Genomic DNA, 72089 nt, shown 5'->3' on the forward strand with positions numbered 1-72089 from the left:
ACTCCTTCCTTTTCCCCAGGATCTCCCAGCTTTTGAGGATAGTCAGAGGGGCATGAAAAGAATGGCAGGGCTGAGGTAAAGAAGAGGACACAAGCAAGTGGTCTGGGATTGAAAGGCAGGTCTTGTATGCCACTGGCACACAGGAGCTGAGGGGTGTCCTTCTGGGAGAGGTGGCATTTAAGCCAGATGTTGAATGGGGTAGGATTTCAATAGGTAGACATACGAGAAGTAACAGTGGTGTTCTGGTGAAAAAAAGAGGGAGAGCAAAGGCAAGGAGACAGGGAATGTGGGACATATTTGGAGAAATGCTACATTGTCTTGTTTGAAAGATGTATAGGCAGAATGTATCCCAGTTTAACTGGGAGTTTTGTTTTGCTCTGCTTTACTTTGTTAATGAAGTTAATAGTAACAGTTGGAAATCCAATTAAGTGGTTCAGAAGTTGTGGTTTAGTCGTTTCCAGTTTTACTGTTCTGGGTTTCTCCTTGGGCCTAGAAGACATCCTTACTTGTTAGCAACTGTCAAGAGGTCTTTGATCAGGCAATTTCTCCATTCCAGCCCAGAAGTGTGTTTGCTGGGCTTTGACTTTTGGCAATAACGTATCCTTGGGAAGAAGACTTTCATCACTCACTACCCAAAGGGGTGGGAATCATGCTTGCTTTCCTTACTAGTCTCTTGATGGACATTGAAATATGTATGTGACAGGACATATATGGCAACATATGGAAATCACCAAATTCTGTAATAATATTCATGGAAACCCAAATGCTCAAGGCCAGGAATTGGCTGAAATTAGTCTTTTGCATGTTCTTACTTCATCAGTCTGGACTTTCCTTTTCTCTTAGAGTTGTTGATTCATCAAAGAGCAACTAGAAATATTATGACAACAGTATCTTTTACATGCTACATAAGAGGACAAGAAGGACCACCCAAGGGTAAAAGAAACAATTAAGCAACTTAATTATCAGCAATAGGTTGTCAGTAATTCTTAGCTATGTTCTTTTGGCAACATTATGTGCTAGCATGCTTAAAGTAAATACAAGAAAGGATTGTTTTTCTTTGGGGCAGGGCATGGTAGGGGAATGGTGGTTAGAGTTGGGAAATTGCTTGTCAAAACAGAAAGGATTCTAGTAAATCCATGAGATTCAAATCCTAAACATGTCTTCAAGCATGAAGCGTTGAAGTTGGTGTCTGACTCTACGTTGCTTTCCTAGCTTTTCCTGATGTACCAAATGAACACATACTAGGAGGCTTAAAAACAGGAGAAATTTATTTTCTCAGAGTTTTGGAGACCAAAGTTCAAAACCAAGGTGTTTTCAGAGTCACATTCCTTCTGAGGTGTCACAGGGAGAACACTTCCTTGTCTGTTCCAGCTTCTGGAGGCTCCTGGTGTTCTTAGCTTGATTCTACATAATTCTACTCTGCCTCTATCTTCACATGACCTTCTGTGTGTGTCTCTGTATCTGAAACCTCCCCCTGCCTTTTGTTGTGAGGACACCATCATTGGATTTAGGACCCACACTAATAGAGGATAATCTCCAAGATTTTTAGCTTAATTCCACTTACAAAATCTCTTTTCCCAAATAAGGTCACATTCACAGGTTCTAGGGATTAGGGTATAGCCATATCTTTTGGGGCCACCATTGAACTTATGACCCTGAATATGTACTCTTTGGTGGTGCAGAATGTGCTCCTGGATGTTCAAGTAGTTTTTGTTGATGAGCAGCTCATCCTTAGAACAGCAGAGGATTGAATTCAGTGCAAGGAGAGTGGAGAGTGTAGCTAGTATGAGTAAGTTGCACTTGGGACGAGAGGAATAATGTAGTTTACTGGACAGAGATTACACAGTGTATTCTGGAAATGTATCAACAACTCTCCTGATAGAGTCCATGCCTGGGAATTAGAGATCCCCAAAGAAAGTCATCTACATGGTACATTTTGTTGTTCATAGCACACTTTGTTGTTTCTTGCCCACCAACCCCCCCCTCCCCCCGCCCTTCTGTTACAAATAGAAAGCTTTGAATTAATCTAGTTGGACTTTCCAAACTCTGAAGTGTTATGGAATGAAAAAGTACATTTTAAAGCAAGTCACTCTAAAATAAATAGAAGATAACCCAGCAAATAATACGCATCTAAGATTTTGGGGGGAATGTTTAATGGCATCCTTTCAGGGTCAGAGTTTCTTATTTTTCAAATGGGAATATTAAGACATAGAGAAGCTGGGTCCACAAATGCAGTCAGCTCCTTAAACAATAAGTGCAGAATCTCTTTTCTCTTCCACTAGCTGAGAAACACAGCCACCCACATATTCCTGCTCCTCTCCCCCAGTACTTTGTGATGTTGGTAGGAAATTGCCCAGAGAGCACTGACTCACCGGAAATGTTGTCCTTTCAAGAGTAAACAGCAAGAATGAAATCATGTCAGCACCATTTACCAATTTTACTTTTAATTGGCTTATATGCCTTTGATCACTGAAGGGGAAATAAGTGAATGAGGGCTGGCACAAGCTTAAGGACTGGCATTATTACCTTGTACGTTAGTTTAGACCATTTTCCACCATCCACCTGCGATGCAGTTATTTATTAGCATAATATGGTTACAGATCTATCTGCGGGGCTTAAAGATGGAAATTGAAACTCCGTGATGATTTAGCTGAAAGTTACTGGAGCATTCACAAAGCTGTCAGAATTACAGGAGAAACCACATTAAGGAAACACCAGCACTAGTTGCTGTTAAATGGATATTCAAACATCGTCAGCACTGTTATCCACGGAGGACTGGTCTAATTTATAAGCTCCTGTACAAGGGGATAATGGTAGCTGCGGGTTCAAAGGAAAGTGGATCACAGGAATGACATTAGGAAGAGTGATCACATGTTTTAAAACATAAATCAGGACATAGGACAAAGGACTTTCCCCCGATTCATTAATTTATTTACATCTTTAAAAGGTATTCTCATTAGTAAATCACATTTATAGGAAACAGTAAAATGAACGGAAAAAGTACAAATTCAACTTTTATTCATTAACAAATACTTATTGAGTATTTGCCAGGCATGGTTTTAGGTGCTGGATATGATGCAGACTAAACAGACAAAATACTGACCAGAGATAGTAATCAATTGTTCTATCAACAGAGGCTTATTGAGAGCTGTTACACACCAGGCATGTGCCTATGGTTTATATTCTGTCAGCTCATGATCATATACATTTGTGATCATATCACATATACTTGGGAAATGAGGTATTACTGAGTCTGACCCTAAGAATTCCTGGGAGTACCCATGTGTCTCCCATGGGTCTGCTGATCACTCTTGGGCATAACTTGTTGCTCTGTTGTTAAGCTAGAGTTCTGTAGACTTGGCCTCAATGTACAGAGTAGCTACTCTGAGTCAAAATTTTGTTTCCATTTCCATGGCTGCCTCCAGGTATATAGCCTCAGTGCTATGGGAGCTGGAGAACTGGATGCAATGTTGGTGCCCCTGGGATGGAGCCCTGTGCTCTGAGATGTTGGCCTGTCATGACTGAATGTGTTCCTTCTCCAGCACACTGAGCTCAGGTTGCTTGAGCCCTAAGAATTGCAGTGTTTATCCAGTCAATTCTTTCAGTTCTTCTCAAACCAGAGGTTCTTTTGCAATTCTGCATCCGCCTCACAAGCTGTACTCATCTCCTAGTCCCATATAAATCTAAGGATGTTAGTGCATGCACCTTCCACACACCGTGGGCCTCTGAGACCTGGACCTGCCAAACCAAGACATCTTGTTACACACACACACATGCATCTTTGAAAACAAGATGGCCTGAGAAAATCTGGAGCAGCTGGCCTTATGAATATAGCCACTGGGCCCAAACTGAACGACACAAAGTTCAAGGTAGAAAAGCCAGTATTCTGTGGAAATGAGCAGGTAGGAAGATGAACCAAGAGTCCATTACGAAGGCAAGAAACAAATTTGGGTATGAGCCCCACACCCAGAAATGAGATTGAAGTTAAGGTGCAGTAATTAGAAACATGGGAATTTGCATCAGAAATCAAATCAGTTTGGCAAAGAACATCATGATATATACCCAGATCTTCACTGGGAGGAATTATTACTTCTGCCTATTCTGCCATTAAAGATATGGATATTGAGCTCCTGCCCTGATGAAGGCTCTGCATTAGGCAATAGGAGATAACTATGAGTGAGTTCTTTTTCTCGTATCTAAACAGCTTAGAATCTAAAGCACAGGTCAGAAAAGTACAGCCCTTGGGACAAATGCAATGAACTTTCTGCTTTTGTATGGTCTATGAGCTAACAATGGCTTTTATATTTTTAAATGGTTGTGGGGGGGATCAAGAGACTAATATTTCCTGATATGTGAAAATTGCATGAGTTCAAATTTCAGTGTGTATGATTAAGGCGTTATTGGAACACGGCCTTGCTCATTCATTCATGTATTGTGTGCGGCTGCTTTCCCGCTACAATGGCAGAGTTGAGTACTTACTACAGACGTTGTATGAGCCACAAAGACTGAACTGTTTATCCACCCCTGTTCTAGGAAAGGGAACAGAGGAGATGCATAGACATTAGCACATGACTTTGGGGAGAATATGGAGGTAAGGATGTACCCAAGGGTATTCCTGGAGCATTGAACAGGGGATTATAAAAGAAGCACAATATTCAGTTTCCTTAAGGTTACTAGAACAAATGTATAATTAACCAAAGAGAATTTTTACATCCTTTTTTTTGCTACCACATAAGCAGGGAACCAAGGGAACAATAACAACAACAAAAACCATGTTACTATATTTCCAGTTTAGCTCTTTTGCTTTTGTTTTTGTTTTTACTTATTTTATTATTAGTAGTAATGACATTTCAGCTTTCTCTTAAAAACAGTTTATACACACAGGTATTAATTTTGCTTTATTATCAATTGTCTTATATGTATTATTAAAACATTATTTTTTCAGGATATCCTGCATAAGATAGAGTTAAAAAAAAATAAAAGATTCTTTAATTTTTAAGTAGTCTGAAAGCTGTGATCTGGTGCAGCTTGGCAAGGCCAGGTCCCTGCATTGGTTCAAATGGCAAGCCTCCCAGCAAGGCCTGAGAAACGGGTGCCCTCTGAGCCATTCCTGTTTTTTTTTTTTTTTTAATAATTTAAATGTCTATTTATTTATTTTGAGAGAGAGAGTGTGTGAGCAGAGAAGGGACAGAGATAGACACAGAATCCAAAGCTGATTCCAGGCTCTGAGCTATCAGCACAGAGCCTGGCATGGGGCTCAAACCCACGAACCATGAGATTATAACCTGAGCCAAAGTTGGATGCTTAACCGACTGAGGCACTTGGGAGCCCCTCAACATTCCTTTTCACTGGATTGGTCTTCCTAGGGTGGGAAAGGGCAAACCTGTGTCCCAGCAATACCAATGGTGGCAGGTGTATATGGCTGACCTCAAAGTCATTTTTAAACTTTTTTTTAACGTTTATTTTTTCAGAGAAAGAGAGAGAGAGAGAATGAGTTGGGGAGAGGCATAGAGAGAGACACACACAAAATCTGAAGCAGGCTCCAGGCTTGAGCCTGACACGGGGATCAAACCCATGAACCTTTAGATCATGACCTGAGCTGAAGTCACATGCTTAACCGACTGAGCCACCCAGGCCCCCTCAGAGACATTTTTAAATAAAACCTCTTCCATATCTGACTTAGGTGAGCTGAACAGAAAAAAAACAAAAAAAAAAACAAAAAAAAAAACAAAAAAAAAAACAACCAAAACCAGATCTGGGGCTGTGATTCCCATTTTACTTTTTCATGTTTGGCTTTCTCTGATGAAAGTGTAAGTTCATGCTCTAAGGAACAAGTGGTCAGTGACGCAGGCCAGTTATCCACACTGACTCACTGAGAGGCAGCATAGCATTGATTGTGGGGTTAGGGCGTCTGGATTTGAAGAGCAGCTCTGCCTCTCAGCAGCTTTGTGACTCTGGAAAATTTATGTAGCTTCTATACTTCAGTGCTCATTAAAGGAGGAAGGAAATAGCAGCTATCAAATAGGGTCATTGAAGGTTAAATAAATTAATCCATGAAATATGTTTAAAACAATGCCTGACATATAGATGAGTCCTTAACATTTGCTATGTTGATGATGATGATGGTGATGATGATGATTACTATTCTTTGCTCTCTTGGAAATACCTATTCAGAGTCAATCCTAAACACTATTTTTAGACTCTTAACGTATTTCCCGACACTCCATCTTCAGAGAGGGAATCTTTCTCTCTCTCTTCTTTTTTTCTGAGGCCCTCCCCTGAATTCTAGCCTCTTCCATTGTCCATTGTCTTTTTGTCTTACTTCAAGCTTTTAAATCCCGACTGTAGCAATCTAGCAAATATGCCCAGGCACTACTTTTATTATCCGGGTGAGGGGAGCCTGGTGGAGTGATTAAATGCTCTGTAGAAATGCCATTGATGATCCAGTTTCTGTTTTAGAGCATCAGTCATTTCCTCTGCCACAGAAATGGTGACCACTACATATTTGTTGGATTGAACTGAATTCTATTCTTGCTCTGACAGTGATGAAAATCCCATTCTCCAAAATTTATTGCTGCATTAAATTAGCCTGGAGCTTAAGAATTGGACAGGTATCTGTTTATTTACATTTAAATACCTGATACTTTCTGCTTGACTGTTCTGCTCTGGAAAACAGAGTTTGGAATCTCTGGCTCCTGATTTATACAAGGGATGTGTTATGATTTTTCAAGAAGATCATCCTTATCCACAATTTTCTGGGGCTCTTGCGTTAAGTATATCCTTACTAGGCTCCATATGTGTTCCCAACTGATTTGTTATTGACTCAGGTTCCTCCCTTTCCTTGCACTCAGCTGTTTATCTCTAAATTTGAGAGATGCTTGCAAAGGACTGACTTAGGATTTAACAGAGGGTGAGCAAGTGTTTTAGTTATCTATATCTGTGTAACAAGCTACCGTAAAACTTGGCGGCTTGAAACAATAAACATTTAATCTCATAGTTTTGGTGGGCCGGGAGGCTGGGAGTGGCTTGGTTGGGTTATTATGGTTCAAGATTTCTTGAACAATCAATCAAACAGCAATCAAAGGGTCGGCCAGGGCTGCAGTCTTCTGAGACTTGATTGGGTTGGAGAATCCACTTCCAAGATTATGAACATGTCTGTTTGCTTGGGGTTTCTTTTCCTTGCTGAGTTGGCTTCTTTGCAGGGCTACCTACAGAGAATGGTAACTGGCTGGTTTCTCCAGACGGGGTGAGCCATGTGACTGAGTAAGAGTGCTCAAGACAGAAGCCAGGGCTTTTATAACCTAACAATAGAAGTGGCATATTATCCTTTCTGTATGGTGTTGGGCATACAGATCAACATTGGTACAATGTGCGTATAGACTACACAAGGGTATGAGTAAAATAATATGGGTTCCTTGGGAATCATCTTGGGGGTTGATTAGCATATTCTACCCTCTGGGTCCCTAATGATTCACATCATTCCCACAAGCAGTACACATTCATTCTTGCACGAGTTCCCCCAACGTATCTCATTAAAGTTCCAGCTTGAAATCCAGGATTTTGTTATCTAAATCAGGTCCAGGAGAGGAAGAGGTTTTTCAGGTATAGTTCCTTAAATGCAACTTCTCAAGTACAGTTCCTTTTCACTTATGAAACTTAAAGGAACAAGTTGTCTTCTCCCCACACCCAGCATACAATGAGGGGACTGGCATATGATAATGGCTATAGACATTCCGATTCAAAACGAGGGGAGGGGCATCCAGATAGCTCAGTTGGTTAAGCCTCCAACTTCAGCTCTATTCATGATCTCACAGCTTGTACATTTGAACCCCGCATCAGGCTCTGTGCTGACAGCTCAGAGCCTGGAGCCTGCTTTGGATTCTGTGTCTCCCTCGCTTTCTGCCCCTCCCCTGCTCACATTCTGCATCTCTCTCTCTCAAAAAATAAATAAGATGTTAAAGAAAAAACTTCAAAAAAAAAAAAAAAACGGGAAATGAGAGGTGCTTAGGTGGCTCAGTAGGATGAGGATCCAACTCTTGATTTCAGCTCAGGTCATGATCTCATGTTGTGAGATTGAGTCCCACATTGGGCTCCACGTGACCAACTATGGAGCCTGCTTGGGATTCTCTGACAGCGTGAGCCCAATGTGGAGCTTGAATTCATGAACCCTGAGATCATGATCTGAGACGAAGTTGTATGCTCAACTGACTGAGCTGCCAAGGTGCCTGAGGGGGAACCATTTTAATAGATGTGTATTGGTATCATATGGTTTAATTTGCTTTTCTCTAATGGTTAATGATGTTGAACAAATTTCCATGTGCTTATTTGTCATCTGTATGTTCTCTCTGTTGAAGTGTTTGTTCAGTTCTTTGGCCCATTATAAAAATTGTGTTGTTTGTATTCCTACTGTTGAGTTTTGAGGGTTGTTTTTATGTTCTGACAAGTCCTTTGTTAGTTATATATTACAAATATTTTTTCCAATTAATAGTTTGTCCTTTAATTATCTTAACAGTGTTATTTTGGTGAGGTCCAATTTATCTTTTTTTTTCTTTACTGGATAGTGCTTTTGGAGTCATATCTTTGAACTTTTGCCTAAAGATTTTCTACTATTTTCTTCTAAACTTTATACTTTTACATTTATATCTGTGATACTTTTTGAGTTATTTTTGTATAAGTTGTGAAGGATATGTCAAAATCCAGTTTTTCACATGTGGATGCCCAATTGTTTCAATGCTGATTGTTGGACAAATTGAGCCTTCCCTATTGAATGAACTACCTTTGCACCTTTCTCAAAGGTAAATTGGTCATATTTCTGGATTCTCTACTCTATTCAATTTATTTAGATGTCTAGCTATCTAGCAATACCACGCTGTTCTGATAACTGTAGATTTGTAGTAAGTCTTATAATTACACAGTGCAATTTATCGACATTTATGCTTCCTTTTTTCTTCAAAATTCACTATTCTCTAGCTCCTTTGCCTTTTCATATAAATTTTAGAATCAGTTTGTATATATCTAACAAAAATCTTTCTTGGATTTTATTGTAATTGCATTAAATCCATAGAATAATTTGAATCTGTGAATACATTAAAACAGTATGTCTCTCCATTTATTTAGGTCTTTAAAAATTTCTTACATCAGCATTTTGTAGTTTACAGCTTACATGTGCTGCACATGTTTTATTATATTTTTACATAACTATCTCATTTTTAGGAGTACTTATTGAAAATGGTATTTACAAAATTTTCCATTCCCAGTTATTGTTCATTGCCTGCATATGGTTCATTGCCTGACTTCTGTGTGTGGTTGTGTATACTGAGATTTTACTTATTTCATTTACTAGTTCTAAGAGTTATTTTTTAAAATACATACCTTGAGATTTTCTATGTAGACAATCATGTAATCTATTTAAAGTCACACTTTATTTTTTTCCTTTCCCATCTGTCTGCCTTTTATTTTTCTTAACTTATTGCATTGGCTAGGACTTCCAACACATATATTGATGAAGGAAACTGATCTACAGTTTTTTGTTTGTTTTTTGTTGTTTTTGTTGTTGTTTGGTACTATCTTGGTATTTAGTGTCCTTGGTTTTGATTTTGTCTGGTCTCAAAATGAATTGGGAAATATTCCCTTCTTATCTATTTTCTGCTAAAGATTGTGTAGAATTTGCTTTATAGCTTCTTTAAATGTTTAATAGAATTCTCCAATGAAACCATCTGGGCCTGGAGATTTCCTTTTCTGAAGGTTTTAAAAATTAATAAATTTCCTTAATAGTTATAGAATTCTTTGGGTTGTCTATTTCATCTTAGATGAATTTTCATAGTTGGTGTTTTGTAAGGAATTGATACATTTAACCTAAGTTGTTGAATTATTGTGTGCACAGATATTTGTATAGCTATAGGGGTCTGATGAAATGTTCTTTCTTTTATTCCTAATATTGGTAATTAATATCTTCATTCTTTTTTCTTTGTCTGGCTAGAGCTTTATCAATTTTACTTATTTTTTTCAAGGAAGCGGATTTTAGTTTCATTGATTTTCTCTTCTAAATTTCATTATTTTTTTTCTTTATGCTTGCCTTGATTTTATTTTGCTCTTCTCTTCTTAATTTTATTTTTTTTAGGTTTATTTATTTATTTTGAGAGAGACAGAGACAGCACTAGTAGGGGAGGGGCAGAGAGATAGGGAGACAGAGAATCCTAAACAGGCTTACCACTGTCAACTTGGAGCCTAATGTGGGGCTTGAACTCCTGAAACTGTGAGATCATGACCTGAGCCGAAAACAAGAGTTGGACACTTAACTGACTGAGCCACCCAGGCGCCCCTCTCTTTTTGCTTTCTTAAGATGTAATATTAGACTTTTGATTTAAAACCTTTTTCTTTTCTAATATAAACATTTAATGTTATAAATATCCCTGTAAGCACTGCATAAGCTACATCCCACACACTTTGTTAGGTGTATTTTAATTTGTGTTCAGTTCGAATATTTTCTAATTTTCTCTGAGACTTCCTTTTTTTGACTCACAGATTAATTAGAAGTATGTTGTCTAATACCCAACTATTTGGAGGCTTTCTAATTATTATTCTGTTATTGATTTTTATTTTAATTCTACTAGAGTCAGAGAAACACTCTGTATGGTTTTTATTATTCTTTTAAATTTGTTGAAGTTTGTTTTATGACCTAGGATATGATCTACCTTGGTGAATGTGTCACGTGCACTTGAAAACAATTTGTGTCCTGCTCTTGTTAGCTGGACTGTTCTAGAAATGTCAGGTCAATTTGGTTGAGAGTGTTGCTCAGTTCTATATTCTTGCTGATTCTTTGTCCACTTGTTCTATTGCTTACTGAGAGAACAGTGTGAAGTTTCCAACTGTATCTGTGGATTTGTCCATTTCTCCTTTCACTTCTACTTCTTTTTGCTTCATACAGTTTATTTCACTTATATATTTTTAATGTTTTATTGATTTTTGAGAGAGAGAGAGAGAGAGAGAGCGAGCATGCACAAGTTGGGGAGGGGCAGAGAGAGAGGGAGACACAGAATCCAAAGCAGGCTCCAGGTTCTGAGCTGGCAGCACAGAGCACCATGCAGGGCTTGAACTCGCGAGCCGTGAGATCATGACCTGAGCCGAAGTCAGATGCTCAACCAACTGAACCACCCATATGCCCCTTGCTTCATGTAGTTTAAAGCTCTGTTGTTAGATGCAATATATGTTAAGAATACAGTTGTCAGATTTAGCAAAAATGAGGACAAAACAAAAAAAAGACTAGGATAAATTTTAGATACACAATGAATAATTTGTTCATATAAGTACATCCTATGCAACATTTGTATTTTATCCGGCAACCCTAATTCAGAACTATTATGTCTTCTTGATGAATTGAACTTTTATTAATTTGTAACGTCTCTCTTTATGCTTGTTAATTTTTCTTGTTCTGAAGTCTACTTTGATATTAAAAATGATTCCAGTTTTCTTTTTGCCCTTAGCTTTTTTTTTCTTGATTAGTGTTCTCATGGTTTAAGCACACCAAATGGAGACAAATACTGTCAGATTTAAAAACAATAATAGCAACACCAACAAACATGTGCTATCACCAGAAACTCATTTTAAATATATTATATGTATTACATTATATTATGTGTCAAATACTATCCCAAATGCAATTCTATTTAGGCAGACAAAAACACCACTGTTATCACTTTTCACCAGTTAGTAGAAGAGGTAACTGCAGTTAGAAAATGATATAGGTACTAAATTATGGAATCAGAATTTAAGGCTTAGCCTGACTCCAAAATTCATGTTTTAACTACTAGGTTACTCTGGATACTTTGTGTGTAATCCAGGAGTTAACAAACTTATTTTTTCTAAAGGACCAGATAAATATTTTAGGCTCTGCAGGTCATGTGATTTCTCTTGAAACTATTCAATTTTGCCTGGAGCCCCAAAACAGCCACTGATAATATATAAATAAAAAAGTGTGCTTCTGTTCCAATAAAGCTTTATTTGAAAAACAAGTGGAAAATTAGATTTGACCTGTGGGCTTCTGTTTGCCAATTCCTGCTTCTAAGTGTTGGCAGATTTTTCAGTTCTTGTCCCCTGTCGGCTGTATTTCTCTGGTTCTTGATTTACGAGTTCATTTCAGGTCATCATACCATCATAGCTCGTGATGAAGCTTAATTCACATTTCAAGCAGTCACGTGTCCTATTCCCTTACTTAAGATCTATTTCTCTAATAAAGAACATTTCAGGTTTTTTTTGTTTTTATGCTTAGCAGATCCTAATATAGATGAATTATTCAGAGGCAAAAGAATAGAAAGAGTGATATACAAGTCTCTGTCCAAGAGAATAGGGAGAAAGATGTTGAACACACACAACCTGTCTTCACTCTGCAGCCTGGTTGCTGAATCTAGTCCAAGTATACATGTAATTCCAGTGTACTACATCCCTGAAGGAATTATTTGGTACCTTCTTGTGTGCTTCCAAGGTTATGGGATTCTCAATCTCTAAAGACAGTCCTTCTTGTTTCTTCCTTGGAGATGGAATAAGGAGACCGCCCTAGTTCTTGGAAATGTGTAAATAATGAACTGGATTGGGTCTGTGATTTGTTTCCATTGTATGAGTTCTAGCCTTTGAAGTCACACAAAATGAATGTAATTTCTTCAACAAGGCAGTCTGGGATTATAAATTTATTTTCTACAAGGGAAAAATACTAGAACTCACTAATAGTGTCAATGGCAAATGCAAAATGCTTAGAAATAAACTTAAAAAGAAATTCCAGGATTTATGTGCAGAAAATTTCACAATCTTTTTGAAAATATAAGAAAAAATGGAAGCAAATGAGGAAATACACAATGAGAAGACAATACCATAAAAATGCTGATTGTTGCCAAATTAATCTTTAGATATAATGTACTTCTTATTCAGACCCCAAAAATTTATCCTTTAGAGGGGGATATTTTGCAGATAGGGCTTTCCAGGATGCTGACTGAGCCTTAGTTCAGCATGCAAGGCATTTATTTGGGAGTGCTTATGGACCAAAGAAAGATAGTGGGGAGAAGCAGGGCTGGACAGAAGGAGGAATTGGTCTGCAAAACAGTGTCAGGCTTCCTCTGTCCCCATTGTGAGCTCTGGCACTAGCTTGAGTCTTTAGTTATACCAAGTTGGGACTCCCCTAACCCCCAATTGATCATTCATCAAATGCAGGCTGCTTCTGGAAGGAGGCTTAATCATAGGTGTGGTGATTTTCCTTATCTGAGGGTCATCTTTGGCAGCACTCCCAGCAGCTGAAAGAATGAATAATCTTCTATTCCTGAAGGAGGATCACAACATTCACCCCATGAAGGAAATTGGACAAAAGTTCTATCAGTAAAGTTCATCTAAAATATGGGAGAAATCTTGCCCATAAGTTATACTGTGAAGCTATCTACAATCATTAAAAGAGTAAATTATTGGCATAGACATTGAGAGACTGATCAGTGAAACAGAAATGAAAGACCAGAACCAGACCATTGCGTGTACATGATACATGTGGTCCCTCAGTACAGTAGGGCATGAATGATTATTCAGTAAATGGTATTGAAATAAAAATGAAGTTAGATTCCCAATCTTATACCTTAAAGTTCATTTTAGATGGATTAAAATCCATCTCAGTGTAGAAAATAAAACTTAATAGTACTAGTAAAAAATGTAATGTTATAAAGGGAGTAGAGGACCTCCTAAGCATGATCTTAAAGTCAGAATTTATAAAAGAAGAAATATTAACTCCAACTATGATTAACAGCTTACAATGGCAACAAACTTACTATATTTGATAAAACTAGAATTGACTAAAAGCTTATTATGTACCAGATACTGTTATCAGGACTTGATATGATTTGCCATCTAATCCTATGATCAAGGTACTATTGTGTTTCCTATTTTATAGATGAGGAAACTGAGGACTAGAGACCCATTTACCTATGTTCACATAACCAGGACATGAAAAAGCAAAGATTTGAATCCAGCTTGTTCAAACCCACTATTCTTTAAATAAATGTGGAAGACAGTGACAACCTAGGAAAAGTGTCACTAATGGCAAAGGTCCCTGTCCCTACTTGAAAAAGGTCTGTTACAAACTGGTAATGAATATATGGACACTCGATTAGAACATGCAAGAGCCCAATGTAAAGAAGAAAAATAATGACCGATAGATAAGTGAGAAGACCTTCAACTTTACAGTCTCACCAGTGAAGGAAGAATGAAGAATTCCAATAAAGAGAAAGCATTTTTCCTCTGACTCTTAAGCCAAGTGTAAGAAAAGCTGCTGTCCTAAGTGGCAAAAGCATGGGGAAATTGTCATTGCCATGTAGCTAGTGAGAATACGGAGCAATACAAATTTTCCAGAGCTACTTTGCAATATTTACCAAAAGCTTTGATCCAACAATGCTACTGACAGCAATTTAGCTTGAGAAAATACGTAAATATATATGTTAATATATGTTAATAGTATATTAATTAATAATATATACATCATTCTGATGCTGTAATGATAATAAGAGCTAATTTTTAAAAACAGAATATATTTACACTGTACTATACTGTCGTTAGTGACATAAATGCATCTAAATTAACCAAGGAAATTGTTTAGTTTTTTCACTGCATGAAAAAAGGTATAGTGTCACATTTTGTAAATATAGCCATACATATAATTATCTGGATGGTTATATCTAGAATTTTAGCAATACTTATCTTTAGATGGTGGGATTATGGACAGTTTTTCTCTTTTTTGCTAATTTTTATATTCTTATTTTTTACCATAAATGTATATGTCTTGGGTAATAAAATATACATTTTGTTGTTTGATGCCAAAGTTTTGAGTAGATGTTCTCAAATCTGAAGCCATTTTGGAAATAGACAGCAGCCACATTCCTAGCTGGGTATTTAAAATTTCTGTACAATGTGTTTCAACTGGTTTCATATTTTGGTTTCAATTTGGGTCAGTTTTTAAAATTTCAACTTGGATCATTTTTTTGCACTGGGTCCTCTCTCTGTATCTGTTTCCTCCCTGCACCTAGAAAACTTGCCTTTTCATCTGGTAAGTAAAGCAGCCAGAACAAAGCCACCAATGTAATTTGAGTAGGTGTGGATCAGAATGAATCAGGCTGCAGGAAATGATTTGGGACTGTTTTTCAAGATCTTTGCTTTTTTTCAGTCTTTTGTATTCAGGGAAGATTGAAAGCCCAAGTGGGAGAGGAAGGCTTTCAGGTTCTCAGGTTTTTAAAATGCAGGTCTCCAAGGCCTTAGACTGAGCTTCCTAGGCATGACAGGAACAGAATTTGGTGCAAAAAGCAAGCAAATCGCCTTGGCGAAGATATTATCCCTGTGGTCCCTCCCATCTCCCCACGTGTCCTGGGCTTTCTTGCTCTTCTCCTCTGTTAAACACCCCTCTGCCCTTTCTCTTCTCCTCCCCCTCCCAGCTCTCTAAACTGCCACTGTCCTTGAATTTGGACTTCTTCCCAAAGAAAGCAGAATTGCCTAGGGAAGTAAGGAGAGAAAATGAGTTTATTTTCCAGTTCTCAGGGGCTACTTTTAGTGAGACAAATAGCTCAAGGACTGTGCCAAGCTCTGTGTGTGTGTGTGTGTGTGTGTGTGTGTGTGTTGTTTTGTTTTGTTTACTTTTGCATACATGCATTGCCCTGATGCTTTACCCTCACACCTACCCCCTCTCTCAAACTCTGCACACCCTTCTCACTCCCACAAGATTCCTAACTGGGGAGCAATGTAACAAAGGGAGGGAAGAAGGAGATACAAGCAGCATATGATCACGGACACTGAGAGGGCAAAGGCAGGGGAGAGATGATCTGAACAAGATACCCACAGATATTCCTGTTTATTTCAGATTCATCTATTCATTTGTTCATTCTTTCATTTACTCGCCCATCCTTAAATATGAGTGTAGTTCCTATACATCTCAGACACTCTACCAGGCCAACTAGGTAGATAGACAAACCTACTTCCAGTCTCAAGTAGTTCAGTTAGAGACAAGATAGCCAATTATGATGCTCATCAGAATCACTTGTGAGAATACAGATTTCTAGGCCCCATCTCAGACCTTCTGAATCAAATTGCCAAGAAGGGGAGTTTCAGAAATTATAATTTTCATCAACTTTTTCAGAAAATTTATGCAGTCAGCTCTGATCTGAAGGCCAATGTTAGGAAACCATTGGTAAGAGCTTCGTGATGCATGAAGAAAAAGCTAGGAACCAAACTGCAGTGTAAATGCCAGGCCAGCTGGCTCCTCCTCTCTCCTTTCCCTCTTTCTGGGAGCACCCAAGTCAAGGATAGTTTTCCAGTTTTCTATTGCTGCCTAATAAACTGCTCCCAAACTTTGTGCCTTGTAGCAGCAAACAATAATAACAATAGATTGTTTTTCACAATTCTGTGAGTTGACTGAGATCAGCTGGGTGGTTCTTCTGTTCCATATGGTGACTCAGGTGGCTGCACTCAGGTGGGTACTCCAATGAGGCTGAAATGTCCAGGATGGTCTTTCTATGAGCACCTCTCCATGTGCTCTCTCATCATTTGTAATCTAGCCCAATCTTCTTAACTACCTTTGCATCCAACTCCCAAGAAAGAAAAATCTGATGCTGACATTTTGTTTAAGGCTTGGGTTCAGAAGTCCCAGAAAATTACTTCTGCAGTATTCCAGGCAAAGCAAGACACAGAGCCAACCCAGATTCATAGGAAAGGAGAAATAAATTTATCTCTCATTGAAAGGAGCAGGAAAGAATTTGTGGTCATATTTAATCCACCATACATTTTTTAAAATTATGCTGATTTATTAGGTGCACATACCCATAGACTTCCCAGATGACTCCAGTGTAGGGGTTTCAGATATGGTTCTAGAAATCAGTCACCTTAGACCAAGACCTTGGCTAGTTGTACAAGTGGCCATAAATGAACAATAAAATTTAATAGAGACAGGCTGTAAACACAAGATGGGTCACTCCATTGTGACTACATAAAAAAAGAGCTAAAGATAAATAATGAACAAACAAGGCATGAGAATGTAACCCAGTGTTTTTGCCAAGAAGGCAAGCACAGTATTGGATATATTTAGAAATTCTAAAGCATGGTAAAGCCATGATTAGAATATCATATCCAGTTTTGGCCCTTATCATTAAGAGTCAGACTTACTCAGGCTAGGAATAGAAATAAGTTTTTTCTTTCTCCATCATGTCCTGGAGACTGGTCTTGATTAGGGTATCCTGGCTAGTCTATACTGCAGGAAATGAGAAGGGAGAAGAAGGCAGTGGAATGGCAGGCGATCAGCCACCTATTGACTTTGTAGAGCCAGTACTTAGGATATCAATTAGGTCATGTGATTTCTCTGTTTCACCCTCCTTTAGCTACTCAGATTACTCAAAGTAAAGCCAAAGTCCGTGCAAGAGCCAGCAAGGCCCCACCTGGTCTAGCCTCCCTATCTAACTTCATGTTCTACGAATATTTCCCTTTCCATTTTACTCCCATCAGAGTAGCCTTTCTGCTGTTGCTTGGAGATGGCAGCACGCATCTGTCTCCAGGCCTTTGCATTCACTCTTCCCTCTGCCTGGGATGCCCCCCTGTGTCTGCACAACTCAGGTCTCTGCCTATATTCAGTTCATCACCCTGCATTAGCAGTAACTCCCACTTTCATACTCCCTATCCCCATCACCTTACTTTGTTTTCCTCCCTGCATTTACTAGCATCTGACATATGTTTATTTTCTTGTTTATGTGTTTGTTGTCTCTCTTCCCCCACCAGCATGTTAGCTTCAGGAAAGCAACAGCACTGCTTTGTCTTCTGTTTTACCTCAAGTGTCCAGCTGTCCCTGGTCACTTATAGGTACTCAATAAGGGTTACTTGAATAAATGAATGGATCTCTTTGTGAGCCTTGGGGAACTGAATGCAACACCTGGATCATAGCAGCCCTACAGCGAATGCTTGTTGAATCGATTTGTTGGCCAGTGTATTATAGAGTCAATGGGTCAGGAGACCCAGAGTTAAGTCCCCGCTCTGCCTCTAACTTCTTTGTGACTTTGGGCAAGTATTTATCTTTTCCATGTATCATCAGGCATCTCCCCTATAAAACTCAACATTTAAAGGAATCCTAGATGGGAAAGTGTTTTGGAAAGAACATTACCAATGGTCTGTATTATTCTTTGAGGGTCCTGCCTGTTCCTCAAGGCAGGAGAATTGCAGCCCACTCTTTCAGTTCAAATCTTTGTGTCCTGCTTGTGGGGAGGGATAGCATCAACCCAGCTCACTTTTAATGCATAAAGAAGTAAGGGTAATGGAATTTTGGGTTGGGGTGCAAGGATGCACTAGGCAGGTAGAGATGGCAGTGTTCAGGACACTGGGAGACATGAGGTTTTCCACTGTTGCAGTTGATTAGAATGCATGTCAGGAAAACATGAGCAGGGATTTATTAGGGTTTTGAATCCATCTTGATAGAAATGGTTATTTTCTAAAATGTTAATGAAAAGACAATAAATAAAATGCTAATGAATATAGCAGGAACATGGAGTTAGATGTCAAATTACCTGGATTTGAATTCCATTTCACTTGTTAGGTGTGAGACCACAGACAAATTATCTAATACTTTCAAATCCTAGTTTCACCTTGTGGAAAGTGGGGATTTTAGAAATTATCCACCTTGCCAGGCCATTCTAAAGATTAGATGAAACATTCCATGCAAAGTGGCTGGAACGTGCACATATTATCATTCTTGTTACTATTATCAGGAATAGTAGTACAGGAGTAATGGTAGACTCATATCTACCTAAATTAAATCATCTATGTTTCATTTTCCATTCAATAAAATGGGATAGTAATCTATATGACAAAGCTGTTTTCCCAATCTTGCTTTGGAAGCCAAATGATGGTGTATGTCACAGAACTTTGTAAAAGTATAAACTTTTATCCAGATGTGAGTTATTACTGAATGTGAAGATTCAGCTACTGTCATGGGCTCCAGGATGGCCCTTCTGCTTTGGCTTTGGCCCCCCAGTCTCCAGCCCCTCTAGTTGCTGAGTCAGATCATCCTACATAACTGAAGGGACCAAGGACCTCAGTTCCAGACACAAGATATATACAGGCCTTTCTCTTGTCAAGTCTCTGCAAAGTACCCTAGAGGCCATGATGGAGGGACATACTCTAATAACTACCATTACAGACCCATCTGAGGGTTGTCAAAACTGTCAACAAGGAAGGTTCTCAAGTTTCTCTCCCTGAGGTTTTTAAAAACAAGAGTCTTGCCTAAAGATGGGGCCTTAATTATATGACCTCTCAAGATCACATCTAATTAAGATTCCATGTCACTTCCTGAGTTTGTATAGCCTCTCTTTTGAGAGTAAGGCTCTTCAGTAATTAAATATCTGAAGGAACTGGGCATTCATTATCTGAGCATTAATTCTGAAGACAGATCAGGGGATTCTGTAATTTCAAATCATTTTGGTAAATGGTCATTTGATTATTACCCAGCTGATGGAATTAGAAAGAGATCTTTGAACTCCATCCTTGTTCATGTCCCTATTCTTAAGGCTTCTCTGTATAAAGGTCTTTGATTAACTTGCTTTAAGGATGCTCTTCTGTTGGATTTCCTCTGTAGACTTGTCGGTCCCCTCAGTGATATAGGGAACTCCGTAGGGGCCAGGACCTGTCTTGTCCTTGTGTGTCTCTTGCTGCCTGTCACTACACAGGGTACAAATGTACAAAGCAAAAGGTTGGTTTTGTTTTTAATAAACAAATGAATAAAGTTTCAGGAGAACTGTCATTTGATCATGACCAAACTTGGGACTGCTACTAAAAAATGTCAGCGTACATCTTGGATTTGCTTTGTGGTTATCTGTTTTCTGGAAACAAAATAATTAACAAACATTTTGAAGTAAACTTTTCTGACAATTCTGAATTAATTTTAATGAAATTAAGTCCATTTCTGGAATTTGCAGAAGTCATTCCAGCAAGTGAGTTTTGTCCACAGAGGATAAAATAAGACTCCCTTTCCACACCACTCAGAAAACAGGACAGAAGAAGGTCTCTAAACATGATAGCAATGAAAGTGGATGTGAAATTCATGTTCCAGTCCTGGGTCCTCTGCTTCGTCGTGTGGCTAAGATAGAAACATCCAGTGAAATTTGACTTGATCAATATAGATCCATTTTTCTGAGCCAGTGATTTCCTGAAAGAGGGTGATAGACTGAAGTCCTGAGATTTGAATCCTGATTTTGACTTTATTTGATACCATGGACCTCAGTTTCTGTGTGGGTATAATGGGGGTGGAGTGGAAAGGGGAGGCTCCAGTGTTCTATGACTCAGTGCCTATTTTCTGGTAACTTACCCACCAGAGAGTGGAAATAGCAAGGAACTTTATGGCTCTGACTGAATTCCTCAGGAGCAGAGTCTCTCAAATGCTTAATGCATGAGAAATAGCAAGGAGTGTTTATTGCCTTGTGGGTTTGTGGCTGAGAGTCATGTTGGTTTGGGCCCTGGCTTTGAGGACAGGCTGAACTGGGTCCTTTCCTTGGACTGCCACTCATTAGTTTTATCACTTTATGTATGATAACCTTTCTAAGCCCATATAAAGTGATAATATTTACATTCCATTGAAAAATGTAAATAAAAATAGAGGCCATATCATAAGGTCGGTGAAAGACCTGAAATGATAAGGCCTGTAAGATGATGTAAGACACACCTGATACACAGTAAAAGCTAAAAAATGATCATTGCTTATGTGGTGGTGATGGATGAAGATGGTGATAACCATGATGATCACCTGGAAGAGACAAGGATGTCAGTTGCCTTATCTGCCTCTTAGATTGTTGAGAAGATTAAAAAGAGTTTAACAAAACACCTGGCACACAGTAAGTGCTATTAAAGTATTGATTTTCTTAAGAAAAATACATAAATATGTTCCCCACACTCTCCTACATAGATCAAGCTTCTGCTGCATAAAACTAGCAGACAAAGTTGGTGTGTGCTACCCCTGAGACATTGTCTGGGCATTGTTGTTCAATTTCACGATCAAGAAAGAACAATTCACTCCCTCCTGGGTGTGCTGTTGTCTCTAAAGACAACAGGTGCTCTGCCAGAGTACAACAAACATTTCTTTTCCTTGTTTCCTCATGTTCCTCCTCTTTTGTGTTCTCCCTCCACCCCCCTGCCTGCCCTGACCGCCTTTTGGTTTGTATTCAAGTTATTTCCCTTCTGCTGTGATCTTCCCCCTCACATCTGCTCTTATCCCTCCTTTGCTGCTAAGCCACATGAGTCATGAGGGCTGCTCTGACAGAGGTGCGACTGTTCTTTGGCAATCAAAGAGCTTCTCAGGCATGCTCAAAGTCATAAGGTAACGCTGCAAATGCCAGCCCAAATGCCAGCAGAAAGCTGGACCCCCTTTCATCTCTCTCTTTTGAACAACTTCTTTGTGGGGTCTCGTCACAAATGGTGTCTTGAGACAGAATGTGTTTTAACCCATTTGTTTTGCTTTTCTTCCTCAGCCCTTGTAGAAGGAGTGGAAAGTCGGAATCAGTGAGAAAACTCCTGCTTAGCAGAGGGAGCCTTCCATAAAGCTGCACTGCTAACTTGGGCTAAAAACGAGGTAATTTCCCTGAAGCATAAGTTTGTCACATCTGCTGAATTGTTCCGGGGGCCGCATCTCAGATTGCTTCTGTACCTTACTGGAAACTCATGGAGCCAGAAGGTTGTGGACTTGTCTTTAAAAATTAATGGGTTTTGGTGAGACTGGGTGCCTCAGTCGGTTAAGCATCCGACTTCAGCTCAGGTCATGATCTCACAGTCCGTGAGTTTGAGCCCCACATCAGGCTCTGTGCTGACAGCTTGGAGCCTGGAGCCTGCTTCGGATTCTGTGTCTCCCTCTCTCTTTCTCTGCCCCTCCCCACTAATGCTCTGTCTCTCTCTGTCTCAAAAATAAATAAAAACATTCAAAAAAATCAATGGGTTTTCTCATATGAAAATTGGAATCTGAATCAAGTTCATCACATCAGATTTTTGTATTTTAAATATCTTAAACTGGTCTGCCATGAACCACTATGAATATCCCAGGCTCAAAACTTACTTAGGGAGAATTTTTGATTCTGGGAATAATACCAGAAGCTTATCCTGTCAGAGCATTTGTAAAGAGTTTTCCTCCTTACATTAGTAAAAATCCAAAAATGAGATCAAGATTCTTTCTAAATCCTATCATTTAACTATTCATATTTAGTTACTTGTTTACATTCAGCCTAAAAGCCCTAACATAGGTGTGGTAATGGGAGAAATGAACTGTCTTAATTCCAGAACTGAGCTGATGCCTCCTGAAGATAAGATCCTTGTGAGATGTTCCTGGGATAATTAGGAAGAGCCTGAAGGATGTATGGTTTGGCCTTTAGTCTTATTCTAGTTCTAATAAGCTCTGTTCCTTGTCCAGGTACAGGTGTATCAACCAACAGTTATCAGAGGCAAGCAAGAGATCATTTCTGCTGTCCCACATCCAGCCCCCAATCTGCCCTGAAATTCGTATTGAACATATAGTGTGTGTTAGCATATAACCTACATTATCTCTAATCTTTATAAGGACTCTATGAAATGTTATTATCCCAAGTCTTCAGATAAAGAAAATGAAGAATTCAAAAGAATTATTTGACTTAATCCAAGTGTGGCAGGTTATGGTTCCAAAATATGGTCTTAGTAATATTTTCTGTGGCATGGCTCATCCAGAGTCTTGCCACTCACCCACTCAGAGGGGAAGTTCATGTTCTCTCCCCTGTAAACTTGGCAGGTTTTGTGATTGCCTCAACACGTAGGATGTTGTAGAAGTGATGCTGCATGACTTCTCAGTTTGGTTTAGTAAAAGGTGACATTGTTCTGTCTAGCTCTTTCTCTTCCTTTAGGAATACTTACCATGGGAACCCAGCCACCATGTTTTGAGGAAGCCCAGGCTACATGGAGAGGTCACATGTGGACGTGCTGTCCAATAGCCCTGGCTAAGGTCACAGCCAACAACCAAGTGCTGAGATTTCTAATGATTTCAGCCCACAACCTCAAGCCACCCCAGCTGGAGCTGGGTGTAGCAGAGACAAGCTAATCCTGCTAAGTCTTGACCCGATTGTAGATTCATAAGCAAAGTAAACATCACTGTACTAAATACTAAGTTTTAGGATGGTGTGTGACATAGCAATATAACAAAAAAACTAAGCTAGTCTATGGATGATCTGGGATTCAAGCTCCCATCTTTGTGCCTCTGTAGGCTCTGTGACTAGTGTATGACTTTATACTACTGTAGGCTGTTTTACTGTCCCAGATTGTTATTCTCCCAGGCCTTACTCCTCAAGTAACTCTTCTCCATCATAGTCCTCTTTCAGCCTGGGACCAGAGTCGTTCTGCCTCTGCTTGCTGTACGTGTGCTCGTTACTATTCAGTCCCTAATTAACTTCTGGCCATCAATATACAGGAATCTGAATATCAGTACATGCACTCCATGTATAGACACGCTTAATGCACTCCAGGAGAAGCTCTCCACATTATATTCTGGATTTTATCATTGTTTCCTAGGCGCATAATAGTAAGTCTTCATAACAGTTAATATAGTGCAGCAGTAATGTACAGGTTTTGAAATCTGAATGTCTTGGTTCAAATCTCACCTCTTCCGTTTACCAGCTGTTTGACCTCAGGCAGTTTGTTTAACTTCTCTGTATCCTAGTTTTCCCATCAATAAAATGGGGGGTAATAACAGTTCCTTCTTCACAGAGTTGCTATCATGGATTAGTGAATTAAGGAATTAAATCCTTAGAACAGCAGTTGGCATATTAGCTCTCAGCAAATATCATTTTTATGGGTCAGCTGTAATTTAGAAACATATTTCATGACACATTTTTTTCCCCTTGGTCGTTGGATAGGAAAAATGTTAATTTCTCCCGTTGGCTGTTTTTCTCCGTGGTTCTGTGTAACCTGCTTTTGCTTAATGTGGAAGATGGGGCAAATTCTGCTGGGCGTGCATCTTTGAGTAGGAAGGACCAGAGACTGGCCAGAAACTTCGGCATCCAAGGTTCAGCTTTGCCCTTATCTTCACAACATCACCTGTTCTGCCAAATGAGAGCTCTTGACTTTTGTTCATTGTAGTGTGTGTGACTAGCTCTGTAAATCAAAATTTATTTTGAAAGACACTTGAGAAAATGGGGTATCTTTCCATAAGGATTCGGGGGAACCAGCGGACAGGCAGCATAAAAGGTTGGGGAAATCGTTCTGCCTTAAGACAGATAATAGAGAAACACAATCAGGTAGGACAAGGTAGTGGCTGACAGAGCATCGGTGATCATACGGGATAGAACTGCAGAGGGTCTTTAGTCCAATCTCCTGTCTTACAGATGCAGTCTCGGGTAGAGCAATTGCTGTGAGATGGTACCACCTGCATGCACTTTAAGAACCTGTGGCTTGATTACCTTCTGTCCTTGATCACCAAAGACATTTGACTTTAGGGCCTGTTAATTAATTTAGACTGTTCTGATGAAATGACTTGGGTTTTCTGTCTTCATAATTAACTTTCTGTTCAGTTTCTTTTGCTTGAAGAAAAACTGAGGTAGACAGGTAGCTGTGACAAAGCAGTATATATTTAGAAGTGCTATTTGCTGAAACTAGCCAAGTGTCAGATATTGCAGGAAACATATAATTATCCAGTCTGTCTCATGGCTGAGGAGCCCTGTTGGTGTGATGGCTAAATTAGTTTTATGATATTATTTCTGGCTTTAGTTCAGGCCAATCTAGGGACCCACGAGGCACACCACCTCTCTGCCATCCCTCTATTTTCAGGACCTATCCTTGCTACGTGGGAACAAATGTAGTATCAACACGACATATAAATTGAAAAGCTTCCCTTGGCCCTTTGTGTACCGCCCAGCTTTTTATATCAGTGACTTGATTTCTATCACTTGTCTGCCATGCTCTTGAAGTCTTTGCTGTCTCAGTGTGCTGTTTAGATGCTTAATGCCTCCTCTGCTGAAGTCCATTCCCTTGGAGCTGGTGTTAATGAGGTCCCACGAAGGAGCTCTACATTTTGTAGCTCAATTTCAGTTGCCCAGAGAGATGGATGGTATGAAACAGGCAAAAGGGCTCCATCAAGTCGGCTTGGAGAACAGGACCACCAGGAGCCCTGAATGGAATTCAATCAGGTGGTGCTGTGGAGTAGGGGAGGGGGGAGCGATCCCTTTGACAGGAAAACAAATTGAAAGGGAAAGAAAATCAGAAGACAAATGCCAGTTTCAAAATGGGGGCTGGGAATAGAGGGGCAGTGCATTTGACCAACTTGAGGCTTCACACGGCAATGGTTTTCTAATATTCTAGGGGAGATTTCTATCTGACATTGGTCAGGGTCTTGATGAAGGTGTCTCCTGAGGAAAGAAACTTTCCTTTGTAGCTTTTGGGTGCCAGGATTAATCTCAGCTCAGATGATGGCCCTGTTTGAGTGGTTAAAAAATTGTGTAGATAGCTGGTGATTATGTCTCCTTTCCTCTCCTGTCAGCTTGCATTTAATGGCAGCTCTTTGCAGGTAAAAAGTTGGGAGTACTATTGCATCATGTGTGTGTTCATCCATGCTCACGTACACACACACGTGCACGTGTGCGAGCGCACACACACAACACACACTCTGAAATGTGAGCACTGGAGGAAGTTTTAGATGAAGGTGTCCTTGTTATTTTCTTAAAAGTAAAAATTGCACTGTCTACAAGGTACAAAGCACATCTGACGGCTCTTTGAAACATTTTGCCTTTCGCTTCGATATTCTATGCATTTCTAAGCAGGGAGACTTCAGGCAGCTGCAGGGAATAGGAAAATCTACCACATACTTTTAGGCTTTAGCCAGAGAAGTGACATTCTTCTCCTTGGGCAGTTCTGAAGTAGTGATTCCCCATTTGACTCAAGTGCAGCTTTATGACTGGGAGGTTTAGACAAACTGATGCAAACCCTCACTTCTCCATTTACTTAGCGTGGGAGCTTCAGCATTCTAATTAACAGTTTGGAGGTTCAGTGACCTCAACTGAAAAATGGAGATATCTAACATTGCTGTGATGTTGTTGTAAGGGTGGAATGTAGCCTACTGCTTACCTAGTAACAAGTGCTCAGTGATGGTTACCAATTTATAACAACAGCAGCCTGAAGTACTGGCCACGGAGCTAGTACTTTGGAGATAAAAGCTGAGATCGTGCTCTTTTAGCAAGAATAAGACATTAAGGAATGAACTTCACTAAAAGCAACCTGATTTGGAATATAAAGCTAAGTTCTTCTGGAATAGTGTCTCTTAAGTGGACTGACATTAACGCAGTTACTTTTTCAATGCACAATGTAACCAGTTGTATTAGATAATTTATCTTTTCAAAATGCCCATAAAGGGAGGGTGTGCAGTGGGTGGGGTGGGCATTATTGTTTCTTTAATAACAATGAGGACCTGAGCCAGAGAAGGTGCATCTTGCACATGGTTCCCAGGCCGGATATGGAGTCATGTGAACTGCAGAGGTTATGGCCTCCTGCTCAAGCTGGAGGTGAGGCTGGGGCTTTTGACTGTGGCAGGGTTGGGGGGCAGGGGTGGGAAGAAGTTGGGCTCTGAGATAACGAGGCCTGGGTTTGAGATATAACATTGGTGGTTGGCTGTCAGTCTATTGATTCTACAAATTAGGTTGTTCCTATGTTCATGCCATATGGACACAACACTAAAGATGAGCAGTGCATTTAACCAAACTGTTGCTCTTTGACATTTCATCCATTCAACACTCACTCATTCATCTAATGAGTACCTCCTGATGCCAGGAACTGGCATCTCCCATCTCCTTACGAAGGCTGCATCCCCTCCGCCCCTCTGGTCCCTACCTTAGTGAACAACCCAGCCATTTAATGAGCCTCCTGAGCCAGATAACTTGGTGCATCCTTAGCTTCTCGCTTTCCCACACTTCCCTTTCCCAAAGAACACATCTTACTCATTCTCCCTTTCTTCAGATTTCTTATCTCATTCTTCTCTCCATCAGCACTGTTGCCGTCTTGTCTCTTGTTTGCCTTTCTGAGGTGGCCTCCTAGTGTCCCTTCCTCTAGTTCCTGCTTAAATCCTTCAAAGGCTTCTCCCAGAGTGATTGATGCCAGCTCCCTTAGCATGACCTAAAGGCCTTTGCTTATCTGACAGCTCCCTACCCAGCCTCATCCCCTGCCTCCTCCTCCCCTGCCTCCCTGCTTCAGAAATACTGGTACATTTTCTAGCACTGCATATGCTTTCTTGCTTTGGAGCCTTGGCTGTATCCTCAGCTGTATTGTCTTTTCCCTGCCCAGATGGCCTGGGAAATGCTTGTGTTTCCTTCCAGCTTCCTCTTAAATGCCCCCTCCTTTGGGAAGTCTGTCTTTTCTTTATCGCTTCTGTGCAATGTTGATGATGTTCTCCATAATCATCTTTCTCTGAATAATCCTCCAATGCGGAACTGGGCACAACAGACAATAATTATTTGCATGTAAGTCTATCTTAAAAGACAATCTTCTTCTCCCCAAAGTCAGCAACCTTATGTCCTCAGTGCCTCCAAGATATTTATGGAATTAAGATTTATGGAAGTCAATCTATTTATGTTAGTCATATTTAAAAATAAGTGCAACATAGATATTCTTTTAGAAAATTGCTATCCCCTCCCCCCACCCCGATTGCTCTCTGATGATTTGTGTGTAGGTGTAGTAAGGATGCTGGCTCCAGTGTCATTCCACCCCATCCAAGTCATGGGGTGCCTGCTTCCGAGTCAGCGAAATGACTAAACTTCCTAATTATAGTATGGGAAGAGGGGTGCAGAGTCCAGAAATCACACTCTGAAGGGCAGCCAATGCGAGAAAGGTTGTGGGGATTTGGAATGCAGATGTGTCCCGTCAGCAGGGAACAAGTACAAATCTGAAGATGAAACAGAAAGGGAACCAGCAGGAGCGGAAGGCAAGACCAGGGAAGAAAAAGGAACAATGATGAGATGGGAACATGTGGCCATCTCATGTGGATTTGTCAAAAAAGACAAGGGTGGGGCAGTGGATTTGCGTCATGGCGGATGTTCCGCATTTGGGAGGGTAGTGGTAGCTTACTGTTACTCCATTTGCATTTCCCTGATGACATACGATGTGCAGCATCTTTCCATATGCTGTTTGCCATCTGTATACCTTCTTAGGTGAGGTGTCTGTTCAGTACTTTTCCCTACTTTTAAATTGGGTTGTTTTCTTTTTGTTGAGTTGTAAGAGTTCTTTGTAGGGGCGCCTGGGTGGCGCAGTCGGTTAAGCGTCCGACTTCAGCCAGGTCACGATCTCGCGGTCCGTGAGTTCGAGCCCCGCGTCGGGCTCTGGGCTGATGGCTCAGAGCCTGGAGCCTGTTTCCGATTCTGTGTCTCCCTCTCTCTCTGCCCCTCCCCCGTTCATGCTCTGTCTCTCTCTGTCCCAAAAATAAATAAACGTTGAAAAAAAAAAAAAAGAGTTCTTTGTAGAAATTGGACACTAGTCCTTTATCAGATGTGTCCTTTGCAAATATTTTCTTCCAGTCTGTGGCTGTCCTTCTCATTCCCTTAACAGTGTCTTTTCCAGGGCAGAAGTTTAAAATTTTAATGAAGTCCAGTTCATCAATTATTTCTTTCATGGATTGTGCTTCTGGTGTTGTATCTAAAAAGTCGTTGTCATACCCAAGGTCATCTAGATTTTCTCCTCTATCTTCTAGGACTTTCATAGTTTTGCATTTTACATTTAGCTCTGTGATCTATTTTGAGTTAATTTTTGTGAAGGATGTAAAGTCTGTTCCTAGATCCTTTTTTTTTTTTTTTTTTTTTTGCATGTAAAATCCACATCTTCTTACTTTTGGTGTAAATCTTTTATCATTTAAGAAATACAAATGCAGTGGTTTATTTAGGTTCTTTATTGTTCATCTTGCAGTGTTTACTTTTACTGCTTATCAACACCAACCAAAACCCACACTTGTCTCAAACTACTGTAAAAATCTGGGGAGGTTTAGTGTTTCTCTGCCTTTCTCCCCCCTCCCACCTACCACTTTTGACATATTAGATTAAATTTCAGCCCTGGGCCAATCTGTCAATGAAACAGGAAATGTCTCTTACTATGACATATTTGCCAGAGGCTGAGGTTTGAAACCAGGTGGGTATTAGTTCTTGCACAGAAGCAATTTCTCCCTATCAAAGAGGCAGAATCATGGATCTGCCTAGCATAAACCTTTGCTTTGTATGGATCAGTCTCTCCGATATGAAAAAAATATTTTAGTAAATATGCTTCACAATTTGCAGAATTCTTGAGAAACTATAGGAAATAAAGAAGACAACAATTTTCTGCATTGGAAGGAAAATCAACTCTAAATGGAGCATGCTTTCATCCACAATGAAATTGCATGTGGATGATTGTCATATGGTTATCAACACCCTAAACAGACTGTATGTGACTAGAGACAGCATGATAAGAGGCGGGGGTAAGCATGTTTCTCAGAGAGCCTCATTGCACACTCCTGTTCTCATAGGTATCTCTAACTGGAGGAGACTCCCAGCTCAAGTTCTCTTAGCATGTGGAAGATAAGGAGTGGGTCAGTGTCATCATTTTGCTTTGAGTCATCACTCTGAGCATGTGGTGAGGGAAGGGAAGCCACCCCTCTTTCCTTCATGCTCTCATGCCTTTGTTATTCCACTGAAGGAAAAATCAATACCAAACACAGAGAACAAATCTAGCAACACCAGAGAGGCAGCGTTTCCCTTGTGCCTGCCTGAAGAAGATATCTCTTGCAGGCCCTGGCCAAGAAACATAATGGCTGCCACCAGCCAGTAGATTTTCTTTGTAGAGGAGAAATTATTTTTACACTATGGTCCATGCTGGGCACCTCCCTTTACAGAATTCCTGCCCAGTGATCACCTTAGAACTCACTCCGGATCAGCCTGCAGGTCCCGGTGGAAGCCCAGAGTGGAGGGAGGCATCCTGCATTTTAAAGGCCAACATTCATGCCTCCCTTTCGCGTTATGGTGAATCTAGGTCACCGACACCGGAGATAAGTTGTTCAAGGTGTGGTGGAAAGTTGTATATTTTGCCTTGGGGTTTTAAGGCACTTATTTCTAACAGAAGCTAGGAAGCTGCCTGAGCAAAAAGGCAGTATGGAACTTAGCAGGAGCTACATCTAGCAATAACCACCAAAAAACTGCTGGCTTCCCAGAGCAATTATTCTTCTCTGTGCTGTGTTAATCGATGATTCATTCCCTTTGCATCTAAAAAAAATATTTTTTAAATCACTTTTTTATATATTGATTTATATCCAATCCCACATATATACATTAATTTCAAACTTAACTAGGTAGGGAAGCTTCATGGCTTTGCACAGTAGTCAATGAAGTGATCACCTTAAAGAGTTTGCCAATGAATATTGAAGCACCTTTCCCCTAGGGACTAATAATAATAATAATAATCATACTAGTTATAATAATAAAGCAACAGCCACCGAATGTTGAATATGTCTGATGTCTAGGCACAGTGCTTAGCCCTTTATGCATTTTTTCTTATTTCGTTCTTACAGTTCTGGTTAGGAGATGACATTCTCTGCAGGTGTTAGAAAACACAAACAAAAAACAAGACAAAAGGCCTTAACATTTACCATCTGTTTTCATTCTGTTTTGTAGCCATTTGCTTTATTAGAATGTGCTATCCAGTGTTTTCAGAACATGATGTAGGCTCTGTAGTTACGAAATCAACCTGAAGAATGTTTGCCAATTTTATTGTTTTACTTTTTGTTATAATTCCTGTGTAGTTAATGTATGGTGTTACGTTAGTTTCAGGCATATGCCTATTTTAAAATGGCATTTGTAGTTTTCATTATAAAGGTTAATATTAACAACAATAATAATAATAACAATAACAAAAGGAACCTTCTGTTAAGCACCTGAAATTCACCAGGCACTGTTTTTTTGTTTTTTTGTTTTTGTTTTTTTTTTAGTTTGTTTATTTATTTATTTAAATGTTTATTTATATTTGATTTATATTTATATTTGAGAGAGAGAGAGAGAGAGAGAGAAAGTGCACAAGCAGGGGAGGGGCAGAGACAGGGAGACAGAATCTGAAGCAGGCTCCGGGCTCCCAGCTGTTAGCACAGAGTCCTACGCAGGGCCTGAACTCATGAGCCATGAGATCATGCCCTGAACTGAAGTTGGTTGCTTAACAGATTAAGCCATCCAGGTGTCCCCTATTTATCTATTTTTAAGAGAGAAAGAGAGAGTGCCCACAGGGGAAGGGCAGAGAGAAAGAATCCCAAGCAGGTTCTGTACTGTCAGCACGGACCCCTATGCAGAGCTAGATCTCACCAACCATGAGATCATGACCTGAGCTGTGACATCGTGACCTGCACTGAAACCAAGAGTCCTGTGCTCAACTGACTGAACCACCCAGGCACCTCTCACCGGGCACTGTTTTCACTGGCTGGCATAGCTTAGCTGATTTCAACCCTTTGAAATGGGTATTGTTGTGTCCATTTGTAGATGATGAAACTGAGGTACAGAAAGGATACATAGCTGGCCTAAAGGCCCCCAGCTGGTAAGTAATGGAACCAACATCAGAAGCAAACTGGCCTGATCCCAGAGGACCATGTGGCCCAGTGTATCTACAAGGAGTGTGGTGCAGCAGTCTGTGGAGCCCATCATGGAATAACTGCCATCTAGGGGTTGGAGGAGAACTGACAGAATTGGGGAAGGGTGCGAAGATGCTTTATGGGAGCCACACTGACTGGGCTCTGGGGCTGAAGTCTTTCTCCCCTGGATAGAGCCGGCAGCAATGACCTCTATGCCATGGTATTTATAACGTGAAGAAGGAGCTCTGCCTACAGGGAGGGAGAGCTGAAAACACATAAGCTCAGTCGTGCACCAACACTGGTGGACCTGTTTTACATACTTCAGGAGCCGTTTGCTCGGTTTCTGCTTTTTCTGAAAACTGTCTCTCTACTCTGCTGACCCCCATGACAACCATATTATATGACATCATCTTGACCTCCCTGCCACAGCTGGTTAGTCCAGACTGAACCCCCAAGCCACACTGGGTCAGTCATGGTTCCTCCCCTGGTAATCTGGAATTGGGACTTAGAGGTTCCAACCTCAGAGGGAACTGTGGGGGGCCTGGGAAGATGACCGGCAGCAAAAAAGAGTATTTGAAAGCATGTATGTTTTTGAAAACATGGAGAGGAAAAACTCAGAGAAGCAGAGAGAAAGGCATTCTAGTCCTGATCTGTTCCGGAGGCCCCTCAGTGTCTTTGCCCTGGGGCTCAGTGAGATCATATATTAAAAATTAAATATGGCACATTTCCATTTTTGTTTAAATTAATGTTGTGGATTTCTGTCATTGGCGGACAAAAGGACCTTAATTCTGCAGTGTCTAAGGCCCAGTCCCAGGTTAGATGATGGCCCCGAATCTGTAGGGGAGGGGATGTGGTGATGAGGATGGCTGTAATAAACAAGAAGTCAAAGGAAACAAACGCATCCCAAGTCTCTGTCAAGTCCTGAAAACTGAGGACTTAGGGCAGGGGTGTTTACAGTCCAGTAATAGAATTCCCTATGGGCAAGGAGAAGAAAATGCACACGCTGCTCCCTCTCTATATGGAGTAGAATAGAGAAGGGGATGGTGATGGGCAGGAGACTCAGAGCAGAGGAGCTACCAGGGAGCCCACAGCTGGAGCCGTGGGGGACATGGTGGACACCAGGAGTGGGGAAGCCCATGCCCCATGGCAAAGTGTGGAGAAGGGGTTTGGAGGGATTTGGGGTTTCTGTGATCTGTGGGAGGGCCTGTGGTTACCATGGCTGAGATGCTACAGCACCCCCAGGGTTGAGGCAGCCTGAAGCAATGAACCTTACACAAGTAGAGAAGGGTGGAGAGTGAATCTGGCTCAAATGGAGAAGAGCTAGCAAAGCCATCCTACCTGACTCGAATTTGGCAAAGATGGTTTGGGAACATAAAGCGTTGTCATTCCACTTGCAGCTTCTCTGCCCAGGCGAGGGATGTGAAACCAGGAGGAATAACTGCCCACACTGAATCAGGCACACACCCATCCTTTCTAAATGTCCCTCCACCTTCCTTCCAGGGGGATTCACCCCTGATTCTTCGATTCAACCCCTGTGGCCACCTGGTTCTAACCTCTGCCACATAAATTCTAACTCCATAATGGAAGTAAAGAGAAATCCAGGAGCGGAATCAGATGGAATTGTTACAAGATGTCACTGTTTTACTACATTACCTTTTCTTTCTTAAAAAAAGAAAAACTAAATGTATTATCTTTGAAGAAGTGGCTGAGAAATGCTATGCTCTGCTGACAGAAGGAGAATCTAGCTTCTTAGGTGTTTTTCTAAATAAGAATACTTAGATATTTCCTACTCCTTTCTTCTTCCTTAGAAGCTTCTCGAGTCTTTCTGATAAAAAGTCCTCTGATCCAGGTACCTTCCACCTTTGTGCTTCCTGATCATGTTGGTGATATGTTTTTGGCCGTGTCCGTGAGGAATTTGTAGTTTCTAAATCACTGCACACATTTTATACCTGAATAAAAGAGAAATATGCTTAGATGCCATTGTGCTTGATTGAGTCTTTATGCATGATGATCTGAAAGTGCTTATGTGAGGCATTATGAACAATTAATGACTTACTCATCTCTGACTTAAGGTGGTGTGGGGTATATTACCTGGGGCTGATGAAAGGCATCTTATAGGTGCAAAATGCTATTAGTTTTTAGGTAAGGGATAAGATTGGAAGCATAACCTAGCCCCGGTAAAATACTCATTCTTGGGTAAGCTGCTTGCAGTTCAAATTGCAGTAGCAAAGAGGCTTTTGGTCCCCACTCACATTAATCTTTTAAGAAGAAATGAAGCCTAGAAACTCATATATCTTCAAGTGGGGATGATGCCTGGGACATATACTGTAGGCATCTTAGGAATCAGAGTGGGGACTGAATCTAGAGATGCACCCACTGGCTTGTCTGGGTGACCTTCAGCCAGCTGCTGAGTGGGCGGAGTGTGGAAGATGGTGTGGGGCTGGGCAGAAGGCTTTGTCTGGCTCCAGGAGGCACCTCATCAGGAAAGGATGAGACATGCATCTCTGACTGATGGGCTGTTAGAGGTTTAAAATGTTTGCCTTGGGTGACCTTAGGGAAAAACACCATCCTCTCTGGCTTAATGTGAATTAAATTTTTCGATTACTCTAGAGGAAGGAAAGGCAGCGGCTCCAAGCATGCTTATTTGTGGAAAGTAAAATGAAATTAAACACTCCAGCAGAAGGAATCTTAGCAGCTCGCTGATCCCAGGGCATCGCCCCTTGCCACTCAACGGCAGCGAAAATTTGATTTGAGGGTAACGGATATTTTAAATGGAGTGTCCTGAATCCATCTAAACATGTTTTTATTCTGAGAGAATAACTATACTAATTTATATATCCTGGGAAAGAAATGAGGCATTTTAATATTTTTTTCTTCCTTCAAGGAGAGTGCTATAGATCTCTTGACTAATGGAAGGAGAATTTAATATTGGAATGTATGGTCCTCCTGTTGGCTGACATTTCGTGGTTTGCCATATACATGCAGGGAGAAGATCCCTTCTGGGTCATAGGATGCTCAGATAAAAAATGGGATTTCTGGGAATGGAATAAAGTCTTATTGTTTTCATAAAAGTGAAAATCTGGGAGACCCTTTCCTTCCCTTTGAAAAAGGACAAGAAAATGTGTGTGTGTGTGTGTGTGTGTGTGTGTGTGTGTGTGTGTGTGTGTGTTTGTGTGTGTGTTTCATTAAATTGTGGGCAAGCAATCTTGGTTATATATCAGAGATCCCATGGTATATTGTATGTATGTAGGTGTATTTAAAGTCTGGAAGCAAGATCCATAGAACGATGTATCATCATCGTTGGGGGATCCTGTGAATCTGCCAACTCTATGAGTTTGGAGTGGTTTGGGCTTCACGATTCTTGGCTAGAGCAGGAGAATATTGAGTGTGGTGCATGATTTTAGTGGTTTTGAAAATTCCTCATAGCCTTTGTTTGGGGATTTCATGAAGAAGCAAACTAAGAAAAGATGAAGGAAGGCAGCAAAACGAAAAGTATTCCATAATACATTCATTTTTTTGAAGTGTGCTGATGTTTGAAACAAAAGTTTCCATTTCTGGTTAAGGCTTGAGCAGGTGGAAATGAGCTGTTCATGTGAGAAAACTTGAATTTTTAGTCACTAAGCAAGACTCTAAAAAAGGAAGCAGGGTAAAACAACCCTCCAGCCACCCTCCAGCCCACATGCCACTGATATGTTGCCGCCATCTTGTGTCTCCTTGACTGCCTCCAAGGCTGCTCGGCCCTACCACTGGTAATGGGTACAGTTGCTCTGAGAAAAATAAAACTTAGAATGTTGTTATGTTACTATTGGTATGTTTGTAAGATTAGAACTAGGTGCTAGGGAGGAAGAGAGGATGAAAGAAAGAAAAGGAACAGGAGGAGAAGGAGAGAAAGGAGAGGAAAGGACAACAAAAGCGAGGATGAGAAGAGGAAAGAGACAGTGATGCCATATCCAGGACACATTTACACTAAAAGTTATTCACCATTTATCCACAATTCAAGTTTAACTGAGTGTCTTGGATTTTATGCGGCCATTCCAACTATGTTCCCAGCCAAAGGCTAAGCATTTTCCACATATCATCTCATTTAAGCTGCACAGAACTGCTGTCAGGTAACAACAACTGCTCTTTGCTTCTAGATGAGGAAGCTGAGACTCAAAGCAGTACAAAGACTGACTCAAGTTCACCTCGCTGGTGAGGGAGGGAGCCAGGCTAAGAACCCAAGCAGAGCCTACCCCTTGGAGCCCTAGAAAAAGAAAGAAAATGAAGGAGAGCAAATCCACCCTGGGATATTTCTAAACAATTTAACAGAAACTTTAGTGCAACAAAAGTGAAACCAATTAGCAAGACCCACAGTCTCTCAAGATTGTCAACAGCTACTTCCTTGTTGGCAAGTTACCTCCTTTGGGGAGCTCTGTTTAAATTGTAATCCCAGATCTTTGACCAAGGAGACATCCTCTCTGTCTCCTGTTGGTGGAGTAAATTAAAAATTTTCCTATATTCTGAGTGGAGAAACGAAACCTTTGTGGTAAATCTCATAAAAATGTACCCTGGAGATGAAAAATTGCATTCAAGCCTCAGCCGTCTGTATTAATTATGAGAAAGGACAGTGCGATTTGGGAAAAAAATATGAATTATGAATTACTTCTAGGTGCTGCATGCTGGGAAAGACACTGACAAGCCAGAATGCAGCTGAGGCCCGTGTGACTGGGCCACTGGTGGTGGCAGGTGGGTGTGCTTAGTGAGGGCTATAAGGCCCCTGAACACAGTTTGTGAGGAATAAAGGACCAGCAGTGGTTAGCCTGGAAATAGACAACTAAGGGGAAATACCACAGCTCCCTAATTACACGAAAAGCTATCGGTTCTAATTTCTAGCACCGAGAATTCTGTTACTACAAAGGATAGAATCGGGCAATAAGTAAAGTTTTATAGTGGTAGGTTTCTACTCAATGCAGAAGATCATTTTCTAGAAGCCAGGGTGGTCTAATGGCAGGATGGGTGACCCCTGGAAATAGTTCTATCATCTTTTACTGCAAGCCTTCCTGCTACACCTGTATGTCAGCCATCTGGGATCCTCTAGGGAAGATTTCTGAGTTGAGTGAACAGCTTGACCACACACACACACATGTGCGTACACACACTTCCACCAATATGTATGGATTTAAGAAATCACATTTGGCTAACAAATAGAACTTGAAAAGGTAAAGCACCTCTCAAGTCTGTTCTTTTGGGTACATCCCTACTGCCATCCTCTTTCTGGGCCCTTCCTTTCTTCCCCGGATAACTGCCCAAACCTAATTGTTCTTCCTCCTTCCAACCCCTTTTCTCTATAATCAGTTTTCCACAACACCTCAAGTGTGTTCTTTTCTCAATTCAAATATATTAATTGTATTCTCTTGCTGACAAAACTTCAGAGGTCCCCATCAACCATAGGGAATATGTTTGAGTTGCCTCGGCATGGTCTACAAGGCTGCTGCAGCCATGGTTCCTGCTGTTCCCGCTTTTGCTCCCAGCCACATGCTGCTTGAGCCCCTGTCAGAGCTGTGGTGCCGTATGTCTCCTTCCTTCACATGCATTCTCTGTCTTTGTGAAGGCCTTTCTGCCTCTTAGAACCTAGCTCAGAGCGTGCCTTTGCAAAGCTGTAAAATGCACGCCTACCCTCACATTTGTGAGTCCCAGAGCAACAGTATGAGTGAAGGCCCATATACCATATGTCTAAATATTTAACAATTATAAATCAAGCTAACAAACTGTTCTATAAAATAAGTGCTCTCTTCCTACCTTGATAAACATATCCTCATCATGGCAATACCAAATATGCATCAAGTTCTGTTTTTAATGACTGAAAATAGGCAAAATACCAAAGATGACTGAATTTAATTATTAATGCACATGTCTGAGAACTCTCTTGATGAGTTGGTGACATTTGCATGAGAATAAAATGAAGACATACATAATTCATAAATTACCATATATTTATTCCATTAAATTTATTCTCTTCACTTAACTTGAGCAAAAATCCCTAATTATGTGATTTTCACATAATTTGAGTTCTATTCATAGAAATCATCTAAAGGATTAAAAACATAGTTGTATTCAAGATATATTTTAAATGTATTTTAATGTATTTTCATGAAAAGATAAATGAACATCAAAGTCAAAATATAAAATTTGAGTTATTTTTATGTATATTTTCAAAATGTTTTAATGCAATCAGAAATAAAACTAACATTTTCAATTTTGATTTTTGAATAGTGCGTTAAATCTTATTAGATGTTTCCTAAAAGAAATTTGTATTTCTAGCATTCAATGTCCATCTAGGCATTAGTATAAAACCTCAGTATCATTCTTGAAGCATTATATATATATACATATATATACACATATATGTATATATATATATACACATACACACATTATATATATATAAAAGTATATATATAAAATATATATATATAAAAATATATAATATATATAAAGTATATATAAAAATATATATATTAAGTATATATATACTTAAAAGCATATATATTTATATATATATGAGACATATATATTTAAAAGCAAGATGCATTAACCATTACAAAACATTCCTCAATTGCCACATGCAACTGTTGTGAAAACCTTTGTAATTCACGAGTCCATGTGGAACTACACACTGAAATGTGAACGGAAGCAGGAAAAAGCACTCTCAGTGCTACTGGGAAATAGTACTTCATTATGAAGAATTCCACTGTTCACGCTTAGAGAAAGGATTTGACAACTTAATTAGTCTTTTCTCTTAGCTAAGCACAATTCCTCCCCACACCCCGAAGCTGCGTCTGCTTCCAAGTGTCTGACAAGTGGCAAAATCCACAAACCTTCATGGCATTCAGCTACACTTGCCTTTTGTTTCTTGTTTGTTTTTCACTGACATATAATTGACATATCCCATATAAGTTTCAGGTGTACAACATAATGATTCGATATCTGTTTATATTGCAACATGAGGACTTAGGGCTAGAGACGCAAAGTAGCCTTTGCTGAGACCCAAACGGTGTTAGTTTACCAGAGCAGATGTTTAAATTTTCGGGTCAGGCTGTGTCAGTGCTAAGTGCCAGATCTTGAGTGACCAGGCTGTTCATGTGTTCTTTAACATATTTACTGCTGGTGTTTTCTCTAATTCATCCAGGACACAAGACCTTTTTGCCCCAGCCTAAGGGGTATACTGATCAAATCTCTCGTTTACGTGGATGTATTTAAAATAGTGTGATCTCTTTCGTATGTAAGGCATTATTGCAATCTTGTTCGTTATTTCAAATTCATAGCCCAAAGTCCTAAAGGCCTGGTAGTAAGAGCCAGAAGTAGGGATAAAGAGGCCTGGCTTTGATTTCTAGCTCTGGCACTAATTCGCTGTATGAATTTGTGCAAATCGGAGTCTCCATTTTCTCAACATAAAAAAAAAGTAGGGGGGGGTTGGAAATGAGGGTAATTGTTAAGATTAAACAAGGTAAAGTAAGTGGAAGGTTTTTGTAATGAAGAAGCAGTTTGTAAATTAAAGGATTTATTTGGGATAGCCTTGTATTCATTTTCTAAGCCTATCATAACAAAGTACCACAGACTGGGTGTCGTAACAGAAATTTATTTCTGCCTGCAGGCTGGAAGTCCAAGACCATGGTGTCAACAGGGGTGGCCTCTGTGGCCTCTCTCCTTGGCTTGTAGGTGGCTGTCTTCATCCCGTGGTCTTTCCTCTGGATGTGGCCTGTGTCCCCATCTGCTCTTCTTGTAAGGATATCAATGATACAGGATTAGGGCCCACCCCAATGGCCTCTTTTACCCTTAATTACCTCTTTAATGATCCGATCTCCAGATACAGTCACATTCTGAGGTACTGGGGGTTAGGACTTCAACAATTTCATCCATAACAAACTTCATTTACTTTCTTTTAAGTGAGTTTCAGATTCTATTTGAATTATCCTAATTCCAATGTGACAATTCCACTTACTGACAAATTACTACCCTTCGAAATAGTTTCTGTTGAGGGTAGCTGTGGGAAATACTGGAAAGAAGTTATTGCAACATCAGTTTATTTGAAACTCCATAAACACCTTCCTGTAGTGGATAAGCTGACTGAACATGGTAGGACATCAGGCCTGATGGGATCTGTAACATGCTCCTGTTGCTTTTGAGAAATTCAGATGTTTTCCTGAAATGTGTAAAAGGAAGGCCTTCAGCTATGGGTGAGGCTGGGGGAAGGTCTTCCTATTTCTGGAGGTTACAGTGGGTGGAGCTGAGTGTGGAGGTGACATGTGGGTGGGTCTGAATAAGTGTTCAGGGGCCTCAGAGCCTAAGGGTGCCCAGTGTGGATAAAGTATCTGTGCAAGCAGCACACGTGGTCTGTCCTGTGGCCTTCTGCATCCAGTTCTTGTCCACCATTTTCGAAGCAGTGAAGGAAAGTCTTATAGTTCCCAGAGTTCTTGGCTATTGGGGAATAATTTTTCTTTTCAGCTGATTTAAACCAGATCCATGGAAAACCTAGGATTGAGCAGAGAGTTACTCTGGTTCTTGAGAATCTAGGGGTATATATAGGGACACTTTTCTACTTTTTATGGATGTGAAAGGAAAATAGGAACTATTGTAATGTAATATTTCTCAGCCTTGTATAAAGTTTTGACCCCTTTAAAAGGAAAAATCATTTTCATTGTTCCTAGTATTATGAACATAAATTATTGTGTTTCAATATAAAATTAAGGATAAATTTATATGCTTCCATACCACCTTTCTAGCTATGAAACCAAAACAAATTGACAAATATCATACAAACAAATCCACAAAAACCATCACATTCAAATTAACATTAATTTAACATGAAAAATAATCTTTTACTATAAAAAGATGAAACATGTATAGTGTTTCTTTTTTTTGACAGTATTCTTTTGACCTCGAGAACGAAGATATTTACACTTGAGTCAACATCATGATAATTTTTACTGATGATCAAATTTTATATGTGAGTTTGATAGAACAATATAATAGTGCACCTCAAAATAAAACTTAACAAGAATGCACTCAGTGCTTTTCCGTATATTCACAGAATTGTGCAGTCATCACCTAAATCTAATTTTAGAACATTTTTATTATCCCAAGAAAAAATCCTGTACCCAATAGCTGTCACTATACATTCCTCCACCCCTGTACCCCTCCTGGCCCAAGGAAATCCCTAATCCATTTTCTGTCTCTACGAATTTGCCTGTTCTAGACATTCCATATACTGAAATCCTATCAAATGTGGCCCTTTGTGTCTGGGTTCTTCTAATTAGCATAGTGTTTTCAAGGTTCATCCATGTTGAAGAATGTGTCAGCACTTTTTATGGCTGAATAATATTCCATTGCATGGTTATATCCCACATTGATTTATCCATTTTTCTGTTGATAGACATTAGGTTTGCTTCCAATTTTGGCTGTAATGAATAATATTGCTGTGAACGATTGTGTGCATGTTTTTCTTGGACATAGGTTTTCCCTTTTTGTGTGTGTGTGAAAATACCTAGATGTGGAGTTGCTGGGTCATATGGAAACTCGATGTTTAACATTTTGAGGAACTTGCAAACTATTTTAGAAAGCAGCTGGCCCCTTTTACGTCCCTACCAGAAATGTTGGAGGGCTCCAATTGCTCCCCTCCTCTTCAACACTTGTTATTGTGTGTCTTTTTTGCTTATAGTTACTCCAGTAGGTGTGAAGTTGTATTTCACCATGGTTTGGATTTGCATTTCCTGAATGACTAATGATGTTGGGCATCTTTTCATGTGCTTAGTGGCCATTTACATATTTTCTTTGGAGAAATGTTTATTCAGAGCCTTGTGCATTCTAAATTTGGTTATTGAAACTCAAGTGTGTTTTAAGTGGGCATTTTATGAAAACAAGAAAGTGAGATGGCAATGTGCTGTGGTTCCTAGGAGCTCAGGCTCTGTGACCTACCACCTCTGCATCCTAGGTAAGCTTTTAACAGCTTGGAGTTTCAGCCTCCTCACCTATAGAGCAGGATTACTATCTGCTAGAGCCGCGGTGAGGATCAACTAAAATCATATGCATAAAACCTCAGGCAAAGCTGCTGGCGTGTGGTAAGTGCTCAATAAACAGGAATTATTGTGAACTCCACAGCTCGTCCTGGCACTAAATCCCAAATGAGTCTGCCCTCTTCTTTATAGTTTTGGAGTGTGAGAGCCACCTGGGGAATGGTGCCAGATGCATGAAAACAGACTTGTAAAGAATAGGTAGGTATATTCAAAATACACAGAAACGAAGGAGACGATACTTGGGGTAGAGAGAATGAAATGAGTAAAGGCACAGAAATAGGACTATGTAGGGGCCTCTATGGTGACTAACAATGAGATCAGTTGAAAGCCCTTTAGGAGACATGGAAGGGACTGGGCTAAATTAGACTGGAAAGAGAGAGGCTGGGGGCAGCCCTGCTAGACTCAGATCCCCACATGGGAGCCATAACCTTGGTCTGGTGCTCAAGGTCAAAGGCAGAGTGGTTGCTCTTGACTCAGGTGTGTGGGCTGGGATGCCAGGCAGTGGGAAGGAGGTGGGTGTGTTGCAAAGCTTGACCCATAGCTTCGTGGAGCTATTTTACTATTCAGTGAGCCTGCTACACAGTCAGAGGCAGGACCTGAGCCTCTCTCTGTAGGACATTAGGGAAAAGTCTTCACAGGCTGTCTTGAAGGAGCACTGGGCAGGCCAAGCAGACACTGAAGGAGGAGTGCACTGTAGGGCCTGGTCTCTCATTGTTCTCAAAGAGCCTGAGGATGCAACTTCTTTGTGTTCTCCGTAGGGTCGTCACTCACTTGGGTCCCCTAGGCCCATGAATAAGGACAGACGCGAAGTTTGTCATTGTTTCTGTTGTTTTCAGTATCTAAAGTGTTACCACTCTTCTCTGTGCTTAGGCCAAGCAGCTGCCAGCCCTGGTGATTAGATGAATTTACCTGGGTGAATGCATGGCTTCATTTCTCTCTCTCTTAAACTTTTACAATCTTCATTCTATTTTTATTTTTTACAGAGGCTCTATGATTTTTGTTTTAATGTTTTAAACAATTTTAATCAAAGTTTGGAGGATAACAAGATTACATTAATTTCAGGTGTACTTTCTCTTTGTCGTAGGATTTTGTGACATTTTGTACCTCAAATCAAGACTCAGAGCAGCTCCCTTACTCATCCCAAACCCCAGAAAGTCACCAGGGACCCTGGGAATTGGTTCATTTGTTCTCCAAGCCTGTGCATTTTTTTTTTTTCAAAAGACAAATTGACCTCTGTTCTATTACAATGAATTAGTTGGCACTAATTTATAGTCACTTTGCTTCCCATCAAATGACTATTAGAAGTAATAAAAGACTGGATAAAGGCTATCCACAAACTCCTAAACTGGAAATATCTGTGGCCAATTGTCTTCACACTTTTAAATCCCATTTAGCAGCTGGTAACCATTCCCTTGCATGGTGTTAGATGCACCCTAATCTTTCTGTGTTTCCTGAGCATTGGAAAAAGAAATATTGTGTGTATGGTTTTCCAACAGAAAAGGTCTGTGTTTCAGCACATGGCCGGAGCATGTGCGAACACACCAGGCTGAGGTAGGAGAGATTTTCCAATACTGCCTTCCAGTCTCTACTCTTACCCCCACTATGAGGGTTCATTTCTTAGGGCAAAGTGTGTCCTCTGAAAAGTCACGTAGCTGTTGGCAGCAAGAGGTGCTCTCCCAGCAGTGAGGGCTCCTGCCTCACTCCTACAGGCTGGCTCACCTCTCTCTGAGTCCTTGGACCTTGAGGACAAGGACGAGAAAGCAGTAGTGAGGGAGAACGTGCAAAAGGAAAATCACATTTACAAATCTGGGCAATGTCTCCAGATGACAAGATCACAGGAAACACCTCAGACACAACCCTTAAAACCTTGTCCATGTCTGGAAAGGATAGATAACATTTGTGTGTTTTGCTCACTATTTCTGTTTTCACTGGTTTCTCATATTTATGGGTGCTCATGTTCAGGCAAACTTCTGGCTGCTTCTGAGTCAGGGAGACCGTCGAGGAGGAGGGTTAGGGTTTGAGTAAGTTTTTTTGCAGAGGTGAGGAAGGTTGTGTGGAGGGCATGTAAGGTGGAAATAGCTTGGATTGAGGACTAAAGAAAGGGATTTAAAAAATGAAAGAAAAGTAATGTGCATAAGTGAAAAATGGAACAGAGCCATGCCAGAGAGGTAGGTCAAGTCAGGCATCTTCTAGATTTGGTCAATGACAGATGGAAGGCTAAGTTCAACCCATGGGCACCTTCAGTGATACTGCTCAGGGGGTAACCTGAAGGCGCCTGGGCTCTGGTATTTCCTAGTGGTAAGAACACAGGCAAATCATGCGTATCCTTGAACGTCAATCATCTCAAGTATAAACATTCACTGATGTTACCCATCTATCACAGATCAGTATCATAGATCACTAACTCAGGAAATGAATGGGTGAGCCCTGGCACTGTCCCAGTCACCTGCTCTATCCAGGGAACTTCAAGGGGGCTAGACAAGTTAAAAGCATGGCTCCTGGCTGGGTTTGCCAACACTGTGGCTGAACAAACTCAGACAAACTCAATCAAGAGATGGTGGGGAAAGGGTTGGAAAAGAGAAGGGGAGAAATTTATTTCGGGTGTCTGCAGCCAAGGGAGGTGGCACACTCAAGCTTAACAACCACCCTCTCCACCAGAAAGATGGACACCTAGAGTTTATAGGAGGGGTTCAGGTGCAAGATGGCAGGCAGAGAGCATGTGATCGTGGATGGGGGTTGCTAGGTGTTTAGTCCATTATCAAGAGAAGTGGACATGTGGGGTGTGGTCTTCTAGGCTGTCAGGGCTTTCAGGGTCTGGTGTCTTGGAATGTTCCTGGTCATTGCAAAACACCTTCATCAATGCCTCAAGAAAACACAGTAAGAAATAAGCACCGTGGGTTTTAGTTAGAGCATGAGTTAAGTGGTCTTGTCTATTTCTGGTTTTAACTATTTTTTTTTTCAACGTTTATTTATTTTGGGGACAGAGAGAGACAGAGCATGAACGGGGGAGGGGCAGAGAGAGAGGGAGACACAGAATCGGAAACAGGCTCCAGGCTCTGAGCCATCAGCCCAGAGCCCGACGCGGGGCTCGAACTCACAGACCGCGAGATCGTGACCTGGCTGAAGTCGGACGCTCAACCGACTGCGCCACCCAGGCGCCCCTCTGGTTTTAACTATTGAGGTCTTTGGTTGAAGCAAGAGGGCTCGCTGACACTAATAATAATAACTAACAAGTATATTGTCATAGGAATCAAATAAGATCATACATGTGAAAGCATTTTGTAAACTGTAAGCACCATTTAATGTAAGATATGAGTGCATACCACCTGACTTTCATTATTTACATGAACCAAGCCAGAGGCTGGTCAGATATTACAGTGTGCCTCCAAAGAGTGCATTATTATTGTTTCCAACTTCATAGTAATTTGGACTATGTCAACAGGCTAGCTTAGTGAAAGATGCTGGAATATTCTCTTGTGGTGTGGTAGTAAATAGTGGCAGTCTTAGTTTAAAAAAATGCAAATCTTCCTGCTTTCTAAGTTCTTATAATGCTTCCCAACCTAGCCCATGGTCTGCGTGAGGCACAGATATAAATACTCTGGTAACAGCTCAGGAAGGAGCCCTGGTTTCCCATCCCACCAATTCTTTCTTCCTGGAAAATTGGTCACTCTTAGTCATCCTACTTAGAGGATAGAGTTCATTTGGAGGAAAATGCATGTTTGTACTCTGGTTTCAGGGAAGACAAATGAGAGAGTGCAGTATAAGGGCTTGTGAATTATAAAGTGCTACAGACAAGTGCTATGTCAGTCACATAGGCATCTCGTTGTATTGAAAATAAATGGTATCGCAAGTCGGAGGAGCTGAGTTCAAGTCCTGACTCGAACACTGTCTGTATGACCTGGGGCAAATAGGTTAACCTGCCAGTTCCCTGACTGTGTTCTCTGAAAAAGGTGGAAAATGTGGGAAATACCTATCTTAGCAATGCACAGGATGGGGTGAGGACAAAATGTGTGACAACTGTCACGTGTGGATGTATTTGAATATAAAGATGTGAGCCTGTTGTCCACACTCTGTCCTCCTGGGGAGGCCTACAGGTTCTTTCTGCACAAGGTCTGCACCTAGGTTATATGTGTCTGAACCTCACTGAGTCCTGATTGTTGATTCAATAGTCATAACCTTGAAAATCCTCATGACGTTTTAGACCAAGTGATTGTGAAGAGACAAGAAGTGTCATTTCCCAGGATGGAGCCCAGGTCTGTGCTGCTACTTCTAAACGAAGGTGATCTCTGGTAATCTTTGGTTTTGAAGACCGCTTTTGGGCACTTTCCATCATCTTTATGATGAGAAAGATGTCCTCTGTGTAGCATCCGCAGAGCCTCAGCTGAGAAGTGAGTTGCTTTAAAACATTTCATTTCAGATTACTCATAAAGATTTCTGTGGCACTGTTCCTTCATTGCACCTGGTAGTGAATTTTCTTCACGACCACAATAGCATGAGTATCATCTTTGGAGCCTAAATACTGCAGTTTGAAAGTCCCGTGAACCTGAAATAAAACACTTGTTCTCGTTAAAGTGTGAGCTTTTCTATGGCTTGGCTTAAATTCCTTTTAAATCTGTTTTGAAATGCAGCTTACGTTAGCCAGTCAAGGATATTTTTCCCTGCCCTCTGCTTCTTCTCTAGAACCCAGAGTGGTTGGTGAGTTCAAGTACACAAGGCAGCCGCAGACTTGATTTGACTGACAGTTTAGGGGAACTCCTGGCCCAGCATGTTAAGTGAAATGGAGTTGGCATTTAGTATGATGCCTTGCTATCTGGAAAAATCTGTCCTTACAGGACCAGGAGTTTTCATTCACCTGAGGAACTCTGACATCTTTCAATACTTATGATGCATTGCTAACACGTTTTCTCCTTTTTTGGCCAGTGCCAACTGGAAAGCATTTTTCAACTGGTGGGACACGACTGACATTTTTGCTTTGCAGGAGAAGAGGCAATATCTTTAGGACATATCACTATTCTTTTTCATTTTCTTTTTAAAAATTATTTTAAATTTTTTAATGTTTATTTTTGAGAGAGAGACAGAATGCAAGTGGGGAGGGTCAGAGAGAGAGGGAGACACAGAATCTGAAGCAGGCTCCAGGCTCTGAGCTGTCAGCACAGAGCCCTATGCGGGGCTCAAACTCATGAACTGAGATCATGACCTGAGCTGAAGTCAGATGCTCAACCAACTGAGCCACCCAGGTGCTCTGCTATTATTTTTCTTAATACTAAAATTTAGGGCATTGGTTACAAATACATATATGAGGCCTTAATTTAAAAATATTAATGAAATGGGCATGATTCTGTCCTGTTGGGAAGCAGAGTGTTGTGGAAAGGGGCCTGGTTGTGAAATCAAAAGATTTGGGCTTGCCTCCTGGATATCCTGCTAATTAGCTAGATGACCTTGGGCAAGACAGTTAGCCTTTATAAGTCTTAATTTCTTGCTTTGTGAAGTGGGGGATGATAAGGATGGTTGGGATTTCAAATGACTAATGGATATGATTGTGGGGTGGTATGTAAGTGAAAGATCATCATCAAGAACCTTTATCTTTAGAGCTGCTTTGTCGTTGGAAAGTACATTTTGATTTTGGGGGTTTGGTCAATAGATTTCCTATGATTGTTGCTCTTCTAATTTCAGAGGATAGTGCAAAATCTCAGGGCTTCATGTCAAGCTTTCCAATGGTGCCATTATATGATGATGAGGAGGAGGAGGAGGAGAAGGTTCCCTGAGGGAGAAATTTTCACTCAGCTGGATGATGCCTTTCTAAAATCCTTCCAGTCCTAAAGTCTTGTTATGATAATATTCGAGCACTAACAATTGCAATTAATCTAAGGGCCTCATGAAACTCAGACATTGTCTTAATCATTCACATCACAGAGAGAGGGAGAACAGCTAGGGAACAGGTGACACTGTGCCCAGGGCTTGACATACAATAGTTGCTTGGTTGTTTTAGCTGACTGAGTATCATTATAGCTTCTCTTTAGGTCTTTTGAGTCAATCCAGTTTAACTGATACTAAGGTAAGCAGGGACCTAAGTGTTATGCAAGGTACAAAATTATAGAACTCATCAGGCGTTAACAATCGAGTTAATCCCTTCTTCTGCTGTACTGCCTCTCTGTTACCTGTTATCTGTATCTGTATCTATATCTACATCTATATCTCTCCTGGAAGGGGACTGTGTCTTTGAGATCTTAAAAGAAAGAGTCCCACTGCTTCCATCATCTGACTCAACCAGAAGCATTTCTGGCTGCCTAAAGCTTGGGCCTGCGGAGGACTGAGATCTGTAGTTGGCATCTCCAGAACAAACAATAGAATTTACTGGGTACGTCGGGCAGAAGGGTAGATTGGTGGAAAGCAGGACAGCTTTGGCATCAGGGAATCACTCTTGTGGGAGGGTCTACCGAGTCATAATCTCCAACCACAGTAGCTGCTGACTGGTTGGGACCACCTTTTCTCCTTCATCACATGGTCTCTGTGTCACCTTATAAGGAAAGGTCAGACTCACCTTCTGATGAGGCCATAGTAACAGCTGCTGTTGCCATGGGCGCATGGATTCTTCCAGCTTGCTCATTCATTCACTCACTCATTCCACAAATATTTATTAAGTGTCTACTATGGAATAGTTCAAAATATTCGTGGCAAAATGGTGAACAAAACCACATAATCTTTGCTTTCCTGGAGTTTCCAATTTATTGTGAAAGAAACACATGGATGAAAGTTGTCTCTGCAGTGGGTATGTCACGCCTGTGACAAGTGCTGGAAGGGAGGGGATTCGGTCTAGAGGGAGAGGTCAGGGAGGGGCTGAAAGAGGAGAGGAGGAAAACAAGGAAAATGGGGCCTGGGGGAGCTTTCAAGGCAGAAGGCACATGGCACACCAAGGTCTGTCACTCTGGTGGTCTGAAAGAAGGTGATGTCTGAAGGACTGAAGGTGAGGAGAAGTGAAGGTGAGGTGCGATTGGTGAGGGAGAGGCGATTAGGGTCAGGGTTTGGGACCTGAAGTCTATGGACAATGAGAAGACAAAAAAGGCTAAGCACAGGAGCTCTCCCTGCATGTTGGAGAAGGATTGAGGGGGGTACCTGACAGGTGCAGGGACCCCAGGTAGGCTATTGTCTCAGTCTAGGAGAGAGAGAAGCAGCCGTGGAGCAGGGTACTGGCCAAGGAAGGCAGGAGGTGGGAAGACTGAGAGACATCCAGCAGGCAAGGCCTTGGAGAAGGTTTGATTAAAAGGGGAGGGAGAGAGTAGGGTGCCTGGGTGGCTCAGTCGGTTAAGCGTCCGACCTTGGCTCAGGTCATGGTCTCATGGTTTGTGGGTTCAAGCCCCACATCAGGCTGTGTGCTGACAGTGTGGAGTCCACTTGGGATTCTCTCTCTCTCCCTCTCTCTCTCTGCCCCATCCTAGTTCTCTCTCTCTCTCTTTCTCTCTCTCTCTTGCTCTCAAAATAAATAAATAAACCTAAAAAAAAAAAAAACCCAAAAACAAAAACAAGGGGAGGGAGAGAGAGAAGGAGATAGAGGGATGCCCAGGTGGGCCAGGGAGGCCAGAAATGGAAGCAAGATCAGAGCTGGAGGAGGCAGAATGCAGGCAGCAGGGAAAAAGTGATAGGAAGGCTCTTGTTCAATTTTTATTCCTTCTGCTTATAAATGCCACTCTAAGCCCGATTTGTCCGATTTGGTTTCAACTTTAAGCAATTTTGCCTTAGAGTTTAACTGTGAGGGGTTATTTAGTTCAGCTTTCAGTTTACTTTTCTGGTCTGCAGGCACATGGCCATGTCTACAAATGCGGACACAGGAAAGGGGACCTTGATACTTGGTCCTTCAGTCCAGAGTTTCTTCCTCTCTTCTGGAATGTGGCTTTCAAGGCAGTCTTCCCCCAGATGCCCCATTTCTCCTCACTAACTTTCACCAATGACTGAGCAAGTTTAGTTAGCCTGAGGTTGCTAAAAGCCTTTCCAGTTTTTGTTTTTCCGCTCAGTAGCCATTCTCCCCTCAGGCAATCTGCTGGGCTTCTTCCAGGCTGAATGGTCTCTGTGACCCAGGAGGTGCCTTCAGGAATCAGGGAGGGTGGGAGCCGGCTCCAGGCAGCCTTCATTTTTTCTCATCCAACCGAGTCCTAACAGAATCCTACCGCATCCCAGCCCATGCAAGTTTCAAATTGTTATTTAGGGCCAAGTGGCCTACAGTGACAGTGCATATTACTTTTATTGTATTAAAGAGAGGTTGGTATTAGATGAAAACTTTGACATTTGGTGTGAGAAAACTATTTTTTTTTTTTTTTTTTTGCATGGACTTCACTGTTCCTAATACGTCTGTCCACTTTTTCATTCAATTAGTGAACGAATACAAATCTACTGAGCCATTTCCCACGTGCCAGGAATAGTGTTGAAGATGAGGAAGGGGGGAGATGTGAGGGATGACTGTCAGCAGCCCCGGCAGTGTTTCTCAAAGTCCTCCCTGGAGTACTCCTACGGTCCCAGAGACCGAGGGATAATGCAGGCACAAGTCTTGGCTCTGGTTGTGGCAGAATAACTTCCCATAATCCCGCTTGATATTTGTTTGAGGTCCTCTGTCTCAGTTTAAAATGTCATGTATGCTTTGCACGTAGCTCTCTGATGTATTTAATGTTTAAATATTAAAAATGGCACCCACTGTAAAAAGAAAACAGTTGCCCCAGTTAAGTATATCCTGCTTATCCTGAGTCCCTTTGCCTATGCCTGTGCACCCCCACACAGAAATATCCCAAGAAAGACAAGAAGAGAACTCAAAGTCTGGTGGGAGGGACAGCCAGACCAACATGACAACAATGCCAAGGAGAAGACAAGCAATTATAGAAACAGATGCTAAAACTGGGTCTTGAAGAAAGGGCTCCCGATTTTGAGGGCCAGGGGGTGTGGGGGGGGGAGCATTTGGGGAAGTGAGGATTGCTTATGTAAGTGTGTGGAGGTCTGAAATAAAATGACTTGTGTCGGGAATAAGTTGCAAGAGCACAGTTGGTGGTGAAGGAATGAGCCAGGAGAGTCAATGGCAGCCTCCAGCGCAAAGGGCGGTGAATGTCACCTGCGAGTCTGAACCAGATCCAGAGCCGCTGATTTGTAAGCAACCAGAAGCATTTGAAGTTTTTCCCAGGTGGGTTTGTGAGCTAGAAATGTCACGGAATAGGAGCCTGCCTCAGAGGGAAGGGCAGTTCAGAGTTCAATGCCAGGATTCCCTTCACTCTTGGACCATCTGGAATGTGGAATGTGGGTGAGAAGCGGGGCCACCCACCCACTTCGGGTGCTGATTAAGTCAGGGGTGGGGAGTCTGGCCATCTGTGTGTTCAAATATCTCATTTCAAATCTGAAAACAATTAGCCAGGTTGGGGACTCTCTGATCTTCTGGAACCCTTTCCTAATGCACAAGAGCAGAGACGGAAGCCTAGAGAGGCAAAGCCACCTGCCAGTGTCACCTCACTCATTATCGGGACTCAAACTCTGCTCCCCAGTCACGAGTTGCCCCCAGGCATCCAGGCTGGGAGTCTTTCTGTTCACCTGCTCCCTTGTGTACTTCTCCGTAAACGAAGGCATGTGGGAGGACAGAGTTGTTTTGCAGGGCACTGGAAGTTTTGTGTCCCAGTCAAGGTCAGTTTAGCACTCTTATTAACATACTGTAGATAATGGATGTCTAAAAGTCTGAGGGCATAAATATTTTAATGTAGCCATACTGTGTCGCTGTTTCTTTCAGACCTGCACTTCAATTTTTATTTACTTTTATATGTTGTTGGCATAGGGCCACAAGGTTTTCCATCAACAGAAATGGCTGCTGATGGAGGCGATTTGCTTTCTCCCCAGCACTGAAGAGAGACCCATTCTCCAAAGCAGGTGTTTTTAGATCAAGATGGGCTGTTGGATGATACAGTGGGGAATACACTTAGTAAAGCAATGCCATAAATTGGGCTAGTGTCGGCTTCCTGATTTAATGCTTTGCTCTATTTGGCCATGAATTATATATTCTTTTCCAGATTGATCATTTCTCCCACTGATAAAGGTACAGTGTTCTACCCAGTGGGTTTGGCCCCTGACCTAAGAAATATACCAATGCATCAAAATTCCCTAAGCTGACAACTTGGATGAACTTTGGAGACTGTAAATCTGCAAAGGCAGAGAGTGGGCAGGCAGGTCTGTGTGCTGGAACTCTCCCCTCCCTCACTTAGTATGCATCGACTACCATGATGGTAGAGCAATTCCTCATCTGCTTTTTACCCAATGTAATTTGCAAATTGATTATTCTTCCTTGGAAGTCTTTCTTAATTAAATAGTAACTGCAGTTATTACCCTCAGACAAAGGGGACATTTTAGTGTCTTGGCAGAGGACAGCCTTAGCTCAGTGGATTTTCATTTATTGAAGTGCCCACCATGGACTACTGAGTGTAGAGCCCTGCCTGATGGCTCCTTCTAGATGAATGAGATAGTACTCCTTGCCCACAAGGAGCTAGAAGCAGGTGAGTTCATAATAATGCCTTATAACAAAATATGTATAGAATGCCTTTGCTTTTCAATGCACTTATTTCAAACACTATCCCATTGCATTTTCATACCATGTATGGCAAATGACTGTAGTCTCCATTTGTCAGATGAGGAAAGTAAGGGAGAAAGAATTTAGGGATTTGCCCAAGCTCACATAGGAAAATGAGAAGCAGGACTCGAATATAGAGGATCTGTCTCCTTGTCTGCTCCTCATGTTGAATTAGGCCCACATGTGTTCATTCAACACTCTTAAAATTTTTTTTTAATGTTTATTTATTTTTGAGACAGAGACAGAGCATGAGCAGGGAATGGGCAGAGAGCTAGGGAGACACAGAATCTGAAGCAGGTTCCAGCCTGTGAGCTGTCAGAACAGAGCCTGATGTGGGGCTCCAACTCACAAACCAAGAGATCATGACCTGAGCTGAAGTCGTATGCTTAACTGACTGAGTCACACAGGTGCCTCAACACCATTTTTAAAATGCTAAATGTGATTGGGCCCCATGGACATGGGTAGAACTGTCATGAGTGAACAGGCATCTTCACTGGACCCCAGTCCTCCAATCAGGCCACTGTTTCCGAATCCTTGATAGGCATCAGAAAAATCTGGAAAGCTTGTTAAAAAGTTCAGTTACCTGGGCCATAGCCTACCATTTTAATAAGTCTGGGATATGCCCCAGCAAATACGTTTTAAAAGTTTTTGAGGTGAACCATATAGCCAGTGGGCCAGTTAGGGTGGAGCCCACAGAACTAGACTTTTATCTTAACTAGGATTGCACAGGGAAGGTGAAATGAAACCTGACATATGATCTTAATCAGACTGGAAATTTATGGGTGAACAGGTGTTACCACCAGGAAGGTCTCAGAGTCTATAGGGAGAGAGGATGGAAAAAGAAAGCCTACTCCCTTTATCCACACTGGATCTTTCTCTCCGGTTTTTCTCCCCTTCCTTGTTTTCTCCCTTCCACATATAAAATTCCCTTCCTTCATCAAAATCCTACTCATCCTCCAAGACCCAGCTCACATGCTACCTCTTCCATGATATCTTTGCTTTCCTTTCTCAGATTCTCTCTTTCCTCTATGATCTTTAACACTTTATACTTCTATTGTCTTACTTAGCCATCCTACATAAGGATATATTCTGCCTTGGGGATACATTTCCTGTTCATCTTTGTCCCTCCCAGGAACTAAAACAGAACTGGACACATTGGAGATGATCAGTATTTGTTTGTTGAGTTAAATTGACTTACTGAAGTCATATCCCTTACCAATAATTTCTATCCCTTGACAGCTTAAAAAAATAATAATAAAAAGCAAAATGCATTTAACTCAAAATACTTGAAGAAAGAATAATTGCTGGTTTCAATGATGAAATATTACATTGGCCATTGGTAAGTTAATTTAAATCACAGATGTAATTACATGTTAGACCTATCTGTGTGAACAGAGGTTGTCCCATACAGCCCGGGGTAACCGGCTTGTGACTCTAAGTCTTGGGTACTTTTCACAAGCAGACCTGCATGCTACTTCCCCTATACCCCAGGGCTGACCTTTGCCTAGCCTCTTCCACCTCGGGAGGAGAAACCTATTTCTGATAGTCTACTCCTTGCCCCAACTCCCTACATCTGTAAACTGACTCCTATGTCCTACCTTAAGCTGCCTTACTTTGAGTCTGTGGAGGCTGGCCCTTGGTCAGGAAAGGGACTGACAAAGCATTTGACAGAAGTGTGCAGCCTGGAGGTGGTGGCTTCACATGGGTGTGCACTCTTGGTTGGAAAGGCTGAAGGTCAGGCCTGTTGTAAGGAGAAGGCCCTTCCTTCTTTCCATTGTCTCTTCCTCTTCCTTCCTGACCCTAAAGTTAGGTTTGAAGAACTGCACCTGGCTGGCTCACTCTGCATGCACAGATTTCTAGCCAATTTTTTTGGGCCAGGGCCAGGAACACTCAAGGTCAACCATAGCCAGGGTTCATTTTCCATACAGGTGTGACAAACATGGCGTGCCTACAGTGTTGATTCCTTCTACCCAGAAAAACATCTGTAGGGAAATAGCCTCATGATCTTGTTGGCACCTCTGGAAGTGATGATGAGCTCACATGTTTCTATGTCCATCATCTCACACCTGGTGGGATGCCTTGACTATTAGCATGGCCCTGAATCAGGAGACACAATCAGAAATGTAACCAAGATTGGGAGAGTCGCAAAGCGCTCTATTAGAGAAACATCAAAGGGTTTTGAGAAGAAAAAATCAACAAGACCATCATGGCTCTCCTTGGATACTCAGATACTTCCTCCTGAGGAAGGAGGACTGAACTTGCCCTGTGGGCTCCTGATGGGTGGAACTTGGCTGAGTCATAAATCCAATTCCCAAATTACCTTCGGTCTCCAATTTCTGGCTATGCTGAATGGCCTCTGTGTTCCCTTTGCTGGAATCCTCTCCCTGGATAACCTTGACTCCTCCTTTGGGTAAAGGCTTATACTTCACTTCCCTGGAGTGGAGGCCCTTCCTTAAATCCTTCAGGTCAGTTTTCTTTAAGGTTTCTTTAATCGGCACTATTTTGGGCAGGATAATTCTTTGTTGTAGGGGGGTGTGCATTGTAGGATGTTTAGTAGTAGCCCTGGCCTCTGCCCACTAGATGCTGGTAGCATTCCTTCAGTTGTGACAATAACAAATGTCTAGATATTGCTAATGGTCCCTTGGGAGTTAAATTGTTCTCCTTTTCCCTAATGCAGTTGAGAACCAGCGCTCTAGACTAGTGTTTCCAGAGCACCCAGTTTTTACTCCTGTAGCATTCATTATATCTTTCCCACTTACAGAGTTTTCCATGCTCGTTTAATGTCCATCTCCTCCCTCATCAGCTCCCTGATAGCAGCGTGACTCCAGTGTTCTTTGCTGGTCATAACCTTTTGAAGTGTTTTAAAAAAATCAATGAAAGGATAAACTCATCTAAATAAGAACTTTACAGCTCTCAGAGCTGTCCACAGACAGCATACTTCTCCCTCTATTAAATGTCCTATCATTTACTAGGGCTCCAGACAAGGCAGACAACCACTTGATGATGTTGTAGAGGAGACTTAAGCCCTGAATGGGTGATCCTGAAGCTTCCTCCCAGTTATGAGATTGTATGGAATGTGGGCTTTCAGCCAACCACCCTGTGGGTAACTAATTAAATCACAAGGAAGAGGCCAAACACCCCATCAAGAGTCAGGTGCTAAGTGTTCCCAGGAAGGGGTGATATAGCTTGGGGAGTGACCTTTAAGTGGGTCAAGAGTCACATGAATATGGAATGCATTTCCCTTCCCTTTCTCCTCTCCTCAGAGGTCATTTGACCCATATCCTCAGGGGTAAGATCATGCTTGAAGGGTTTAGAAAACTTCTAAGTCCCAGTAAGTCTCACTCTCCACTTATAGTGAGCAGAGCCAGGCAGCCTTCTGGTGTGTGATGTGGATGAGAGAGGAACCCAGCACACTTCACTGGACGGTGCAGGAGTTGCCTGGGGCAGTGTTCTTCAGACTTTGAAGGTTACAGCATGTGTGATTTATTGCTCTATTTTTCTTTCCTTATAACCCCGTTTCTACTGGGGCAAAGAGCAGTAGTAAGCAGAGACAAATGGATGCCCGCTAGGCCCACATTTGGTTCCAAGGGCCATGAAAGAATCAGCTTCGATTGTTGAGCCCTGGGTGCCTATGTGCCTGGCACTGTGCTGGGCACTTTCACAACCCAGTGAAGGAGATGCAATTAATTCTATTTTCCAAAGAAGCAACTGAAGGAGTCAGCAACTTGCCCAATATCACACAGTCAGTAAGAAGCCTGGGCCTGGGTCTGAATCCACTCACACCTGCTATGCCCCCTGCACGTCCTGCCACCAGCAAAATGTGAAAACCTTTTACCCCAAGTCTCTGTCTCAGAGAGCTCCTGTAATTTGGCATAATCATGATGAAAACTATCCTTGAACCCAAAGCTGCTTTTGTGGCTGCTGCTTATGATCTTTCCAGATTGACTTGATTATGCCTTTGCAAATCTCTCTTTACATATCTGCAACTGAGCCTTCTTAAATTATTGTGCTTCTAATTTAACATGGTGAATTGCACACAAATGTTTACTTCTCTCTAGAAACCAAAGCAGAGGAATAAAGAAGGATAAACCTACAGGGAGAAAGAAAAGGCTAGTGAGGATCTCAAACAAAATGTGGAAGATGAAAACTGGATGGATAAACAATAAATGACCCGGCATCGCAGAGAAATCTAAAACCCAAACGTCTAGGGGTGGGGACAGGTGCAGTGGGAACAGGGTGGGATATAGGGATGTCAGTGGGAAGTCAATAAGATGCAAGACAGGTCCCACTGCAGAATCTCAGAAAGAATAAAGATGAAAGTGCTGAGTGCTACTGAGTACAGGAAAAAGAAGTGAGGCCACCTCCCTGCTCCCAGCCGCATGACCCCTTCTCTCTGACCTAAGCAGACTGCCTGAGTAAAGTATATTCTGTAGAATGTAAACCAGAAAAACTCTGGAGTCAGACATGCCAGCTATAGCCAAAGCCTGGGAAGGGACACTGGTGGAAGCAGAGGTTTAAATTAAAGTTTGCATAGTGCATGGCAGGATTTCACAAACCCCTTTCTCCTGATTGCCTCCCAGGCTTCTGGAAGCTAGGCTTCTACCCAATACCCCAGGTAGGAGACTGGAAAATTCCTCTCAAAGGAAACTGACCTCAGAGAAAGGACCTAAAGATTTGGACATTTGGGGAATCCTCTGATAGATTATCAGATCCACCTCATCCTGTAGGGTGGCCCATGGTGGGCAAACTCTATCTGTGCCACACAGACCATCCAATCAGTGGTTAAGCGCCTCACTCTGCAGAGCCCTAAATGATGATATTACTGAAATTGGACCTTTCTTTGTCACCAAAGAAGCAACTTCGTTGCTACTGAGGCACGTTTGCTAACTTCATATTTGAATTTCTTGACCTTCTCATTGCAAAAGCCTTAGTTCTTATTTCCCTAAACATTTTGGTCCTCTCCTTTACAAAGCTGGCCCTCTTCCCCCTCTGTATCTCCATACCTCCACTCCCCACCCAGTCTCCGAAATGTTAGGTTTGTTTGTTTGTTTTTATTCTGACAGAGATTAAAACTTGGATACACTTAGTGGGGGCTGATAGACCTGATTCCCATTGTATGTTGTTTGACCCTAATTTAGATGTTTCATTGGTTATCATTGTGTTGGTGTTTTTGTGTTACTTATGTTTTATGTCATTTTTCCCCACCTTACTCTTTGAATGCTCTGAACCTGATCATGGTTTCCTGGGAATAAATAACAAGTGCTTTAAAGCTTTTTGTGCTCTTGCCAGATACCATTATCTAGAAATATGTTGGCATCTCATATAAACATATGTTTAGATTTCTGTAACTAAATGTATCCTTATGTATGACTTATTATTATAACTGAATTCATCTATAAAGATATAACTTTATTTACACGTGTGATCTATTATAAGCTTCTACATTTCTATTCAATTGGTACATGTGCCCCAGAAAGAATGTGTCACTTTTCCTTAGGAATAAAATCACATTATTTTGAGCTTAAATGAACACGAGCAGTTTTTACCTTATTAAGTAGTGTTTTCAGCATTTATCATTTAAAAAGGCCCATGCTAAAGGATGATGTTCTGAGACATTTCAAGGTGACCTCTAGCTCTAGAGCTGAAACAAATGAGAAAATATGCTAAAGGCTGATACTCGTGGATGTTTTGCAAAAGAAAGCAACGTGGTGAAGTGGAAATGGCAGGGGATTGAAGCCAGAGACCTAGAAAGCTCAAGCTCTTCGTTGATTGACCGTGTGATCTTGTGTGAGCCCTGGCGATGGGACCTAGAAAAAAATGCAGATCATATTCATGACCTCACAGTTTTATTATGCATGGAGTTAATGTGTATGAAAGCATAACAGTAAATTGTGAGGCATATTTAAACTGTTGTATATCCAAGCCTGTTTTATCACCTTGTTGTTTACAGTGCCTTGGGCACAGTAGTCATTCAATAAATATTTGTTAGATAATAAACCAATAAATGAATTTGTGAGCCTGAATCTTCAAAGTATTTTTGTACCCCTCCAAGTCATAGATTAGACATTTATAAAATTGAAAATTTATAAGTTGTTGCTGGATAATCAGATCTCTCGATTCAGAGGTAAAAGACAACTATTCAGGTTTTCAAGCCTTCCTTGCATATGGGACACTAAACGGCAGGGCTGATTATGAGAAATTGTCATCATCCTGCTTAAATATAAGATCATAGATTGGGGGAGCCTTAGAGATAATCACTTCCTCAAATATGAGAAATTTGAAGCCCAGAGGCTCTTGGAAGTCAGTAACTTTATGTAATTTTTCTCTTCTCTAGCTCTAGGGCTATTGTAGATAGTTGTACAACACATACATTTAAAAAAAATGGTTTTCAAGGATTGTGCTAAGCACTGGGGAAATAAGAATCAGCAAGACAAACCCCTCCCCTCTGAGAAACTCAACCATCTAGACAGACATGGAAAGCAGTAAGTATACTCTTGTTGTTACTAATGTTGTGGTGCAATTATGGGGCAAAAGGGAACTGCCAGGGGAAGCTTTGAAGGGAGATCATGTTCACCATGTCTTAGCTTGGGTTCCCAGAAGAGGGTGAGGGGGCAAGTGATTTCTTAAGGAAGTGTTCCTGGGAAGACCTAACAAGGGAGTATAGAGAGAGAGGATGAGAGGGTCAGGAGAAGACCCAAGCAAAGATGAGATTTCTGGCTCACTCCCATGGAGAGTAGGTTAGCCTGATGCTGTGAGGAAACTCTAGGGAATAATTTATACCTCAGTTTGCCCCTGGCTTCCAGGCAAGGGAATTGGGCTTTCATCGTCTCACGTTAGTTGGTCATTGGCCAAAAGCCATGATGGACAGGTTTGGGAAGAGCTTAAGGGCAGATTTGTTCTAGTTGCCAGAGGGTAGGTCTCTGAAGGTTATCGCAGGTGCTGACCATTATAAACAAAAGCGTACAGAAAATTGGGGCCAGGTGTGCAAAAACAATAATAGGAATCTGGGTGAAGTACTAGCAGTGTCCATCTCACCCGAGGTACATGAGGATGATGTGAGGTGGATGGAAAGGGCATTCCAGGCTGAGTCATCGCATGGACAAAGGCTCTGAAGGTGATGGAGGAGCGGAAAAGTAGGCTGGAGTCAGATTATGCATTTTTGTTTTTGTTGTTGTTGTGTTTGTTTTTAATGTTTATTTATTTTAGAGAGAGAAACAGAGAGAGACAGAGAGAGAGAGAGGCCACACGAAAGTGGGGAAGGAGGAGAGAGAGAAGGAGACAGAGAATCCAAAGCAGGCTCTGACTGACCTGAGCACAGAGCCCAACAAGGTGTTTGAACCCACAAACCATGAGATCATGACCTGAGCTATCAGTGCAGAGCTCGTCAAGGCGCTCAAACTCACAGACCATGAGTGAGATCATGAGTTAGCTGAAGTCGGATGCTTAACCACCTGAGCCACCCAGGCACCTCGGTTTTTGGGGGGTTTTTTGTTTGTTTGTTTTAATTTGGGTGCAAGAAAAGGAGATCTACTGGAGGTATTTCAAATAACAGATGGCTTATTGTAACAATACATGGGCTCAGGAATCTTAGGAAAGGCCTTGCCCCAGGAAGAGCAGGCCTCAAGAAACTACAATTCCAGGGGTGCCTGGGTGGCTCAGTCAGTTAAGCATCTGACTTCGGCTCAGGTCATGATCTCATGGTTGGGTTCGTGAGTTCAAGCCCCACATCAGTCTGGTGGTAGGGAACCTGCTTGGAATTCCCTCTCTCTGTCCTCACTGTCTCTCTCTCTCCCTTCCCTACATGTGCACACGCACACTCTTTCAAAATAAATACATAAACTTAAGAAAATAAAAACCCTACAATTCCACAACAAGTGGACTCAGGGGTCTTGGCCCTGGTGCTCAGCTTCTGCTTTTCTCTGTCTTTACTTTCCATGTCTGCTTCCATTTCTACCCACATCCTTCTCTCACCAGGTTTCTGATTTCAGATTTCCAGGGTAAGCTGTGTGGACAAGAAGATGCCCACTGACGGGCCATAGCATAAGTTGTTGTGCAATAGATGAGTTCAGTTGCTATCCTAGGTTCAGGTGCCCGGTAATGGTCCAACTGGCTATGCCTGGGGGGAGGAGCCTAGTTGCATAATGATATCATATAATAAGAGTAGCTAAGGTTTACTGAGTACTGTTCTGAGCATTTTATATGTATTATTTTATTTTATCATCACATTAATTTAATCAGTATTCATTTAATTCACTTTCACATTCACTTAATTCATGAGGTTGTTCTATGACTATTTTCAGTTTATAGGTGAGGAAATGAAGTCTTAGAGGTCTGCATCACTGGTAGGTGGTGAACTTCCTTGAAGGGAGCTGTAGATAAGGCAGAAGGCAGGGTTAGCACGTCCAGTCAACAGCTTTACTTCTTCATGAAGGAATATGGAATGTGTCTGATGGCAGTCATAGCCACATGTCTGTAAAGGTGGGATAAAATCTTAGGTGTGATCTGGTATCAGGCTTGGGGTGAAGAGTTGATGAAAAATTCTAGTGCTAAAAATATCCCATGAATATTCTATTTGTTTCGTTCTTGCATAATTTCCTCTACCAGCATTGGCTTCAACTTATTAAACTATTTTGGGTAAGAAGCAAGGGTCTCTAGCAGCTGAACAGAAAACTTAGGAAGTCCACACACAAGAACAAAGTCTCTGTTTTCAGAGAAGTCTCTCTGCGTCTCCAGAGTGGTTGACATGTGGGTCTGCCCTGGTTATGAGGGACATGGTGGGATGGATGCATGAAGCTGAAGGTACCTGGGACTCCCCTCTTTGGTGAAATAAGAGTTTTAATGGACTCTGCAGGCATGGTAAGCCAGCTTCATCTTGGCAACCTGGAAACAGAGTGGTGAGTGATTATCTGTCTTAGGCTTCTTCCCAAAAGGATGGAATTTAGCACTATTATTTCTTGTTCAAAGGAGGAACCACAGGGAGATGAGATCGTTTTGGCCTAACTTTCCCCTTGTTCAGCCTTAAGCTGGCTGTGCAGCATTAGAAGTACCAGAAAAATATTTTTAGGGAGGAAGTGAGAAGGTAAATGTGGACCCTATGCCTGGCCTGTCATTGTATTTCCTTGTCAGTGACTCAGTGCAGATCACTTCCCTGCCAGAAACCAAAAGACTCCCTGAGTCTGGGGCCTGAGGCTGAAATGTGATCAGTTTAGTTGCCCATCATTAAGCTTTATTTTTAACTCCATTACAGAGACAAGAATAAGATACACATGTGAAGAGAGGAACACTTACAGAAACCCATCCTGAGAATAGAGGGCAGGGACTGTTCAAGTGTCACATTGTTTCACTGTCTCTTTGGGATCGAGTGGCAGTAGGTTGTTGGGAAAGAACCCTGGGCTGAAGGACTGGCTCATCTACCACAAACAGTTCTGTGCCTCAGTTTCCTCGTCCATAAAATGAGGCTTCTGGACTCAGTCTCTAAGGTCCCCTTCAGTCCTCATATCTAACAAATGTAGAGGGTGTAAGCAACACCATCTCCTAAAAGCAAAATCAGAGGTACGTCAATTTCACTTTCACCTTTGGGTGGGTTATTGAACAAAACTTTTGAAATAAAAAAAATTTATATTACTTTGTAACTTCCTGTTGGAGCTGCCACTGAGCCCTTCCCAGGGTTACACCTGGGCCCCCTTTTCAGGCCAAACTGGTTCTAGCACCCTCCATCCTTTCTCATAGAACCTTCTAGTATGTACACACATGCATTCGTACACACATAGTACATACAAATCTGGTTGAAGCATGGGATGCCATTTCTTATCTGAGGAGGCCAAAAAAATAACAAACTTACAGAGCTTGCAAAAGTCCTTTCAAGGTTCTTGTGGAGAACACTGTTCTAGAGTCTCTGGCATCCTCCCGAGATGTAATTGGGAACACAGTTGGCCTCTGTCTTCTGTTCACTGATCCTTTCCTCCATCCAGCTTCTGCTCAGCCAAAGGGCATGTGGTCCCTTCCTCCTGGAGGAGAGAGAGGACAATTCAGGCAGATTAACATATGCCTTTATATGACCTCCATTTTACCAGGCTTTTCCCCAAGACAGGCATTTTCTTATACTTTCTGTCTTCCTTATTATGTTGACCTGTGGCAATTTCTCTTTTGTAACCTGCAAACCAGAGGGCTTGTGTGCTTTCTTCAGGGAGGTGGGAGAGAAGGAGAAACTGTAGATTTGTCTGCTCCATAATAAACCAAGGAGGAGGAAAACTCTGAGGTGAGGGAGGGAAAGGAGCAAAGGCAGGGAGTGGGTAGTCCAACCACAAATCCTGCAAGAGAACTGTCCTTGAGTCAACTTCAGGGTCTAGAAGAGGTCCAGGCAAGTATGCAGCATCTAGAAGCTTCCTTTGCAGTTCCTTAGCAATAGTAGCGTCTTGTCCTTCTTGTGAACATTACATGAGGCAAATTCCACCTCTAGTTCATTTTCTTGACATGGAAACACAAAGAAAGGGAGATGGTGAGACAAATGATCATTGTCTTTTGTCTTGGCCCTCCTCTCTGGAGGTCCGAAATGCTCCTAGAATGGACCTGGAAGATGCAAATACTAACTTATACCTTTATCACCTGTCACTCTAGGATTTCATAAACTAGAGAACAAATTAGGGCTTCCTAGAAGGGTGGGATGTGCTCATGGGAACTTAAACACAGTCTTATCTAAGGTACATTTTACTGGTAATCACTAGTATTTTCAGTTTTTTTTTTTTTTCTGAAGATTGTGAATGTGGAATATTGTTTCACACTCCCTCTATAGGCAAGTTCCTTTCTTTTGACACAGTGAATGATTGGAAGGGTCACAAGATCACTGAGTTACCTCATAGAAGACAACTCCCTGGAGAGTTATCCACACCCATAGCAGACCTGTGTGAGTGACATATTAACTTTTCTTGCCTTAAGCCACTGAGATTTTGGTATTGTTTGTTACTGCAGCATAACAAGCCTATTCTGACCAATACACAGACTCAGTTTCAGACCATTTCTCAAACTTATGTCTTCATGAAAACCACCTTCAGTGCTTTAAAGCTCACCCCAAAGCTTCTGATCGCATATATCTGAGGCAGGGGCCCAGGAATCTGCATTTGAATTGTATGTTAAACCGCTCACAGAAATTCTGGTTCAGTCTGTGAATCTGTCATTTCCTGAGGTCCACACTTGGAGAAACACTTGCAGGCAGGTTGAAGATGTTAATTTGCATTGCTTGCTGTTGAAGTTGTGTTTTTCTCTTACTTTGAAGACCTCATTTACTTTCTTAGCCACTGGAAAAACAGAAGAAGGACTAAGAGATAGGTTTACCAGTGAAGGAATGCTCACTATAGTCATGGTCTCTGACACAAAACTCATGTCTACCTCTTAAGCATGTTCTAGGGATTTGGGGAGATAATTCAACTGGATGTATAAATCATTTAGCCTTTTTAAAAAAATTTTTTTTTCAACGTTTATTTTTATTTTTGGGACAGAGAGAGAGCATGAACGGGGGAGGGGCAGAGAGAGAGGGAGACACAGAATCGGAAACAGGCTCCAGGCTCTGAGCCATCAGCCCAGAGCCTGACGCGGGGCTCGAACTCACGGACCACGAGATCGTGACCTGGCTGAAGTCGGACGCTTAACCGACTGCGCCACCCAGGCGCCCCAAAATCATTTAGCCTCTTGTCTGGAGCAGGGACGGTGGTTAATAAATGTAGTTTCTTTAAAAAGGAGGAAGAAAAGCTAGGTTTCAGGAATGGTTCATTTCAGTAAAAAAGAACAATTGTGATTACCTTGGCAGTGCCAGGTGCACTTAGGGACAAGGTGCTGTCCTGACCTGGCTGTTGCAGAGGGAAGTTGGGTGGTGGCCGAGCCCAGTGCGGACAGAGCCAAGGCACAAGGCTCTGTTGATAAGAGCTGTGGGAATTGTAAACCCAAAGTACCATGGGAGTTCAGAGAAGGGGAAGATTTCAGTTTTCTTTGAATATTGACTTGCTACGGCATAGTAACAGTAATATCTTCTAAGAATGACAGTCAGGCGTTTCTCACAAGGGCCAATGAATCACTCCGTTTAGCTGTGACAACAGCAAGGCAAAGAAATATCTTCAAGGGCCCAGACGTTATTTTTCCAGCCCTGTCCCAGGGGCATAATGGGCTTAGAAGTTATGACAAATTATCTGCTTGTAGCAAATCTACACGAGCCTTTTTATAAAGATGGAAGTTTGGGCCTGAGTTAATGGGTTATTATTGGCAAGGGAAATAAAGTTGGATAAGGAGGGCGGTCCAGCTAGGAAGGGCTTTCAGAAGCAGTCCAAGAGCTCAGCCCTAGCTCAGGAAGCCAGGGACTAGCAACTGGTCCAGAGGCAGGGAGCAAGCCTCTATGAAGTTGCAGGCCATTGCTGTGTGTTAGTGTCCCAACAGTCATTCTGCACGTGGAAGCTGAGGGCAAAGTCGCCGGACCACTGTACCGGGAAATGGAAAGGAAATAAAACAGAAGTAATTAAGGAAACCAAGTGAAACTCTAGATGTGAGGAGAATGTGATGCTATGGTATTTGTTTTTAACCATGCTAATTTAGTTTCTCATCAGCATTGTTTTCCTAGGAGGAAGCATCCCTTAATTTCACACTGCCCGTGTTTCTGCTTCTGTGTGCCCCACTGACATTTGGAATGGCCAGCCTCTGTGTTCTTTCTGTGCCTTGGGAGGAAGAAGTCAACCCTGAAGTCAGGATGCTTAGGAAGAAGAGCCTTGTTTTGGCAGAGATGTGTGTCCCCATATTCATTTATGTTCTACTACAAGGTATGTAGAAACAGTAACCTATGAATTATGCTTTTCCATAACCTTAAAACACACACACACACACACACACACACACACACACACACACACATCTTAAATAAATATAGCGTGCATAAATATTTTTTAAACACAACAGTAAACTGTATCTTTTGCTAATGCCTCTATTTACCTGCATTGACATAAAAAATGAACCAATAAAACTCTGTGTCCTGTGGAAAACGTATAAATGCTATCTGATATTGCTCTTAGATGTAATGGTAATTAATGTCAAATCACAAATAAACAGAGTTTTAAAAAAAAAAAAAAACAGAAGAACGTAGCTGACCTCAAGTGACCTCGAGCCCTGAGCATTGTGTGGTCAGGACGCCTACGATGGACACTTAAGGAAAGCAAGCAGACTGACAGAGAAGCAGGATGGGGCAGTCTTCCAGAGCCAAGGTGGCCATTAGCCTTGCAACCGTTCGGGGCACTTCACCCTGATCTCTCCGTTAATGGGACTCCACTACATTCCCAATGCTTGCTCCCCTCTTCCTTGGCCTTACTGCTCTGTTCACTCAGGGTGTCTGCCTCTTCATTACTTGGCTTCTTCATAGCCCACGATGGCCCCTGCTCTTGTCTTACAACATGGCCTTTCAGCTTGTTTCTTATTGCAAATTGTCTGCTCATATCTATTTCATTTATTTATTCTTTCCCAATTTCAGCTTCCCACAGAGAAAATCTGAAAGGACCAGCTCGTTTTATTTTGTGCCAACCCATTTTACTTCTTCTTCTTCCTCCTCCTCTTCTTCTTCTTCTTCTTCTTCTTCTTCTTCTTCTTCTTCTTCTTCTTCTTCTTCTTTAAAGAACAGCTTTATTGAGATATAATTAAGATACAGAGAACTGCAAATATGTAATGTGTATATTTGATGAGTTTGAACATAAACACCCATGAAACCATCACCACAATCAAAGTATGGGTCACTGCAGCAATAGCACTGCTAGGAATTTACCCAAGGGATACAGGAGTGCTGATGCATAGGGGCACTTGTACCCCAATGTTTATAGCAGCACTCTCAACAATAGCCAAATTATGGAAAGAACCTAAATGTCCATCAACTGATGAATGGATAAAGAAATTGTGGTTTATATACACAATGGAGTACTACATGGCAATGAGAAAGAACGAAATATGGCCCTTTGTAGCAACGTGGATGGAACTGGAGAGTGTGATGCTAAGTGAAATAAGCCATACAGAGAAAGACAGATACCATATGGTTTCACTCTTATGTGGATCCTGAGAAACTTAACAGAAACCCATGGGGGAGGGGGAGGAAAAAAAAAAAAAGAGGTTAGAGTAGGAGAGAGCCAAAGCATAAGAGACTCTTAAAAACTGAGAACAAACTGAGGGTTGATGGGGGGTGGGAGGGAGGGGAGGGTGGGTGATGGGTATTGAGGAGGGCACCTTTTGGGATGAGCACTGGCTGTTGTATGGAAACCATTTGACAATAAACTTCACATATTGAAAAAAAAGGAAAAAAATCTATTGGAACAACAGGGTAAAATAAATAAATAAATAAACATTAAAAAAGGGAATAAAACAAAAAAAAACAACAACAAAGTATGGGTCACTGGTGAGTCAGTTGATTGGCTCCCATGTAGTATGTGCAGCCAATCACAGCTGTGGTCCCTGTGGGAGACCAGAAGGCATCAGGCCCATGTGATTAGCACAGGAGTGTCTTTCAGCAGGAGCTGGGGCAGGGCAGGCACTGTGAGTGGCACATTTTGCCATGCTCTCATGCCTACTAGTTTCCCTAGCCTTTCTTTTAGGTGGTAGGTAGATTGGGGGTCTGAGACTCCAGTTCCTGGGGTGATGGGCACAGAAGGCCCCGGCATTCTTTCTGCCTATCCTGCTGTGGTCACAGCATATGCCTGTGCCAGAGTCCACAGCAATCCCCCTATACTAGGTCAGGGCATGACAGATCAATGTAAGTGAGTCTCTCACTGAAAATGCTAAAACAAAAGAGAAGTCAAGATTTGTCTCTTGTGGGGCTCCCTTTGTGTCTCCACTTCTGTGTGTGAGAGCCTCATGTAGCAGATAGGAGGGGCTGCCCTCTCACTGATGAGGTAAGGAGTCTGTAGCAGGCAGCATCCTTAGCAGCAAGGTCAAAACCCAAATCCAACTTATTTCATTCAGGAGAGGTATGATCAGACAATAGCGGGGAGCTCTGAGATTCTCCAGGAGGGTTTGGAAGCTGTATTACCAGGTATAACCCACTTGGTCATTGAAGACACCTCTTTAAATTTTGTTTTTAATATTTATTCATTTTTGAGAGATAGAGTGTGAGTGGGGGAGGGGCAAAGAGAGAGACACACACAATCCAAAGCAGGCTCCAGGCTCTGAGCTGTCAGCACAGAGTCTGAGGTGGGGCTCAAACTCACGGACTGCCAGATCATGACCTGAGGTGAAGTTGGACACTTAATCAAATGAGCCACCCAGGCATCTCTCTAGATTTTTAAAAAATGTTTTATTTATTTTTGAGGGGGAGGGTAGTGAGAGACGGAGATGCTGAATCTGAGGCAGGCTCTAGGCTCTGAGCTGTCAACACAGAGCCCAACGCTGGGTTTGAACCCACGAACTGTGAGATCATGACCTGAGCCAAGGTCAGATACTCAACCGACTGAGCCACCCAGGCGCCCCTGAAGACACCTCTCTAACTGCCATTGGGTATCGGGGCTCAGCTTGTTTCCCTGCACCACAGTCCTAGACTCTGCTGCTTAAACAGCAGCCACACTTGCTTCTGGAAAGCAGGCATAGCCACCACCAGCCTTTGCCAGAATGAGCTCTCCAAGGCCCAGGCTTTCCCCAATTTAAAACAGAGGGGGTGCTTGCTGTCTGATGGTGCAGGCCTTAGTTGCAAGGAAAGTTAGCAATGCACCTTGCAGCAGTGGTCTCTGCTTTTTAAGGTAGAGGGTTCCCCAAACATGGAAATAGCATTCAAGTACTAGGCAGTAAGACAAATAACAAGGATTATCCCCTGGGGCCTTGTCCATTCTAAAACAGGAGAGCAATGTGAGGAAAACCATGTGTTCGTGTACTACATGTTTGTGTTCTCCCCAAATTCATGTATAAAAGCCCTACCCTCTAATATGATGGTATTTGGAGATGGGACTTTTGTGAGCAGTTAGACCCTAAGGGTAGAGTCCTCATGATGGGATTACAGCCCTTATAAGAAGACACACAAGAGAACATGCTCCTCTCTCTGCTTTCCATGCGAAGATAAAACCAGAAGATGGTCAGCTGCACAGAAGGAAGAGGGCCCTTACCAAGAATGGAATCTGCCAGCACCTTGACCTTGGACTTCCAGCCTCCACAACCGTGAGAAAGAATTGTCTTTTGGTTAAGTCCCCCTGGTCCATGGTGTCTTGTTATAGCAGTCGGAGCTGACTAAACACAGCGTTTTGGGGAAATAGGCCTGGCGGAGTTTTTAGGACAGATTGTACGAGAGAGATTGAAAAGGAGGGACTACATAAGGAGTGGTATAGGAATGATCTGATTACCTTGTGGTGGTGTCTCACCAAGGGAGGAGAACTCTAGTCTCATGTAGATAATTTCTTTCTTTTTTAAAGTATTCTTTAATTTTTTTAATGTTTATTTATTTTTGAGAAAGAGAGAGACAGAGACAGACAGACCGTGAGCAGGGGAGGGGCAGAAAGAGAGGGAGACACAGAATCTGAAGCAGGCTGCAGGCTCCGAGCTGTCAGCACAGAGCCCCAAACTCATGAACCATGAGATCATGACCTGGGCCGAAGTCAGATGCTTAACTGACTGAACCATCCAGACACCCCTCATATAGATTCTCTCTAAGCAGTCTCAATCTTGAGGGGCATAAGCTGAGACAGACAGACCGATAAGCACACAGATGGATACACGGACAGGCAGATTCATCCGGAGCGCAGGAGGTGGTACCATCTAGTCGTGGAGGTGTGCTTCAGCTCCAGAGCCCGAGGTGAAGACTCCAGTCCACTACTGGATGCCTTGCTAGCTATGGAAACTGGGTCAGTTAATTCGCCTGTAAGCCTCAGACTTGCCAACTGTAAAAAGGGGATACTGACAGCGTCTACAACGTGCAGTGAGAACCAGAAGGACTTGTGCACAAAGAACTGGCAGAGTGGCTGCCCCAGCCAGATTGCCAATAAATGCTGTGTATTAATAATGATATTCTGACGTGAGGTCGTGAGGCTGGCCTGTTTGGGAGGCATGGAAGTGAGGCAGGGAGGGCGAACGTGGGGGGGATGTGAAAGGCAGCACAGACGGGGCATTGTGACAGATGGGGGCAAGGGCGCAGGGGAGAATAAAGGGTCAGAGAAGACTCCATAAATTATTGATAAATCATCTCTCTCATTTGGTTCTTGGCATCGGGTTGTTTTGATTTGGGCTGGTGTTTTTCAGATAAAATAACAGGAAGAGAACAATTGAGAATTTGATCTGATAGAATGTATTACCCAAGAAGTGAAAGAATGTCTGAGCCCAAACCCATAGGCAAGCGAGGAAAAGGGCACCATCCCCTCCTCCTCCCCCTCTTCCGCTTTCTCCATCAAAAGAGGATGCTTGAGAACATAGAGGAAGGGTTTTCGCCTGACTTTACCAGTCAGATAAACTGATCCTTAATCAGAACTCTTTGCTTTAAATCCATGTGAGAAGGAGACAGGATATAAATTGCAAATAAATAAATAATCAGGTCAACTCATCCCCTTAAGAATTAGTTCCTTTCTCGGCAATGGAGGTCAGACCTAGACAAGGGGAATAAGAACTGTTCCCAAACTTGAGACTGACCTCACTGAAAGGTCAGTCCCTGCACAGTGTCATTCCTCATGGGGGCCCCCGAAAGCCCGCACATTGTAGCCTCTTATCGCCAGGAGAGGTAATGGTTGCCAGGCTTATATCTAACAGAAGTAGATGTGATTTTCCATTACCATCCAGTCTCACCTGACAGAAGGGTAACTGGGGAATGAAAGATAGGATTTATGGATAATCCTAAGAAGCTCCCATTTATATGATGCCTTGCTGCCGAAAGTGTATTCCAGAAACCAGAAGCATTGGCATCCCTTGGGAGCCTGGTAGACATGCAGGGCTTTGGGCTCCACCGAATCAGACCAGCTAAATCAGAATCTGCATTTCAACAAGATCCCTGGGTAATCCGGGGGATCACTGCTTTTGAAAAGTGCTGCCTGAAGGCAGGAGGGAGGGGGTGGGTATAGAGAGATCAGTTTTATGGAAGACAGAAGGAGGAGGCACTGGGAAGGTGGAAGCAGAATGCAGGTCTCACTCATAATTGTGTCTGGAGCTTCTGGACTTCTGAGAGGTGTTTAGACCAGTGACTCATAACAAAATCTCTTGCAAGGTAGAAGGCAGCAGTAACAGTCTTCACAAAGTTCTCTGAAAGCCGGAAGCGTCACGTCAGCTCCGCTCCAGGTGCAGGGCTGCTGTCGACGACAGGTTTATTGAGCTCAGCGCGTGCAGAACACTTGCCCTCTTCCTTTAAATTGGAAACAGATTGCAGCGCCGTAGGCAGTGTCATTGAGAAGGTGGCGACTGCCTTGTTCCCCTCTCCAAAGTCACCCAGAGTAAAAGTGGATTCTAACATCCCTGGGCCACTCTGGCCGGACTTTTGAGCCCTCCTAGAGTAACTTTCTAAATACAGCTTATTCTTCAGTTTGTTTTGTAATTCCCTATTTTAGAGGTTCTGAAAGCATGGCCCTCAGAGCAGTAACCTCCGCATCACCTAGGAACATCAGAAATGTAAAATTCTTGGGTCCCACCCCAGATCTACTGAATCAGAAACTCTGGGGTTGGGGTAGCAATCAGAAACAAATTCCTGGGAGTTTCTGATGCCAGCTGAAGTTTGCAAACAAATGACCTACTTACTTTTACTTTTATTTTTTTAAATGTTAATTTATTTTGGGGGGAGGAGGGAGGGAGAGAACGAGTGGGGGAGGGGCAGAGAGAGAGGGAGACACAGAATCTGAAGCAGGCTCCAGGCTCTGGGTTGTCAGCACAGAGCCTGACATGGGACCCGAACTCACGAACCACGAGACCATGTCCTGAGCTGAAGTCGAATGCTTAACCGACTGAGCCACCCAGGAGCCCCAAGTTCTTGATATTTTAAAGAGAACTTTTGCAAGTAGTGTTACCTGTCCTCTCATTCTCTCTCTCTCTCTCTCTCTCTCTCTCCCTCTCTCCCTCTAACACACACACACACACACACACACACACACACACACACACACACACCCCACCTTTGTGAAACCAACAGAGCAGGTGTCCAATCATATTCTCCATTTTAATGGGTAAGGAAACTGTCCCCAATCACACAGCTGTTTGATCCCCAGGAGTCAGAGTGATTTTGGTTTTGAATTTTCAGGAAACATCCAATGCACAAATTCTGTAAGGTCTTATTCAGGAATGGACATGTCTCCATTGATGAGGCTATTTTCTTTCATGCATTCTGAAGTTCTGCAAATCTTTTTGGAGGCCTCTTGGAGTGACTGGAGATGTGGAGAATCTTGGACTACTTTTGCTTTATTTGCAAAGTTCCTTTTTGTTATGCTCACTAGAGCTAGTGCCTTTCTAGTCCCTTCCATAGAAGGGGTCAACAACCTGAGGCTGATTTCCTGTTTGCCTTTGCTTAAAATTTAAAAGCTTCCACAAGGCCCAGATGTTGGGGTTAGGGGCTGGAAGCTCTACTTTAAAAGGCAAGACTGCTTGCCCTTTGGGGACATTAGTGTGGGTTTGCTATTGCCACGGTAGTTGCATGTCCTGTCTACTTCCCAGCATACCCAAGGGTGTACTGTGATCAATGCATATTGGACCAGGAGTGGAAAGCACGGGGGGAAAGGACGTGAGTGGGCAGGAAGATAGGACCCATCAGAAGGTACCCCTCCACAGACAATGGGACCATGTAGCTTCTGGCTCCGGGCTATGCCTGAAAAGCAGTCTCTGAGAAGCTGCCTGGTGGTGCAGGAAGAATGTTTAACTAGGATGGGAAGATTTGGGTTCTGGTCCCAGTTCT

The sequence above is a fragment of the Leopardus geoffroyi genome, chromosome B3 (genome assembly GCF_018350155.1).
Source record: "Leopardus geoffroyi isolate Oge1 chromosome B3, O.geoffroyi_Oge1_pat1.0, whole genome shotgun sequence".
NCBI classification, from domain to species: Eukaryota; Metazoa; Chordata; class Mammalia; order Carnivora; family Felidae; genus Leopardus; species Leopardus geoffroyi.